Source organism: Amphiprion ocellaris, chromosome 8 (assembly GCF_022539595.1).
Source record: "Amphiprion ocellaris isolate individual 3 ecotype Okinawa chromosome 8, ASM2253959v1, whole genome shotgun sequence".
Taxonomy (NCBI): domain Eukaryota; kingdom Metazoa; phylum Chordata; class Actinopteri; family Pomacentridae; genus Amphiprion; species Amphiprion ocellaris.
In genome coordinates, this window is record NC_072773.1 from 22,963,295 (window position 1) to 23,035,383 (window position 72,089).

General features: G+C 37.7%; 2 protein-coding genes across 7 annotated transcripts; both read right to left on the reverse strand.

The window, feature by feature from the left end:
* Window positions 1-1,422: 1,422 nt before the first annotated feature.
* LOC111572066 (uncharacterized) lies at window positions 1,423-9,253 on the reverse strand. Of its 3 annotated transcripts, none has more exons than XM_023275554.3 (5): window positions 8,647-9,253; window positions 6,537-7,021; window positions 5,858-6,020; window positions 3,975-4,578; window positions 1,423-3,846 (listed from the first exon to the last, which is right to left on the reverse strand). In XM_023275554.3, coding segments are annotated over exons 1-5 (1,533 nt in total). In that variant the 5' UTR covers window positions 8,926-9,253; the 3' UTR covers window positions 1,423-3,844. The 3 variants fall into 3 exon arrangements, with proteins under 3 accessions (XP_023131322.2, XP_023131320.2, XP_023131323.2); XM_023275552.3 differs by having other exon boundaries at window positions 6,537-7,024; window positions 8,647-9,252; XM_023275555.3 differs by having other exon boundaries at window positions 5,954-6,020; window positions 6,537-7,024; window positions 8,647-9,251.
* A 2,629-nt stretch (window positions 9,254-11,882) lies between these two features.
* Window positions 11,883-37,164, reverse strand: LOC111572092 (immunoglobulin-like and fibronectin type III domain-containing protein 1). Of its 4 annotated transcripts, none has more exons than XM_035950677.2 (27): window positions 36,980-37,164; window positions 35,151-35,223; window positions 32,184-32,243; window positions 29,466-29,588; window positions 29,121-29,260; window positions 28,888-28,987; window positions 28,567-28,609; window positions 28,276-28,447; window positions 25,491-25,695; window positions 24,485-24,757; window positions 23,893-24,348; window positions 23,129-23,281; window positions 22,512-22,763; window positions 22,234-22,356; window positions 21,822-21,938; window positions 20,722-20,846; window positions 19,293-19,434; window positions 18,855-19,148; window positions 18,239-18,535; window positions 14,742-14,921; window positions 14,486-14,614; window positions 14,036-14,344; window positions 13,267-13,352; window positions 12,930-13,122; window positions 12,550-12,846; window positions 12,144-12,470; window positions 11,883-12,054 (listed from the first exon to the last, which is right to left on the reverse strand). In XM_035950677.2, exons 2-27 carry the CDS (start codon window positions 35,191-35,193, stop codon window positions 12,050-12,052), a joined length of 4,644 nt encoding a protein of 1,547 aa, XP_035806570.2. In that variant the 5' UTR covers window positions 35,194-35,223; window positions 36,980-37,164; the 3' UTR covers window positions 11,883-12,049. The 4 variants fall into 4 exon arrangements, with proteins under 4 accessions (XP_035806570.2, XP_035806569.2, XP_035806571.2 ...); XM_035950676.2 differs by having other exon boundaries at window positions 22,503-22,763; XM_035950678.2 differs by lacking the exon at window positions 22,512-22,763 and having other exon boundaries at window positions 36,980-37,163.
* Between the last annotated feature and the right edge of the window lie 34,925 nt (window positions 37,165-72,089).

Genomic DNA, 72,089 nt, shown 5'->3' on the forward strand with positions numbered 1-72,089 from the left:
CTGTCTTGTCTCAGTCTGGCCCTGGATTTCCTAAGCCTGTCTTACCCCCTCTCCCTGTTGTCTGTTCCTCCATATTGTGAGTACCCCTCTTAGCTTAGTGTTATTAATTCACTTTAGTGTTGTAGACTTCCGCTTTTGCAATCTTAGTGTTGGTTTTAGTAGTGTGACTTATTTAGTATAGATTTGGTTTAGTTTCCCCCCTGTTAGGTGACTCATTTTCTGTATTGGTTTAGTTCCTGTTTTGTTAAAATAAAAGCCTCTTTCCCTTGGACTACCTGTCTGCCACTATCTGTGCCTGGGTTCTCTGACCCCTTTCTGTAACAGTGAATGAAGCATTTTCATCTTGTAGAGGGCTGATTTAAAGCTTTATACACTGCTGGGTAGTTTAATTTATCACAGTGTATAATATCTCTTAAGCATATGCATTTTTATGTATGTAGTGAATATAGAATAAAATTAAAATTAGAATATTTTTACTCCATGACAAAGGAAATTGCCAGAGTAAAAAATAAAAGCAGGAAGTTCAAACAAGGTGCCTTAAGAATTGTACTTAAGTTCTGTACTTCAGTGAAAATACTTCCAATATTCTGATGTTACAATAATGTAATTTAAACACGTTAAAACAAGTTTATAAGTGTGACCCCTAACATGCTAGGTTTAATATTAGTTCAAATTTGTGGCTTCCTGTAAATAAATAATACAAAACAAAGATTGCATGATAGTTAACTTCCACATAACAGATATGATAATAAATATGAGCAGCTGCACAGATCCTCACACTCTGCATTTTCCCACCATAACTTAAAAAATAAAGGCACTGGTTTCTACACATTTTTAAAAATCAACAAATCCTGTGAAAAAAGGAAAATCGGTACCAACTTCAGCTGTTAGTAAGCTCATATTTTCAAACTGAAAACTTCTTAAATCTTTCCAAAAAATCCAAAGCCAGATATCTAATAATTCCATACGATATCTGGATACTGCAAGTTTTAGCAAACCTTTCCCAAACAGGAGTGAAGAGTTGATTCTCTAGTGATTATTTACAATGCTTGTGTTTATGGTAATGATGAAGTGTGTCACTCAACAGGGTGCAACATGGTGATTAAATTACGTGTTTTTAATGGTTTTGAGCAATAATGAACCATGTCGGTAATAGTAATAGACATTGGAGACACAAGCAGTATTTAAAGGGGCATCAGTTCATTGATGGGTTTTTTTTTTTTTCTAATTTGCTGTTATTTGGCTGCAATAATTAAAATATGGCCGACTGTCCTTTAACATGGGGTTAGGGTTTTATCAGCAGGTTTTCATACTCCAGCATCTATGTGACTGAAAAGCCACAGCAGTATTCTTGTAGGAAGGAAATCAAACGGCATCTTTCCCCTTATTAAATCTGACAGCACAGAATCAAGCAGTCAAAAGTGAAAGAACCGGGGTTTATTTTAAAAACATGTGAAGTGTTAGACTGACACTAACCACTGCCTTGGCAAAAACAAAGTGCATTAAGTATCAGTTTTAGTAAAAACATACAGCGGTATCCAAAAGTCTTACTACGCTCCCAAGAACTTATCAGAAACATATTCCGTATTTGTGAATCATGGATACACAAACATTCATCATTTCTCAAAGGTCATTTCATAGTGATATCTTTGATGTTGAAGTCCTTGCGCTAATCACAGGTATGCGGTGGGGATTCAACATTTTTTCTGCATTATTTGAGAATTCACATCGTTTAGGTTGATTTCAGAGCATCTCAGTGAAGGTTTCCTGATGTGACTGTGTGTTTTGTCCTTTTTTCCGTTTTCATTTCCAGACATGTTCAGCAGAGAGGCAGAGCCATGAACATCAGTCCTTGCTCCTCCATCACATGCAGTGTCCTGCCATAGTTTGGATCCGTGATTCGTCAGTGTCCTGCTGCATAACTTCTCTTCTGCGCCACCTAAAGGTACAAAGTGTGAAGTGACTGTGGAGGAAAGCAGAAATTCTGTTTCTTTTGCAGTCAAACCTGCATACATGTATTTTTGCACTATAACCTTGTCTGGCCATCTCCTTTGAGTTATTGTTTTCAGCAGCGACATTTTGGCACTATTTGGTCAAAAGACTGATTTTGTAATTAAAATGTGATCTTGAAATAAACTGTCTTTTGACTGAACGTGTTGTACAGAGTGTTGCTCTTTAGTTGGTGTGTACATTGTAGGTGTTCTCAGTGTTTTGAATGAAAATGACCTGCAAACCGCTGCTCTCCTACAAATGTAATTTAGCTGCAGTTTGGCTCTGTGAAACTTTTCCATCCATTTGGAAAACTCTTAGTCCCTGAGCTGCTTCACTTAAGCTACATTCACACTGCAAACCTTAATGCCCAATTCAGATTTATTGCTCAGAACGATTTTTTTGCCGTTTCATATTTTTCTGAATGTCGCCCAAGTCAGTTTCCAGTGTAAAGTGATCACAGCCCTGGACTCCAGAGAAGACATGGAGGCGGCTGAAATAAGTGTTTACAGTTTAATTTATAAGATGACGTGCAGTGGAAGTCTGCGAGTTCATGAGGTCCAGCATCTCAGTCTCTCCACTGACTGAATCCACCACAGCTGTCCTTTATTGTTGTATTCGGAGAGTGACTCCCACCAGCACAGTATTGTGGCGAATGTTGATCTAGTGTGGTGTGAAAGTTGCATAAATTCCAGTATGACTGGTCAGACTGAGGTCATACTGCAAGAAATCAGACCTTTATCTGCTTTAGGACCACAGAAGTCACACAATTCAGAACAGAAACTACATTAAAAAAAATCTGAAATATCTGATTTAAGCCCTTTTTGTTTGCAGTCTGAATGTAGCCCTAGTGACAGATTTTTTTTTCAGAAGTTGATGCATAGAGTCTCTGATGTTATGTGTAAGACCTCCAAAATGAAAATATATACTTTTGAATAAAAGTAGTAGAATAATGATCTTGGAACCAAACAGTTCTTGGCAGAGGGCTCAGGCTTTTAGACCACATCACTGTATCTGACAATACTACAGGTGTGTTCTGTCTGGCTGGAATTGTAATCAGTTAAAAAAAAAAAAAAAAGTGCAAAAAAAAAAAAAAAGACGATGACCCAAAACTATATTAAGCAAACCTCCAATTTTTAAGCACTTAACCACAAATATGCACTTAAAAAGAGTAAAAAAAAAAAAAAAAAAAAAAAAATCTTACTAACTACAGTATGTAATATACTTTAAAAACATTCAGGAATTGCTCTTGTTTAACTTATCAAAGATGCCTTTCTTCTTTTTTGCGAGCTCTAGAGTTGGCAGTTTTGCCTGTGTAAACATACATAATAAATTACTGCTTTTTCTCATGATGTATTTCAGGCAGTGACAAAAAGAAACATACTTTTATGTCACCAAGAGAGGCATTATTTATGGCTTCAAATGCACTGATAAAACAGTTTACGCATTGGCTTTCCTGTTATTTCAATGGCTTTTGGTTTTCCAGTTTAGTACAGAACTATGGCAAAAAAAAAAAAAGTGTGAGTTGTGAAGAGTGGAAAGATTCTCTTTAGAAACGCAGGCATTCTTTTTTGGATTAAGGCTTCTGAGGTTGTTACTGGCAGGTTAAATCCTGAATGACTCGTTTCTTTACTAGACAGCCATCTCTTGAGGTACGAGTTTCGGTTCCGACTCCAGCATAGTGACTTAATTCTTCTGAGCAGGTCTGCCTTTCAGAGAGCAACCACATGATGAATACTGCACCTAAACAACAGCAATCAATAATGCCTTCCTACAGTATTTCTCATATTGTAGACAGTGATATTAGTCTGAGAAAGTTTCCATTTTACTTGACGGATGCTTCTGGCGACGTGAACTCTGTAAAACATGAGACAAAAGACAATATTATGAGGGATAGTTAGAGCAGTAAAGTCTGAAACAATATTGCTTTGTAGCCACTGGAGTGATATCAATAAATCTATTTTTTATGAAAAAAATTTTCTTACATTTGTCCTCAGTTTCTAGTGACTCGTCTTCCTCATCTTCCTCCTGTGGCTCCTCCTCAGCTGCTACATCCTGCTGTTCTTCCTCTTCTTCTAAGACTTCCTCCTCTACACCAGGTTGTTCCTCCTCTGCTTCAGATGCAGCCTCCTCTTCTGCTTCATCATCATCTTCCTCTGCAGCCTCCTCTTTCTCCTCTTCTGCTTTATGACTGTCCTCCTGAACCTCCTCTCCGTCTAATGCTGCCTCTTCTTCAGCTACCTGGTTCTTCTCTTCGGGCATCTCCTCTTCTACGTTTTCCTCCTCTTCATTTGTCCGTGTTGTTTCTTCTTCTGTCTGTTCTGATACATCAGCTGACTCCTCTGGTTCTGTCTCATCCTCCTTCACTGCCTCCTCTGGTTGTTCTGTCACAGAGTCATCCTGTTCATCAAGAGGTGTGTCCTGTGAAGCTGCTTTTTCTTCCTCCTCTTCTACCACTTGAGCGGTTCCTTCTTCCTCTGCTGGATCATGTGCCTCTTCTTCTTCAGTTCCTGCAGCTGTCTCTTCCTCTGCAGCCGGAGCTGTTTCTTTCTCTGTCTGTTCAGCAGGAGCTTGAGTTTCTCCCACAATCTATGACAAGCAAAACAATATTACACCACGGTAGACTGGATCCTCGACAGGAAATCATTTTCTCCTCAGCAATCTGGACATCCAGGTGTCTGAGTAAACACGATGTGATTAAGATGACACACAAAACAGAGATCTGTGCTGTACGACTGCAAGTACAGATATGAATCCAATGGAGAATTCATGTCAGGCAATTAGCTCCTTCAAATACACAGGATGAAAATCTCATTATGGTTCCCAGTGGACACATGGTGAACAGAAATAGTAAAGAGACCATGTGTGCTGAGGCCTGTCAGGGATTTTCTGCCATCACAGTATAATCTAATAATGCACCTCAGCTTAGAAAACTGTTCATTTTGCACTTTTAAATCTTAGAAATCCCAAAGGCAGTCTATATTTCCATGACCGCACTTTAAACAGTTATTTATTATATATAAAGAGGAATCAGATGTAACTTCTGATTTGTTCAAAAGCTTCAATTGAGGTTATTTTTATAAACTGGATAAAAAAAATAAAACTGAACAATCAGAGCTTTGTTCAAATGTATTTAACTGTAATGTATGTAAATGTACAAAAATAATCCAATAATGCTAAATAGAATAAAATAAACTACACAAACAATACACGATATAACAAACACAAAAACAATACAATCCAAATAAAATAATAAAAATAAAATATTGCGCCGCTCACAGGGAATCTAGAAAATCCTTGGACTTGTTGGATTTTCATGTATATTTTTGTTAGTACAAAATCTGTGAGGTAATTCTCTGTAATTATTTATGCTGTAGAGTCTTAACCTTAATGTTTAAATTAGTTATGGTAATCTCCATAATCAACAACACTGTAGGGTCTCTTCCTTTTTATGTATTATAGTAATGTAAAGTAGCATTTTGAATATTTTTAAGGGTTTTAATCCATGTATGTAACTTACTCAAGTAAATTCACACCATAAGTAACACTATATGGTCTTAAATCCAAAATTTAAACATTTTATTTAATTCATAACCCCAATTATCTTTTATTTTGGCCCACCAACTGTTGTTTTAAGTGTGCTGTATTGAAAATGGTGACTTGACTAATTGCAGGTTATAGGAGTCATATGAGTTTTTTCCAAGTCTCCTTACAGCAACCTAAGCAACTGCAGCTTCCATGTCAACCAAAAATCCCAGCTGTGTTGGTGTTAATTTATCTGACTTGGAAACTGTATCTGTATGAAGGAAAATTACTATTTAGTCCAGTAATCAGGTTAAATCTGCCTGACCAGTGGTGTGTTGGTTACCTGCGTAACCTGCCTCTGTATGTTCTCCAGCTGAGCCTCAAGGTCAGAGTGGAGACTTTGGGCTGCTGAGTTCTGATCCTGCAGACTCTGACGTACCGTATCAAGCTGCTCCTCTACACTAGCCTGCTGGATCCGCTGGGACTGTTCATTCTCTAGCAACTCTCTGCAAGACAGAAGATGCTCATGGTGAGAGTCTGTAAGTGGACGTCTTTGATTCAAATCATCTTTCAGGCAGTGCAGAAAATTAGGCCTTTTATAATAGTGTTGTTTTAATTGTATAGCTCCATGAAGCCTGAACCTTCACTGATTAAAATACTAGAAAAAGGACCCATGGTCTAATTGTATTGGCTTCTTCAAATCTTGCATGCTAACAATAGCCTGTGAACCACATTAGCCTGATGTTTTCCTTAGCTTCAAAGAGTGCCCATTTTACATAAAAAGAAAATCTTACACAAGCCATTCATCTCCACAACTTATCAATACAAAAGGAAATGTTTATACAGATCCGGACAATCTCACAGTGTGAATATGAGGCCGACCGACACTGTCCCAGAGCATGGCAGAGACACAGACAGCCAACAGGGCTTCCACAAAGTCAACAAAAAGTTATGGGTCAGAGGAGGGGAGCTATTTTCTCTGCAGCTCCAAAAGCTGCTGTTTTCTTTTTTCCACAACCTACCTGACAGCAGTCATCTCCAGCACACTGGCCTCCAGCTGAGCCTGGTAGGTGCCCAGCTGCTCCTTCAGTCGGAGCACCTCGGCGGTCTGTCCATCCAGGGTGACGCTCAACGTGGCGACCTGACCAGCTCTCTCGTCCAGCTTCGATTCTGCTTCTCCCAGGCTCCCTGACAGGACCTCGACCTTCTGGGACAGTTCACCACTCAGCGCCGCCAGACCCTCCACCTGAACCCTGACGTCATCGAACTCCTCATTCTTCCCCTTCAACATGCTCTGCAGCTGGCTCAGTTGCTCTAGAGATACCGTCGCTTGCTGCATCTCTGACAGGCGAGCTTTCATCTCCGTGTGCAGCGACAGCACCTGAGCGGGGAGGTCGGACGTCTTGAGCTCCTCGGCCGTGGCCAAGGCCATGCCCACCTGTTTCTGGGCCAGCGCATAAGACTCCTCAAGGGCATTCAGGCGTTCTTCCACACTCCCAGAGACTTGCTGCTGCAACAAGACACACAGAGGAGTTGTTGAGTCAAGTGACTCTAATTTACATTGAGTTGGTGCTTCAATGGTCCTTTAACTCAACCTAGTATGCTAAGATTTTCTTATAGTCTAAGTTCTGAAACGCCAAGGACAATTTTATGGTAATTTTCTGTGGTTTTTATAGTAATTAACTCATATGCACAACACTATTTCTACCATTACTTTCCATTGCAGCGTATAATAAATCAAGGCAAAATAGAGCATGAAATAAACGGAGGATAGTTTAAATACCGAGGTCTATACACTACTTAGCCCTGAAGCTACTCATGTACACAGGAGTCATTTCTTAAAATCCTGTTGGCCAGGGTTGTTCAAATTCTCTTTAAACTACAGCTCCTGTCAGTCAATGAAATGCTTGGAAGGAGGACATCTATTCAAGAGTCTGATCATGCATAGTAAAAGGTCATTTTCATGCAAAATGCAGAATAAAATGAAGAGAAGATATTGTTCCTCTACTCATCAGGAGCCAATCTTAGATCAATGAACCAACAACATGCGTGCGAACCCTTTGCAAGGTTGCACAGCTGGATTGTGCAATAGTTCACTCCTGCATAATCCTTTCTTAATTAATTTATCTCTCGACAGCACCCTCAAACTTTGCAAAGTTATGAGTCACTAAACAGTTCACTGCTCACACAGGAAATGTCTGCCCAACAAGACTGAGCTAGCAGAGCTGCTGTTATGCAAAGGTTTTTGCCACATTGACTTTCCTGAACTGAAGGTGGAGTTGCAGGAGCTCCCTCAGGAGCAGATTTATGTCGGTTAAGTATTTCTCAAAAATCCTGCTTAACTTCCCACAAGTGTATCCTGCAGCTTAAACATAGCTAAGGGACCTGACATGGCAAATATAGCTCGAGGCAGCTACGAACCTCTGCTTAGTGACAGAACAGGTTCAGCTCATTCATGCTGATACATTAAACTCAGAATACGCACATTTCTTGAACTCACAACACTGTCAAGGCTGCTTATATTTAGAAATATTGTGTCATTTCAGAATTACAGGTGGAACAAAGATCATTTTCTGTTCTGCAAACTTTCAGATGACCTGTAAACAGCCTCTGAACTGGTGTTCAGTATCAAAAACACAAACTAATAATAGCCTTGGCACATTACTTTGCGGTTTATTAGTATTTTGGCAGCATCTTCGACACAACTATAGAAGCATATTACTATAATATACACTTTCCACTGAGAGTTTAGATGAAAATATTGAATATATCTCAGTTAGAGATAAAGTCAGTGTCCCTGCATGTGCAGCTCTAGAATAATCCTCACTACAAGCGCCAGCAGCTGTGTGGATGTTAGAAATAGCAGCGTTTTGTACTCACTCCAGTGAGGCCCTTGGCATTCTGAAATCTGATAGAGGCCTGCAACTTTCCTTACTTGCCACTGACAACGTGCACTTTGGACATGTGCTGAGGGCTTTTCTTATTTTGTTAGAGTGATTGTTTTAAATTATAAGCCCAGAGAAATAAGGTGTATTCAGAACAGGATCTGGGCCATGAGAATCTTGTGTTGCTGAAGGCTGCAGGCTCACTGGAGGAACCTCAACAGGGAATTTAACTAGTTTACCTCCTTACCTTATTACTTGACTGTCGCATTTCTTCATGGGAGGACTGGAGTTTGATTATCTTCATCTGCATGCCCATGAGATTGTCAGATAAGTAGGTTAAAGTTTGGTGCTGCTGGAAACAGAACCAGGCTCCAGTGGCTCCTCCAATTACTACAATGAGGAATAAAATGAGCAGCAGAGTGTAGTTGTTCCCTCCAGAGCGCACTTCTGTCTCCAGGATTTCATTTTTGAAAAAGTTGTCTTCATGTTTGTGGTTGCTTTTCCCTTTCCGATGCCTGGCTGTCATTTTTCTCCACAGAGGACACAATGTTCTCGCCGGGCGGAGAGGTGATATTCAAGGAGCCGGTGGGTCACACGGGGGGAAAAAAAGAAAAGAAAAGAGCCCGAACTTCGCAGCTGTAAGCGGTGATTTGAGTTCGGAAGGCTCCTTTACGCGGCGCTGCTCGGCTCGGCCTGGTTCCAGTCACCGCTCAGTAAAGTACCGGGACGCTGCAGCGAGCTGCCGGTGGAGAGCTGAGGATGAGAAAGAGGGAGGCGTGGACCGAAGGTAGCGAGTTTGTCCATTCAGGAAGAGCAAAGGAGGAGCCGAGGGGCCGAGCTGCTGTCACCGCCACTACCAGCCGCCATGTGCGCTGCTGTCACCCAAAGGCGCCGCTGCTGGATCACTGGGTGCTATTTATTTACTGCAGCGTGAGGCCAGAGATGCGTGTGGCCTTCAGCAACTACACGTTTTTTAAATTCCTTTCTGTTAAACAAGCCTGGGCTATAAGAAAATCCACAAATGATTTATTATTATTTTTTTTTTAAATAAAATCTTTAATGTAGCCTAATACTGCACATCTCTTTTAATATGTGACTCATGTTCAGTGCCATGCGCACATATTTCTGTTAAAGGTCACCTCCTGCTTCTAAGTTGTCATCATCCGCAGCTGCTTTGCTTCAATCTTCAGCTTCACTGAAATGACCATTTCGGTTAAATCTTCTAATCTCTATCTTTTTGTTACAGGATTATCTGGTGCTGTTTTCAGTGACATTCAGTTCAGTTTTATCTGTTAGTGTCATCTCAATGCACAAGAAATGAATCAGTGTATATTTGACAGAAAGTAAAAAAGCCATCATGAGGAAATCGCCATTTAGGAATGGATTGACATTATGCAAAAGTTGACATTTTCCCTAAGACTGCAAATAATAATAATAATAATAATAATAATAATAATAATAATAATAATAATAATAATAATAATAATAATAATAATAATAATAACAATCTATCAGATCTGAACTACATGGACTCCAGTTAAATCTTCTGATCTTTCACTTTTTTTTTTTTTTTTTTTTAACCAGATTGTTATTATCTGGTGCTGCTCTCAGTGACATTCAGTTCAATTTTATCTCTATACCCTCATCTCAATGCACTTTAAATAGTAGGGTGAAGACTTAAAATGTATACAGACAAATCCAGCAAAATCCAAGGTTTCATTTGTATTTCCTTTGTGCAAGAAAAATGGTGAAAACACTCACATTTACTAGGAAGGGAAAAAAAACCCTGGCAGGACCAGGATCAGGGAAGGTGGCCATCTGCCTTGACCTGTGAGGTGAGGTTAAAGGGGAGAGAGCACAGGATGGCAGACAGAAAACAGAGAAACGCATAGGAGATGCATAAAAGCTAGATCATTGGAATTTAGTGAGAAGAGGTTCATGAACATATAAATATTTGATGTAAACATTTTTTTTAAAATGTAAAATAATTTGGGCAGTAGATTGTTTGAAAACTGGAACGTTAATGGCAATAAATTACTCAGTATATATTGAGCAGCAAGTGAAAAAGTCATCCTGAGGAAATGGTTACACGTAGAACCAGCCACCATTGAGGAATGAGGAATTGACATTTTCCCTAAGAGCACAAAAAGATCTGGAGTAAATGGACTGAGTATGTAAAACCCACAAGGTCAGATTTTACTTGAACCTACCTGTAATAGTAAATACGACTGGCTTTCTTTTGCAATAACAAAAAAAGTAATTTAATAATTGAAAATATTGGAAAGACAATAAGTTCTTTACTGTTGTAAATACGATATACATTGGAATTGTAATACCTTGCTTTTTCAATTCAAATAAAATCCTTTTATTAAAAAAAAGAGATACATAAGAAAGCAATAAAGACTTAGGAGGTTAGTAAGTTCAGTAACAGAGAAACATGTAGCTCCATATCCAGAGATACCTGCAGAGAGAACAAAACACAAACTACAGAAGAGAGAAGACACAAAGTTAGAGCCAAGCAATGGTAGAGGAGAGGTGCTCAGTGCATCATGGGAAGTCACCCAGGAGTCTAGCAGCACAAGTAGAGACCCAGCTCCAACTATAAGCTTTATCAAAGAGAAAAGCTTTAAGGCTAATCTTAAATCTTGGCACAATGAGCTTCCTCAGTTTGTTTTATGTGCCTCCTGATTTTCTTTGTATTTTATTGTGCCAGCTCACATCTGTTTCCGCTTCTGTTATGTTTTTTTTATGTTGTTTGTGCAACTCTAAACTGAACTACTTTGCAAAGTGCTGCTGGAAGTATTGAGAATCGCTTCATCTATATTTTATGACATGGAATTTTTAAAGCTCATACACACCAGTGGCCCATCCACAAATGTTTTCAGTTATTTTTAACAATAAAAATGGTTCGCAATGGTTATTTTTGCGGGTTTTCATCTTTTATATTTTTTCCTTTGTTCCATTATACACACATGTGTAATCACAATATGACAGCAAAAAAAAAGTTGAAGTTTCTTACCAGGCAGTTACAAATTTTGGAAATGCTACAGTGGTACTACAAAGTGCTTTATATTATTTTTTCTTCCTAACATTTGACTGATGCATGATGTTTTTCAAGAATCCACTGCATTATTGAGCTTTTATGCTTTCATAAATATTGATATTTTGGTGCATTTGGGGGAATATGTTCAGTGGTTCACCAGCTGAATCAGGATTTGGTAGATGTATTATAAAATAACTCACAACACACAACGCAACCCTTGAGCTGTGCAAGCAAAACCAAGCAAAAATATTTTAACACAGCCTTTTAAGTGATATGCATCAGCTTCATCCTGTAAAATATAGTTTAATAAGCTGCTATGTCACTTTACTGTGCCAGCAATCAATTAGAGAAACATTTGACCAAACCGCTATTTCCATGCATTGATTGTCTGATCAGAATCACTACACACACAGTGGAATAAATTGCAAAATATCCAGGAATGCAGTGTTTTAATAGTGAACTTGATTTATTTTAATCTCAGTAGCAGTCCAATAAAAGCACAGTGCAGCAGGTTCCAAGCAGCACAGTCACTTCAATCATCCTTTATTTGAAGGCTCATCTTTAAAATAAACATTGCTCGTAAAATAAGGAGGCGCTCCATGTTTCTTCACTCTGTGTGGGAGAAAGCAAAGAGAATTTACCATCAATTCCTTTCTTTTTTTTTATCTTTTAGATGTCAGTGTGGCTGTGTTTCCTCTCACCTTGGACACTGAGGACGGTGGAGCATTCAGCTCGTCCTAAGCTGTTCTCTGCAGTGATGGTGTACTCTCCCATGTCTTTGGGACCCACACGGAGGATCAACATGGAGCAAACTCCACAGGTGTTGGAGGTGTAATAGTTGGTATTTGTGTTTAGACTGACGTGATTTCGATACCATGTGATGCGAGGCGTCGGGTTTCCCTTCACCGCACAGCTCATGTGGCATTCATAACCTTTGGGTGCACTGTGAAGCTTCAACGGTACAATAAAGCTTGGGGCACATCGCAAATCACAGTCCCTCCTGGTTGGTGCATTTATCACAAACTTCGCTACAAGAGAAAAGACACAGTTTTATTATATCTTGTCATGAAAGAGTGATTATTTGGACTTTAAAATGTACACACGCACATTTTTTCTTCTCCATCCCCCAGGTCGGTGACTCCGAGGGTGCAGATATGCCCATGTCATTTTTGGCATAGACTCTGAAGTGATATTCCCTCCCGTGCATTATGTTGCACACTGTAAATTTGTTATTGAAGAGTCTGTCAGCCACCGTGGACCATGTACGTTTAGTCGAGTCCAGTTTGGACACTGTGTAGTGGAGACGATCATCACGCTTCTCATCAGGAGAAGGTTCCCAGATCACTGTCACAGTTTCTGGCACATTCTCCTCCAGTTGTACTGGTCCAGGAGGCTTTGGATCATCTGTAAACACAGTCTGTTTTATTTACATCAGCTCCAACAACAGCTCCTTACAAGCAATGTTGCAAAAGTAGTTTTCGTTTTACCTGTGACCCTGACTTCTGTACTAAATGTCTCCTGTCCCACAAGATTTTTCACCAAAATGGAGTAGATTCCTGAATCAGAACGCTCAGAAGAGGGAATCAGCAGCTGGGATGAGCCATCGGAGTTACTGATTGTAACCCGCTTTGTCACTGGTATGTTGTCCTTCAGCCACATAATATCTGGCCGCGGTGAGGCCTGTTGAAAAGAACATTCTTAAAATCTTGAGTATTTCAGGGGAACATACTGTAGTTTCCTTTAGATTTCACTGATATTCAGTTTTGTGCAACCAGGGTTTGCCCTAGAGTGTAATATATTATGAACCTGAAGTATACATCTCACCTCGAAGTTTACTGTGATCCTGACAGAGTTTCCAGCCCTCACCACTATGAAAGTCTTCATCTTGTTGTTGGTGAATTTTGGCCTCACTAAAATAATCCAAAAAAAAAAAAAAAAAAAAACAGAATTGTTGGACAGATGTACAAGAATAGCTTCAAATGGTAATATGCAATTGAATTAAGTTTATCCAAATTAAGTTAAAGTTAGATGTAATAATATCATTTATCTCTTCCCAAATGACTATTGTTACAACTTCATTTTAATAGAAGTCATCTTAAGGTTTCCAGTTCTCCAACTTAAATATTCACTCTATTTAAACATTAATATAAAATGTGATTCAGTTATTAGACTATTATTTCCTGGTCTTTATATTAATCCACATGAATTTAGGAAATAAATATAGACATTAGACGAACAATGTTAAAGGAGCAGTAAACAGAATTTTCAAACTTTTGCTGAAATTAGAACATCAGTTTAAAGGGAGAACATATTTTAAGTTGATAGAATCCACAAAAGGCAACCGCCTTCACCAAGCGGAAAGATAGATAAGATTCATCCAAAACAAGAATTTACCTCAACTACAGCTCAAATACTCTTTTTTGGCACGTTTACCTTCAGGAGGTTCAACAGTGGAATGAGCAGAACAATTAATGGAAAGAGAAATGATGAAGCCAATGAGGCAGAGTAATGGATTTTAAGCAGTTAATTTTAACTCCACAGTTTTGCCATTTCAACTACAACTAACCATGAGAACCATAAAGTGTTGACATACCAGGTGAGGGCATTGCGAGGACATAGTTGGACAGCTCCTCAGGGACACTCTCCCCTCCATCATTAGTCGCAATCACTCTCACCCAGTACATGTCCATGGACTTAAGGCCTTTCACACTGTAGGAAGTCATGATGATGGGGCTGCTGTTACAGCGGGACCATTCAAGGCAATCTGCCTGCCGAATTTCAACAAAATATCCTCTAGCTTCATCCTGTATCTCTGGTTTTTCCTCGGGTTTGGTCCAAGTCAGGACAAAGTGGCTGTAAGAAGTTTCTGTAACCTTCAGGCCTGTAACTTTACCAGGAGGCTCTGGAGTATTGCAGACACCAAATATAAAACATTGAGTTTTTAACTATATAAAGTATGGATGATAAATAAGATTATCAATTAAGATACATACATTCTTTTGTTTATTGTTTATTGTAGCATGGAAAATAGATGCACACTTACTTTTTGGATCTCTTGCAAAAACAAACTCTGAAGGATTGCTAGATTCACCAGGTCCTGAGAGGTTTATTGCAGTAACTCTGAATTCATATTCCATACCTTCCACAACATCCTTCACGGCATACTTCTTTTCTACAGGAAATTTTATAGGTGGAGTGAGAGAGGAAAAGAAAACAACAGCAAAAAACCAACCCAAAAAACATCACAGTTACAATCAACGCCATCAAGCTGAACTATGAGGTAAAATAAAAACACATACCTTTTATTAGTTCATCCATGGCATTGACAACAGTCCAGAGGTTACTCCCCTTCTTGCGTTTCTCCAAAATATAGCCCAGAATACGGGAACCGCCTGTGTTGCTCGGTGCAGCCCATGAAAGGTTTATGCAGTCATCAAAGGCACTGACCACCTTCGGAGGTGCTGGAGGGCCTGGAAAAGCTGACGGATGCAGAAACAAAGTAAAAGTAGAGAATCAGAGTCAGAGGAGTCGAGCTAGTCTTGTGTAGTCTGGAACTCTTCTTGGTTCAGAGAATGAAAACTGAATAAGTATCTACCAATGAGACACTCGAGAAATTAAATATGTTGTGGTTCTGTAACTAATGAAACAAACTGCTTTGACATTAGAGAGCTGTGCTGTGATTTTCAGGATTTACTATATGAAAATAAAGGATTCAATAAATTAATTAGCCCTCTGTTGAATTGATAATAATTTGGTGAGAAATATCAAGGCAAATAAGTGAAATATGTTTTTTTTTTTGTTTTGGTTCTGAAGTGTAAATTGTAAATATACATTGAGTATTGAGCTGCTGATCAGACATAAAAAGTGCTTTGGTGTTAGTTCACTTTATAGCCAGTACTGACAATAATCATTATTTTCAGCTCTATATAGGATGCATAAGCAAGGATAGGAGTATAGAGTGGTAGCAGTAGAAACAGGGACAGTAAAGAACAGCAGGGGGCAACAATTACACTGAATCTCTCCCTCATTTTCACATAGACACAGGAAAACCATAGGCACAAATAATAATAGTTGGGCTATTTCAGTTTCACTTCCTTCCTGTTGACTCACTGTCACATTGTGCTTTTCCTTTTCTGACAGGCCTAATGTGAAAACGACATACACTGTGGTGGAATTTGTAGTAGCTTGTTAAAGATTTGTCTGTGATTATTGAACTAAATTGTGTGATTCAGTTAAGCTAAGTGAGGTGAGAGAGAGATATTTACTCTTTGTTCATATTTTGTCTGTTTTCCACACCTTGAATTGGCACAGATCTCACCTGTTATTTGTGTACCAACTGAATAGAAGGAAAAGCTTTGTGCTGCTGCCGTTTGAAGCCACAAGGAGTCATCACTTGGTAAACCAGTTGGAAAGTATGATAGTAATGTATGCTTGTAGTAATGTGGATGAAATAACATATTCAATTGCTTTGGAGAAAAAAAGTCCACCTGAAGCTCTGTAGTGTCCGAATGGGCAATAATGCAAACCCCAATTATATAGATCAAAGACCAAATGCACTGCAATTTAAGAGCATTTAGATATTATTATTATTATTATTATTAGTAGTAGTAGTAGTAGTAGTAGTAGTGGTAGTAGTATATGTATATGTATATATATATATATATATCAAATTTAATAAATTTGATATATATATCAAATTTATTAAAGTTGATCTCAATAGCAGTTAATATTATAATTTAGATAATAGATTTACATTATAATTTAATAGTTTACCATTTAATGGCATTGTAGAAAGATACCGTCATGATCTTTGGTTATAGTTGATTTCTTGTTTTATTTTGAACATATGCCTTTCCTTGTCAATCTCCTGTGGTTTTATTTCCTCTTTACTTCCTGTCTGCTTCACCCTCATTAGTTCCACATGTGTCTTGTTTCCTCATTAGTTCTCATAGTAGTCCTGTGTGTACACCTGTTAGTCATTAGTTTCTGTTCATCTGTCTGCCTGAGTTCTCCCAGTGTTCTTCTGGTTCGTGCATTTACTTTTTTGAATTGTTTGGTTCTAATGTGTTTGCTCTTCATGCTTTTAGATTTTTATCTTGGAACCTACGTTTATATCCACATTCAGCGTCTCTCCTGACACCCCCACATAACAGATGCAGTCAAAGCATCAGAGTGGTGTTCAAGTTTTGGTTCACTGGCAACAAAAAGCTATGGTAACTGTCTAGTTCATTGACTGAATGAGGAGAAACTAAACATCAGGTTTTTAAGAGGAAAATGTATTCAAGAGAAGGCACAAACCTTTCTTTGTATTCTCTAAGTAGATCTGAAGATAAGCTGATGTAGGAATAAAGGGTGGTTGTGTGTTTAAACCAGCAGCAGAAGACCAGAGACATCTTAATTTGTCACAGTTTGGGAAAGCACATGTGTGGTAATGATGGCTGTATTCCATTTACTGGAGGCCCTGTTTCTGTGCATTGTCATGGCTTACTGGGTAGCTTAATGGAACTGCGTCGTCATTAATATACCTGTGCTTTCTTTACTTTGACAAATCAAAATGTCTGCATTAAACCAGGCCTGCTGACGTTTCTGCCATACAAAATGAATGTCACTATTTTCTTGCAGCTTGTGGAGAATAATTGGACCATGACTACAATGAGGACTTCATCGCGCTTGTCAAGGACGACTTTCAAGTCTGGCCAGAAATTCTGGGGAGACTTAAAGAGTGATAAAGACAAGATGGAAAGCTGGTACGACATGCTGACTCCAACAAGCCAAAGTGGAGTATTTCTCAAGCAGACATGCAAAAACGGTAAGTCATTCTTTTTTGCTTTGTGCTGGTGCTGCTGTGTTTAGCTTGTGCTGTGTAGGCTGTGGTGCTGTAAAGGAGCCTGTGCTTGTTGTGACTTTTTATACCTGGGCCTTTTCTGCTGGCTGTGTGCTAGCTGGTGGTTGTGCTGTGATCAGGCCTACATACCTGAAACTTTCTAGTGGTGGAGAGGAACATAGGATGTCACCTTATGATTGTACCTGTATGTCTGTGGCCTGAGATTTTGACTTAGTGATTTTTTTTTTTTGAACCAGTTTAAGGGGCAGTTGCATTGTCTTTAATGTTTAGCCCTAGTTGGCAGTTTTGCTGAGAACCATGGAATGGTTTTGTTTTTACTGATGGAAGGTTAAGAATATTCTTTTTTAGTGTGGTTTTGGATTTTAGAAATAAATGAATCAGTGCAACCTAGAGATTATGTAGTGTGCATTATGATGAGTTGAAAGCAGCAACTTCATGTGCCATGTGCTTGTCTGTCTTGAATCACAAAGCAAAAGCACTTTGTCCTCCATTTATTTCAACTATAGACTGATGAATGGGGAACTCATGTAAAGTCAAGTCACTGTTTTTTGTATAGTAAATTTAAAGCAACAGCTGTTGCACCAAAGTGCTTTCTAGTAGAGAAAACAAGACTAGCATGATGAATTTTAAGTCCTAAGTTTATGACCTTACTATATTATGTATTGTGTACATTTATCAGTGTAATTTTAATATTACGGTAAAGACCCTACAACATAAAATGAGCAACAACTTTACCTGTGTAATTTAAAATGTTAAGGTTAAGACTTTTCAGTATTATTTCAATATATAATACAAATTCACTGACTACATTAAATGTTAAGGTTAAGAACCTACAACATTATATATGCTTAACAAATTGTCTGAATAATCCAAAAATCAAGGTTAAGACCCACAAAATTATAAATGGGAAAATCTCACAGATTATTTTTTATTCATATCAGTTTGACTTACCAAGTGTTCCAGCCTGCATTTCATCAGTCTCCATCACTTCACTTGTTCCCTCTGCTGTCACTGCCCGGATGCGGTAACAATATTTCCGTCCACGGTCCACGTCTGTGTCACGGTAGCACGGTACACCTGGGATTTCCCCGATTTTCTTCCAAGTGTTTCGTCCCACCTGCTGTCGCTCCATTATATAGTTAATGACTGGTGAGCCGCCGTCATCCTTTGGAGGCCGCCACTTAAACTCAATACCTGCAGCTGAGCTCTCAGTCACCTCTGCAGGACCCAGGGGGGAAGTCGGTTTGTCTGAAATGTCCAGAAATTCATGTATGAATGTTCCTCACGGTTAATATGTGAGGACGTGAATGCAGTATTCATAGGAGGAAAACTGTTTTTTCAGGAATCACCTGAGCAGAATGATCCCTTTGGGAAGCTCTGAAATACATTTCTCAAATATGGACTCAAGCAATGATGACGCATTGAAGTGAAAAGTGCTTCTTACTAAAGAGCTTATGAAGAAGTCATGTCTAGAGTAATTTCCTTTAAATTGGTCCAACATTGTTAGTGTGTGATATGATGAAAGGGAATTATTTCACTGTTTCTGCATTGTCCTTTATTTACTCACCGAGCACAATGAGCTGCGATACAGCCTCAGTGAAGCCATGTTCGTTCTTGAGCTTTATCTTGATCTCTCCCGTGTCTTTCCTCTGACACCTGCTCAGCAGCAGGAGGCTGCGACTCTCACATTTTTCTATTTTTGTATTGGTATCATCATGGAGTTCCTCTCCTTCTCTGTACCATTTGATTTTTATGGGTTTGAAGCCAACAAAATGCAGTTTGAAGATGGCGTTATGCCCCACTTTAATTATCACAGGCTCAGTGAAATCATTGAGATCTTCAGGGTGAAACCTGGGGGGATCTAAAAAAAAAAAAAGGGTCATGTTAGATCTGAATCACTGTGAATATTTCTATCCCAATGTAGCTGCAAGCATAATTCTCCTTAACAGTTTTATTGCTTAAATAAATCCAGCATCATTATTGTTACACTGGCAAACTTTCATACCTTTGACGTTGATCATCGCCTCTGTTTTACGACCATCCGCCTCAAAACGATATTTCCCAGAGTGCTCATCCACACACTTGGTTATGACTAATTTATGGATTGGACCATCTTTAGCGATCGAGAAATGGTCATCTGGGGATATCTAATTGGATAGATATCACAGAGAAATAAACAAATCGAGCAACAACTATTGAAAGTTAGTTCTTCCAAATCAGAAGTACTGCAGAGCTTTGTGGCCCACTGAGGCCCAGACATTAGAACCATCTGCCAAAAACTTTAAATAAATGAGAAAGCACTGTAGAAATACTGTATGAATCCTATGATAATGTCCAGGCGCCAATATTGGCAACAATTGACCCTAAACAGTCAACTTTTTGTGTACTTACCTTTATTATTTCACTTAAACATGAACAGGACTTGTAAAGAGAGCTTTGTACATTTTAATGTGATTGTATGACACATGTCTCAGGCAGTGACAGTCATCTTAAGAACCACATCCAAATCAGCTGACCTGCCAACCATTTTCTTTACATTCAGAAATGTGTATTAAATCCCACTGTATGTTCTATGGCTGAATTAGATACTAAATGTTCATTGCTGTTGCTTAGTTAATTTGAAACGAAATAATTCCCAGAAAAGGTGAGTTATGGCCCCCGGCCTCCTGTCATTTTGCAAAAGTTGCTGCAGGGCAGAGCTAGTTGACAATCCCTGTGTTAGTGCTGTCACATGTCTGGTTCAGTTCAAATGCTCTCTTGTGCATTTGCTTGCTTCATACAGTTTCTTTAGGATTTTAAAGCTTCTTCTTTGTTTTCTTTTCTATGTTTGACTACTCATTGAAATTCCTGTTGCTGCAAGATTGAAATTGCCTGAAAAGGAGGGAAAATGGTGTGGTTCATTTGTGTGAGATCAAAAAAACTGAGCCAGATATGTCATTTTAACATAAATTTACATACCATTAAATCCATCTATATTATGAGATAATTTTTTATAATTGTGCTACTGTCGCACATAGATCTTAACATATTAATGCAGATTTTTTTTTGGATATATTAGAAACTGGAATGGAAATTCAACCAGAGGTGTGCTGAGCTTGTGTTCATATAATTATTCTATTCTTGGTGTCCAGTTACAGTTTGGATTACTGTTGCTTATACTTGGTTATTTCTTTCTGAGCTTTATGGTCACCAGAGAAGATTGATGCATTAAGGTACAGTTAGTCACAGGAATTGGATTTCTCTGCGTTGGTCCATGTGATGATGATGCAAGATGACTTTAACAAAACTGTTCAACCTGTCCATCGGCATGAACATAAAACCACATCTGAACTAAGTTTCATTTTCCTTAAACCAAATGAACCAAACTACATGCAGCTGTGAGGGCCTTATTAACACAAAACCAAAAATGTACTAGTTTAAGTTGTATGACTCACCTTTTTGTTGTCTCTGAACCAGACTCCCTCACAGTGTTCACTGCTGAGCTTGCATGTCAACTCAGCCGTCTCATTGATGATGGCACTGACATCAGACAAACCCCAGATGAACTGTACGCCTGGATCTAAGTACAGCCAACAGTTAGACACTGTCATTATTTGTTACCAATTTTAGCATGATGGTTTCTTTTTTATCTGTATTTCATTACTCTTTCTGTTTTGTGTTGATACTCTGTTATTTTGTATAGCTTTTTTGTCTGTGCTTTTTAGAATCTTGTTTAGCAAGCATTCACTGGTAGCAGAAGAATGATTCTCTCTCTAGACAAATGCAGATCTGTCAGGCACATTCATGTCAAAAAGAAAAGGAGGATGATTGAACAATTTTGCTTTGCAGTGTAGTTTTACTCTTCGGGACACTCCCTGCTGTGGGAAAAATTACTTTTCAACACTGTACACAGAGAAACAAGATAAACAACATTCAGAGGTAATTGTGAATAGATCAATATTACTATTATCAGTCCACAAGGAACTGATTTCAGTGGAATCTTTTTACTAAGTAACTAAATGCTTATTGTTGTAATGCTGCAGACTATGTACTTTGAATTTTCATGATAACACTGTTTACATGACATGTCCAAACTACCATAAAGCTGCAGTAAATTTCCTGAGTACCCAAGTTAAAAAATGGTATAAAAGCCTCATAAAACACAAGTTATATGAATATAAATTTATAAAGCTGACATTACAACGCTTATGCTGCTTGATGAAAGTGATGAGAAGTTAGAATAGTAATCATAGTCCGTTAGGAATGAAAAAGAAATTACCAGGAAGTATAACAGAGGTTGGAAATTCAAAATAACACCAGTATTTTGTTAGAGTACCAAAATACTCTAAAAGGTGAGAGTATGTGTTCAGATAATGTTCATTTAAGTGCATGGTTGTTGTTTTTTGGTTGTTGTTTTTTGCACAAAGATGTGTTTCAGTGATTCTATCATAGCAAATTTAAAGTTAAAGGTGTCACTGGAAACTGAAGACAGCCATAATATACATGATCTTGTGTATGGAAACTTTTGTTTGTGATTTTATATGTGATTACTTACCAGTCACCAAGTCTTCTATCAGTGATCCTTGTCTTTTACGCTTCGTATGTCTGGAAGAGCCGGTGACATCCTCAGTCTCGTCGCATGTGCTGTTGTCTTTAGGACATTTACTTTCCCCTTTAAAATCAAAATGTTAAGCCATTTGCTTTTAACAAACGGTTATTTAAATTTGTTTCAGAATTATGAAACTTTCAATCTCAACTTGAAAACAGACAATGTTGCCTATAAAGCCAAATCTGTTATCACTGCTACTAAACAAGAACAAGTTTACGACCCACTACTTCACCTTCCTTTAATAAAAAAGTAAGTTGTGAAACAATATGAATTACTTCATGTACAAGATGATCCTTAACCGTTCTTGTCTGGCCATTAATCTGCACAACATCGCTATGCAGCAATGCCCCAGTCTTACCACCGACTGCATCCTTTGGCTTCCTGTTCTGTTTTGAACGTTTTTGATGCTTGACCTGTCCAGTAGAGTCCTCATCCTTGTCACTTTCACTTGGTTCACTGTCACTTTCTAGTTCATTTGGATCTGTGTGAGAGCCACAGAATGGAGGTAATACACATGCAGCTTTACATAGTGGGTTTTCATTAAGCTTTCAGCAGAAGATGATTCTTAAGCGTTATTGTCTGGCCATTAACCCATACAACATGACTATGCAGTAACACACCACTTACATCTCTTACCACTGACTGCATCCTTTGGTTTTTGGCCTCGTTTTGAACATTTTAGATGCTTAACCTGTCCAAGAGAGGCCTCATCTTCATCACTTTCACTTGATTCAGTGTCACTTTCTAGTTCTTTTGGATTTTTGTTAGAGCCACAGAATGGAGGTAATACACATTCAGCTCTATATAGGGGATTTTCAGTAAAATCTGAACAGTCCTGCAATGTAGTATCATTTGATACAAAATGTCCCATTAAATGATATCCATTGGCTACAACAAACAAACAAAAAAGTGTCAGCCATTAATTCTTCACGCCTTTAAAGTGTAATTAACAACGTTACCGACATTTCAGGCCAAATGTAAAATCATTTCTCTTGTTTGGGTCTATAAAATAGCTTAAATTAGACTTCTGTTATTCTTATTTTTTTAAATTTATGCTCTCCTTAGATTAGGTGGCAGAAGTAACAGATTAGAGGAACTACTGAAAATGATGTAACATTGTACAGACAGATTATAGTGCAGCAGAAACACAGATTGTTCTGTCTGTAATATGTAGTATATCTGATATGAAGTATGTCTCATGTGGGGTCAGATGTAGAGCTTCTACTACTTGGTGTCAGTAGGATCCTTCTTACCAGATGTTTGTTCTTTCCAATGGACCTTCTTTGTTTTCTTCCGATGCTTGACAGACCCAGCAGAGCTTTTATTTCCATTGGATTTAACTATTTCATCTCTACTAACGGTAGACATTTCAAGCTCATCTGTGTCATCATATTCTTCACTGGACTCTGGAAAGACACAACACATGATCAAAACAGTATTAGACCCTACATTTATGGATGTTACCTTAGCAAAAACACATTTTATAGAGTGTTTTCAATCATCAAAAAAAAAAATCCTTTCTATAAATATGTATAATAAGAGCAGCACTATTTTGCACGTTGTTTCTTATCAGTTACCCCATTTTCTGACTTTTTACTTCACTTCATGTGTCTTGAATTAACTGCATTTTATTAATAAATGTATTATATTTTTCTTTATTTGGTGACATTGCTGCACTCTTTAACTGAGAAGTGTAATCTGGGTTGTTTTGTTGAACCTTTCTGGCTCATACCAGTAGCACTGAACTTGTGTAAGTATACAACAGTGCTAACAAAGCCTAGTAAGTGTCTCTTAAAGATCAAAGCACTGTTTCTACTATGTCAAAATTAATTCGAACACTGACAGGCAAAGATTATCACACAGCTAACCAGCCATGAGCCAGCTATGATCAGTTAATCCCCTGTGTTCCCAGCAAGTCTGCATGTTTTGACCTTGAAATGTAAATTGTACCCATTACTGACTACTCACTGCAGTGCTGGAGGTGGAAATGCGTTTGTTAGGTATATATCTACTTTACCTGTTACCTTGTCAAAATCCACTTGACCAGATTTGGTGTGTTTCTTGTTCTTGGGGTCATCTACTCTCAGTTGCACATCTGCTTTTGTTACACACCCTGAATTGTCTAATTTGGATACTGTGCCATCTCCTTTTGAGTTCTTTCTCTTTGTTTTCCCTTTTCTCCCCACTGGCTGAGCACTGGCTTTTGCAGTGTCAGATTTGTCTTTTATGTCTCCAGCATTTTTATCCGGTTCGGTGATTTCAGAGTTTTTACCGTCTCCTCCACCAGTGGTTAGTGTCATTTTTTCTTTCAGTTGTCCTCCATCATGTTTTGCTTTTACAGATGCTAAAATCTTCTCCATCTCCTGTCGATATTTTATTTGTTGCTCTTTGGCCACTTTCTCGAGGTCAATCCGTGCTCCACCTGCCAACGTAGTTTTACGACCTATCTTCTTACCGGCAAGGTTACTCTCAGCTTAAAGGTTATGAAGTAGGACATAGATGACACAGTCATTTGTGAAAATCATCACTTCTGATCATGGCAATAATTAGGATTACATTGGTACAGATTGGCAAATTGATTATTGTTGCAATGTACTATAAGGTGTCACCTTCCACAACCAGCCAGGCACTGCAGGTTGTAATTCCAGCCACAGCTGAATAAATGCCTTTGTCCAGCTGCTGGCAGTCCCTGATCAGCAGCCTATGAATTAACTTGTGGTCTGACACAGTTATACTGTATTTTTCCCCATCCTCCAGGTTGCTGCCTTTTCCCATCCATGTGATCTTAGATAGTGGGTGAGTCAAAACACATTCAAACAGGGCATCCTCTCTTTCTTTGGCTTTAGTCTCCTGGATTTTGATAACAAAGTCCACATTGGAAACTGGAAAAAAGGTGAAATATTAAATTTCGTGTTTGGAGTATTTGGACAGTTACAAATGTTTAATTCTTCTTTTTGCTTCAGTATTGAAAATTTGAAATAACATAATGGAGACCACATTAAATTGCAAGTCTCAGCTTTAATTTGTACATGTACATCAGTATTTAAAGAAGTGTGTGAGAGATATCGCTATTAAAAAGAGCTCGAGTAATTCAACACTTGGCTCTCAAATATTTCTTAATCAGCTATATGATTTCAATGTTAGCTCATCCACAAAAGAGCTCAGACTTTAGATGTTTTCCAGAATTTTCTCACCCTATAAAGGGAATAATTTTCAGTTTATCACAAACACTCATAATTTGGAGATATATGCAGTCAAGAAACTCAAGTTTCTACTTTAGTACAATACTTGAGTAATATGTACATTCTGTGTGGATAGTTTTTTTTACGTGTGGCCATTCTCCCCATTGGATGAAAATAAAGTAGTAAAATATATATATATTATATATATATATATATATAAAAAAAAATATATATATTATAAATAATATTATCTGGACTGTGTGTGGGGGAAAAAAAAGAAAGCGCTTCTTAAAACTGTCATCTTCCAAATTGAAATCAAATGTTAAATTAACACTTAAATGGGATAAATTAGTATTGTTAGACACTTGCAGAATACAAATGAACAGTGGATCTTTTTTCTTTCAAACCCAGGCTGCTTCTTTTTTGAACCTACGTTTATACTCTTCAGAGAGAATGTTGAATTCTTCAGCACCGACTTGATTCAGCCCTGCATTACGGAGGTTGATCTCGTCAACATCCCCCTCATACAGGCCTGTGCCATTTTGCATCAGGCCGTTAGTGCTGAAATGCTTTGTCCTCCCAATGCTCCTAGGATCGTTTTTCAGTTTTTCATCTTCATCATAAGGACTTACACCATCCTGCAAGGTGCACAGAAGAGTTACAGACAAAATGAAACTTTAATCTTCTCACTACTGAGAAGATCATTTTGCTATATGATATATTGCATATTTTAAACATATCAACGATAATCAACATTTTCCAGTTGTTTTAAATCTGCACTGTGAATCTGATGTAAGTTTGAGACATATACATACCACTCACTGACTGCTCTGTAATGGGAACTAATACTGAGTGAGCAGTAAACTGATCTCTGGCTCATACATTAATGCAATGTAGTAATGAGGCTATGGCTCAGGTGGTAGACTGGGTTGTCCACTAACCCCAAGGTTGGTGGTTTAATCTCCAACACCTTGAGCAAGACACTGAACCCAAAGTTGCTCCCGATGGCAAGCAAGCACCTCGTATGACATCAAAGATGAATGTAGCGACCGAGACGTCTCCTACAGATTACGACTGTGAACTTTGAGTTTGGAATTTCACTGTCACATGGTCTAGGTTTTTTGAAATTGAATTTTAAGAGCTGACTGGAGACACAGTAGTGACCTGTCAATCACAAGGTAGCCCCACCTTCAAACATACCTCACTTTACCTATTTTACTGTGAATGGGAACATAATTAACACCTTACTGTATTGAAAAGGTCTTGAACTAGATATCGAGACCAGAAAGTCATTAGTAAAATGTTTACTGAGGTAACAAATCAATGAAGAAATTTTGTCATAGACTTTTATACAATCGGCATTGTTTTCTGCAACCAGAGGAGTCACCCCCTGCTGGCCACTAGAAAGAATGCAGGTTTGAGGCATTCTGCGATGACTTTACTTTAGACCTGAACCTACATCCATCTATTACATACAGTCAATGGCTGCACAGCTGTTTTTGCATCTAAAACACTCAACATGTTGCATTGTAGGAATGTTGACAGAGGGCAGAGTATGCCATTGACATTTCTTTAATCATTTCTTTGTTGGAAATTTCACACAGAATTTAGACACTTAAATAAAAGTGGTAAAAGATACATAAAAATAGTAATATAGCAAATAGGGAAGGATTGTCAGTGTAGCAGCTGAAGAGTTTCTCTGTGCACTTTTTAGCTCAATTTCTAGCTCTATTAAAGCACAACCATGTTTATCTACTTAATTATAACTGTTTCTGATACTGACTAGAGAAGCACACATCTGGTCAAGATGGGAGTCAGAGAGACCTTGGAAGTGAGAGGGATAGAATTAATGACATCAAATGAGCAGTGAAAATGGATGATAAGTGTCCATAATGCATTTCAAATGCAGTGCTTCCACTCATTTTGGCTATACCTTTTGATTTGAACAATTAACTTATTGTAACAACAGGCATGAATATGTTTTGGTGACTATTTTCCCTACTACTTTATTCTACACATTTTAAAATTTATTTAAATAGTATTGATGTGTGATCTGTAATGAAGCTCTATATGAAAGTGTATGTATTTGTGCTGGCTCAGCTCAGAAGTTGCCATTTTCAGTGTTTGACAAATATTTGCAAAATAACTGATGACAAAGCACATTAAGAATTGCATTGATTGCACAGAAAAGAGACATCCTGATTAGATGGGCTGCTTAGGAAAACACCGGTGGCAGCAACTTGTCGATGCAGTAAGCATTAAAAAGCTCACTGAATTTGTTGCAGTTTTCAGAACAGCCGAACAGATATTTATGGGCTTAATGCATGAACAAATCAATGAATTATTCTTCTCTAAGACATATTGCAAACAGACACTAAAACTGGCAATGTTGTCAAAGTAATAGGCCTATGTCTGAGCCTCACATTGTAATTTTACAGTGTAAAAATTATGTGGAAAATTTTCAGTTGGCTTTTTTTTTTGAACATTGACCAATCATCTCAAATAGTATTTTAGAAATAAAATATGATGGATGGGAACTTCCTGCAGCAAGCATATATGTTTCTCCGTGTGTACATTTTATCCATGGTATACATTTTTCATTATCTTCTCACTGATGATTTTTTCCTGCCTTGTGTGTAAAATCATGTCTATATAATACTCACAGGTGTACAGTGTGTTAATACAGAGGAAAATGGAGAGGATGGCACCCAAAAGAAAGATACGTACAGTGACGGTGTCAGTAAATAAAGAGTATTAAATATGGGCCTAATGATTCTTAATTACAAAAGATCAGAACATTGAGGAATAGTCACAATTTAAAATATTATTAGCTAGTTACAGACTGTGAAGCCTAATTGTCTGTTACAATCATTTGCAGCACATTTACTATCTGATAGGCAAACTCATTAAAATATGCAATAATTAAGATCAGTGCATATGATGGAATAGTGGCATTGTGTGCTACAGGCCACCAGATTTTGGCTTTTCACACCAAATTTCTACTCCTGGAGAAGCATGACTGTGGTGTCTCCTAACTGATTACAGTTTCCTGCTTGCTGGTTATTCCATATCCTTGTGGAAAGTCCGGCTTTTCTTTCTTTTTTTTTTTTTTTATCAGTGCCAGATGTCATCAGTAACACAATAAATCTCTTGTGGCATGTCTTATCAATAGCTACATTAGCAGAGGAAAATGCATCAAGGGATGAGAATGTTCATACCTTACACTTATTTTGTGCTCTCTCCTTCTTCTTCTCTTCAAGTTTCTTGAGAATCGAATGTAAGTCTGTAACACCGAACTCAGAACAGATGCGCTCGTAGTCCTTTCTGTCAGCATTCAGCATCGCATCCCAGAACTTTTCATCACTTTCTCCATCTGCTCTCTCTACTTTGCTGAAGATATGAGGCAAATATTAAATATGATGCAACTGACTGTCAGAAAAGAGCTACTGGTTAAATACACACTCATGCAGAAATGCCTGGTTGACATTTTGATAGCTTGCAATTCTTACCTCTTCTTCAGCAGTTTTCTGAAATCTGCTGGATTTGTTGAAGCTGAAAACAGCACATTCAATTTATGTTTGTATTTTTGCAAACTTTTACAGCCAATCAGATGACATCAAGTCACTCACAATAGCCTATTATATTAAATAAACAGAATAAGGACCTTGCTCTTATTTTGTTATTTGTATTTGTGGCTTTGTCATTTTAATGTGCTCTAAGAAACGATGAACACTAAAAGGCCGCTTACAGAAGGAGCGACTGCCTCACATGAACAATGAAAAACAAATGATCACAGTCATGCTTCAGAGTGTGTTGTATGAATATCTTACCCTCATTTACAGTCAGTGTTGTGGTCCAGACAGCTTTGCCATATTCATTCACTGCATGGCATTTGTACGTGTCTGTCTCTGCACCAGTCACATTGTGAATCTAAAAGTACAAATAACTGACCAAACTCACACAGCAAATGGAGCACAGTACATTTCTGTATTGCAATTAAAAAAAAAAAAAAAAAAACTGCTCACAGGATTTTGACGACATGTGGAATCACTGAGTTACTCACCTCTAATATATACTCCCCAGTTGATTCATCATATTTACTCAGAAATTTTTGCTTCTCTAAAATATTTCCCTTTGCTCTTTTCCATGACACCTCTGGTTTCGGGTCTCCTTTCACCACGGCCTTAAAAACGGCTAATTTTCCTAAATGATAACATAAAGGAACTCATTAATTATGTTTCATTTAAGTTTATAGTTTGAAAGATATTGCTCAAACCCATAGGTTACTTTTAATGTCTTCCCTTGACAATAAGTTACTGTCATTTATTTAAAAACATATCTTTTCTTTGACAAAACAGTTGCAAAATGTACCAGTTTCAGTGATCTGTTGTAATGTAGAGAAACGCACCTTCGTCGATGGTTAATGGGGTTGGTTTAGATATGAAATCTGGGGTGCTTTTTCCCTCCGGCAGATTCATTACATACTGTGTGATCATTACCCCAGGGGTCTTAGATCTTCTCCGGAGAGCAGCTAGTCAGAAAAAATAATAAAAAGAAACATATCCGTTAGATATGAGCATATTAAATTACTACAAAACAAAAATGAATCCAGCATTCTAGGATCTGAAATGTATATTCAGATTAAGTCTGAATGTACTTTGCTGCTTTCAGTAGAAGTGATTTCTCTTTAGCTACCAGCAGATGTCAGGAATGTCAAACATATTCCCAGTGATGATTTGTGTGCATGTTGACAGCAACATTAACTTTTTGGCAGCTGTACAAATGGAAAATACAGCACACAAATCTGCATTTATGCTGCAGGAAGAAACTGTACAAAGCCATTATAGTCCTGTTGAGTTTTGAATTTGCTACCAGTGACAACTGCAGGTTTTTAACTTTTGCTGAAAGGTGTACATGTCAGCTTTTGCTCCCGTGTCGTACCAGCTGTGCTCATTAATGTCAGCTGGGATAATAAGGTAGAAAATCAACACCCCTAAATGCCAGACATGGTTTTATGTTAATATCTGAAGCTTCTAGAAGAAAAGATGTCTCTGTCATTGTAAAGGATAATATTATTCTGACACATCTTACAAATATTTTTCTTTATATGAGCATTAAATCAACAAAATTTCTAAATAATCCTAAAACGCTGAAGTTTTAAGTAGACTGTGGGTTAAGTAAATTTTGCAGAGCTGAAGGTGGTGGTGATAAAATGATTTGTTTTGTATGACTAACACTCCAAATATGTATTCCACTTACAGTGATAGAAAACCAAGAAAAGCAGCAAATGATCACACTAGAAAAGTGTGGAATTTTTGGCAACTTACTTGTCATACTTCCCTATCATTAGCCCCTTTCAGACGTGAAATACGTAACATAGCTGGTCTCATAGATCTGTTAACCCTTTGATGTGCAGCATGGGTCAGGAGTTACTCATTTTCCATTGGATTTGGGTCACTTTTGAACAATGTTGTGCAGCAAAGGGTTAAAGTGATGGCATTTTGTAATTCAGATGCAGATCACTTTTACAGTAATGTTCCACACAGCTTCACTGAGACACACCCACCAAGTGATACACAGAGAGCCATGAGTAATATGTCATATATGCAAGATTTGACAGCACCAGGTAATGTATAATAGGTAATAATGCACCAATAAACAAAAGACTTAATCTAAACTAACAGGAAGCGGTCTACATAATAATGTAATTTCTTTCTGATCTATAGTAATTATGTCCATGCATGATGATAATCTATTAACTTTTACTATGATGTTGCCAACAGTAAAATTAAAATCTCTTGTGATGGAGGAACCTGAGGATGGCTGCTCAGGGACAAATGATGTAACTGTATGTAACAGCTCATCTATCTGATGTAAAATAAAGAACACAGTGCGACTTCCTTCTAGAATCTGATCGATCCTGCCGCCATGTCAGGGATAATATAAATGCAACTTTCTCTATTTGAATACCCTCATATGGACCTGATGCTGTCTGATGCTGCACGTATTTAATAAACGCAGAGGAAAGACTCCTACAGACATCTGGAAACAACAAACTAAACTTTAGTTCCTGATAACATTTTGTCAAAACCTAGATTACATTCATTACTTTTGAGTCTCATTTATCTGACCTATTAGTTTTACTTTTCAGTTTTTGGTAGATGTGAAATTGTAGGGAAAAGTGAACAAAACATGTGTTTTGTGATGTTGGCTTGCAAACCACATCCTTTTCTCTCTGTGATGCTTTTAGATGAATATTGGAACTGAAATGTTGAAATAGCCTTCCCCAAATCATATCACAGTAGCAAAGTAGGTTGTGATCTCACATATAGATTCTGTCTTGTTTTCTCCAGTACACAATTTATATGACTTGTGTAAATGCAAGAATATGTTGAAAAAATGATGGACTAACTCTACTATCTGCCTTGGTTTGATGCAGGCCCAGTTACAAAAGATATGACATTTATTGTGTAATCATGCATGAGTGTTGAAGAGTCATTTTATCACCAACCTTTCTGGATCGTATACAGAAGAGTCCTCAGATTTGAACCTCCAGACTCAAACAATTCATCAATTGTCAAGATAATTGCAGAGTTTTTTCCTTAAATCGTCACCATTTTAACTTTAGCACACATATTCAGTGCATTGCCCTCAAAGTTTAATGAATAGACTGCACACCAATTCACTCAATTATTTAAAAAAGCAGTGCATGAAATCCACTCTGTGATCCTCTGCCTACCTGCTCTTCTGCTAAAAAAAATAATTTCCTGTCAGGCACAGAATGTGCAAAGATTGGGGGATCACGCAGGAGTCGATGGAGAACAACATTAATCCAGGGATTAATGATTATTATGACAAGGACAGAAATAGGAGAGCTCCCACCCTGTCAGACGTGTCACTACTTTAAGGTAGTAAATGGATGTTTCAGGTTATCAACACAAAGGCAGGACAGGTCAAAAGCAACACGGAATTCAATAATACTTAATGTATTATTCAATATTTATTCCATTATTCATAATAATGACTGTGTCTCTGTATTATGTGCATACAGTACAACAGTTCATCGAAACGTCAAAAAACCTTCTATGTTTGTCTAGTAGCGAATAAACAAGCTCTCTCACGTCACCTGACTTGCTGCCAGACACCTCATTAAAATGCTGAATATATCGGTGAACAATGGAGAAACCTGGATGAAAAGAAATTACATTAGATTAGACAGATATACATGAGGGAATGCGGTGTTATGACTGTAGGACATTAAGTGGTGCACATTTATGTATGTAATATTTGTTCAGCAGAGGATGTTCTGTACGGGTTGCACCTGTGAAATTACAGGTCATGCCCTGCAGGCGTTTCCCTGTTTTTGTGGTAATGTCGATGATTATTTGAGGTGGGAGAAACATTTGCTTGCATTTAGTGTAGGTGTATGAATTATGTGGAAGATGGATAGGAATAGAGGGAGAGAGAGAGAAATAATTGAGAGACTGACATAAACAGCTGGTGGAGATGCTGGAAGTGAAGACTTAGGCAGGGAAATGTAGAAATGCAGGGCTTCATAGTAACTTGTGTCTTTTAGTAGCACCAGTGTTCCCTGCTGAAGGTATAAACAACACCGACACAAAATCAAAATGCAATGCATCACATCCATATTTTGTCCATCTTAAAAGATGAAAACAGTGCTATAAAGTTAATTAAAGCTTACTTTAAACATAGACACCAAATAATGAATCTGCAGATTTACTGGTTATTAGTGTCCATGTCCCTCTACTCTGCAGTGATACAGTGAATCCAGCTAAAGTTATCATTTCTAAGCTGTGATTATTTAAACAGAGCTTTCCTCTTACTGTTGGTTCTGCTTTAACATTTCCACAGCTACCTGTTTTCCTTACTAAGGAGCAGCAGCTCTGTCAAAAGATGATCCCCTCACTTGTTCATGAAAATCCTGTTTACAGTCCCAGGTTTAGCTTAAGAGAAAATGCAGAATTGTTGGAGATCATTAACACAGTAATATTTCTTCAGAGAACATTCGGAGGAGCTTTAGATGGAGTGACCTCATTAATCCTGGAACTTACTCGTTCCTTTTGAGAGCAGGTTGAAAGATTTTTCAACTCAAAGTAACATTATCAAGTTTATGTGTTACATTAGCGGTGTTAGATTAATGTCAGCTTCTTTTTTTTTATTAATGTGAACAAATGAATGAGTGTCGTTCGTCTCTGTGGCTTCTGATCCAACTCTCACTGAGTTTAGTTCAGAAAACTTTTAGGAACTAAAGCATCAGTTAACGTTACTGACAGACACTGAATGTACTAGAGGTCACTGCTTCTGAACAAGAAAGAGCGACTAAATGGTTGCAGTGCTGAAACGCATCGCTCATCGAGGCCTGAATAAACTGAACCACCGAGTGGGTCACAGCAAAGGGCAGCAGGCTGGCAACTGTAATCCAGGGATGCTTTCTTCTCATCCTCAGTTTATCACTGAAGCCTGGGAAAGAAGACCTTTAGTCAACTGGATGTCCAAGTGCCTGTCAGTAAAAGGTCCAGTGAATCCGATAAGTAAATGGAGAGGGCTGACCTGAGGTCTTCAGCGCTTTGACTGTTGCCATGTCGACGTCCTGGTCAGCATTTGAATGTTTTGTTTTTATGATATATGCGAGAACATGAAATAAGACATACTAATCCAACATCATTCACGGTGCATCAACCTTAATTATTATCATACAGGGACATTTAATCTCAGTTTAATCAGTGGTTTTATCTAACGTTACCAGCAGTGACAGTCAGACAATGACACATGATCACATGACAGGCTTACAAGCTATAGCTATGCTAGCAACGTCTCATGAAAGTTTGTATACAATCTGAGGTCTTGAATAACATTAAAATATGTGAAGATGACCTCCAAAATGTAGAGAACACAAATATACAGTTAATTTAGTAAATGTGCTGATAATATTAAATAACAACTTGTGCATCTGCAACTGTGACTTGCACGCTAGCAAAGCATAATTATATATTTCAAACAATGACCAGTTGTCAGGTTATTGTAAGTATTTCCAGCATCCCCTTTGCGTCCCCAAACTACCAGAGTCTTAGCTACAAATCAAACAATTCTGACAGAAGCTTCAAAATCCCCAAAACGGTATTTAGGTCAGCCTTACAAACTGTACTGTACATCATTTCATGGGGTTATAAATGTTTCAAGATTGTTTTTTTTTTTTTTTTTTTTTTGGACTATTTGGGAGCAACAGGGAAAGCTGTGAATACTCCATTGACATATTATCAAGTTCTTTTTCTGGCTATCTGATGAATGTAATTCCAATGCCGGCTCTTCTTTAGCCTTCAATTAGGAAGGCTTGGCCTTAATTATTTGTTGACTCCAGCTATATGTTCTGTTTTGGCAGGATTAGTGGCGGCTCATTTCCCACCACTTTTGGTGATGAACTATCCGGTACACTATTAACTGTGTATGAGACTAATGTCCGCTTCCATTACAGATAATTGCCACCAAACAGTGTTACAAACCAATGGTGAAAATCTTTTTGGTTCAAAATAGTCATCCTGTATAGATCAATTTTTCTTTCACCTGTGTATTTAATCCATGCAAGATCCCCCCCCCCCCCCCCCTTTTTTTTTCTAAACAATACTGCTGAGCCAAGGTGTTTTTGGCCTAAAGATCTAACTACTGCTGTTTTTTGTTTGGTTTTAGGGACTAATAAAGAAATGAGCCTTTATGATCACACGATCTCTAGGCTGCAGCATTTACTAGTGTAAGTATTTGCATAGTTTCCTATAAAATCCATCCTGTCCGAGAGCAGAAAACTGTCTTTAACATTTACAAAATGTTAAAGCAATAAAGCTATCTTTAACATTTAGAAAATGTTATTCATACCGGAAATGTATCACGAAATTATTATGACAGCCCAATATGCTAAATTTGGCCGATGTCTTCTCCGAGGAAATGCATTACTGGTCGTTTTCATAATTTTTCTTGACACTGTTTGCTTGACTCAGCTGCAGCAGACTGCATGTCTCTAAGATATTCAGTATAATGGAAGAGGAAAAAGCAGAAAAATATTAGAGTTTTGTTACTGTACTTGGTCTGGCAGCCGAACCCGTTTTCTTCTCACTTTTCCACATTTTGGGGGAGTTGATTTGCAAAACAGCAACCTGCAAACAGAAAGTGATCATTAGAGCCAATCGCAAAGCAGCAGTGTTGCTTCGCATTATAAAGTATTATCTCTCCATATCTGTTTTGTATATTTGTTTTTCCTGCTGTGTTTTTCCAAAGAAAAACCTAGCATTTTTCAGATCAGTTCAGTAAAAGACGGACAGTTATGGTTTGATTTATTCAGTATTTCAGCACCACAGAGCCTCATTCAGACAGCTAACATACAAAGCTCTTAATAACCAGACTCCATCACATCTAAAAGACCTTATTTTGCCACATTGTCCAATAGTGCACTTTGCTCTCAGAGTGCAGGCTTAGGTGACCCTGAGCCATTCTTTAGTGATGCTATTGTGAGCCAAGGCTGTTCCTACGATGCACTGAGCAACACTCCTCTACTCTCCTCTCTTTCCTTCCGTACATTTCTATAACATTGTTACATGTCTTTAGCTTTGTGTCTTCTTTCTCCTGTAGTTTGTTTTGTCCTCTCTGCAGAGATCTCTGGCTCGGAGCTGTACTTTTCAAATCTGCAGTCACTGACCTCGCTGACTTCCTATGTTCAGTGTGTTGCATTGCTTCTTTGTTTTCTCTCTGCTGTCCTTTTCTCTCAGTTACCTCCTCACCCCGACCAGGTAAGGACAATAAATGCCCTCCTGAGCCTGGTTCTGCTGGAGGTTTCATCCTGTTTAAGGAACAGTTTAAAGGGGATTTTTGCATTTGTTGGGTCTCTCTCCCCATAACATAATATTGTGAGGTGTTCACCTTACTATATGAAATGTCCTGTGATAATTTATGTTGTGAATTGCCATAACACAAATAGAACTGAACTGATTATAAAACTGCCAAACCTTCTGTATCTCCCGAGTGGATAAACAAGGAAGATCCAGTATGTGCTCCATGTGAAGGAAGGTCAAAAGTGAAGCATTATGTTTTTTTTTTAATGATCTCAGGATTGCTAGGTTTTGTGGTCAGTCCATGCTGTGAGGAATACATGTACCTTATGTGCAAAGAAAATGGATTTAATCAGTTAAATGCATTCAAAAGGGATGGCAGCAGCTAGTTGTTATGCAACACAACATATCAAGTGTATTGTTATCATTTTTAGGATGATCTGAGGACTTACAGACATTGAGATCATGTACGTTGAGAGGCTAAGTCATACTAAGTTCAAGACCAACACTAAAACATAGCTCCCAAATCTGTAATTAGCTGCAATCCTATGATAAGGTTGAATGGTTCCACCAATCTTAATTAGACTGATGCTACTTGAATATCTTCATTCTCAGAAAGATGCTCAGAATTTGGTGCTGTTAATACATCAATGTTGTCAAAGTATGCCAATTATGAATAAGATAATAACCTGACAAATATAGAAATAGTGTGGGGTAGTGACATACAGTGCAAGTAATTTGATCTTTATTACAGCTATACGTTGATTTATCTGTTCATATTGACTCAATGTTTGCACCCAGTGCAGCAGTTTGTGGTCTATCATGGTTTGTAATGATTTAAAGGACAAAATCTGTCCATCAGACATTACCATACAGAGCAAACCAAAACTGAAAAAGCATCTCTTTGATCCCAACTTCTTTTAAGTAGAACGCTCTGATTCCTCTTAGGAGCATCATGTAAACCCCCCTAGTTGTCCGACTTTTATACCGTAATTAATTTGGATATCATAAAGAACTGAACGCTGAGCCATGACCACAATGTACCTTTGGTCAGACACAAACAAGCAGAGAGAAAAAAGTGGTTTACCTGTCGACTGGTTTATAGATGTGGTCTAAACTCGCTGCCTCCTGGGTTTTACCGGATGTTAAATCCTTTGGGGAAAACACGTTTGCTGCTTGCAAGCGACTGTCAAAGAGAGGCTTCTTCTCAAAGAGAGGCAGATGGATGCTCAAAGCGGGTGGGTTATTATTGTTGAGGGGGTAGTGGGGTGGAGGGGGATGTGGCGGTCACTGCATGAGATAAGGCAGGATGAATAGCCAGAGGGAGAGGGAAGGGCTACCAATGACAAGTTAGTGGCGAAGTTTATCTCTCACTCTAGTAATTACTGATGACAGCGTACTCATCTTTCAGAGAACAGCTGCTGACAAGGAAATGATTGGTGACTTCATTTTGTTTGTGTGGTCTCTGATTCTTACAGATGCCACATTAGAGATCCTATACACATACAAGTGTCGGAATGAAACAGTGAGGCTGCAGTTTACTTTAGCAGGGATATCGGTTCCAGTTCATCAGTGTTAATTGCTGAAAATGCAGGCAACCGGCTTATTATTTTAAAGATACAGATTAGAGTTCGAGCTGCCACCACAGGGCACAATTTCAAACATGCAGCATTAAAAGCTGCCTAAAATATGGTGATCTAAGTGGTGCCTGGCAGGTAACTTGGCACAGGGAAGCAATGCTAATAATCTGGACTTTGGAGATACTGAAAGAATGTGACTTAAAGCCATACTCTCTTTTGAGCTTTAAGGTGATGTGATGTTGAAGCAAATTCAGTTTGGATTCTGGTGTGAACCGTGCCCTTGTCTGGATATTAGAGAAGATCACATGTTGTGAACAAGGCACTTATCCTCTTGTCTGCAGTGTGCTTCTTATATTACGTTGCATTACATAATCAAGGTTATGACATTTATGTGGTATAAGCTCCTCTTGTTATTGCTTTGAGGCAGATGTGACTTTGGAAAGGGAAGATCAAATGAAGAACAAGGCTTTAGTGCTCTCAAGGTCAAATACCAGGATGTCCATTACATTAGTCCCATAATAATAGAAACCATGTATACCTCTGTCTGTTTTTAAAATGTGCAATATGCACCACGTACAATGCATAAGAAAATATTGACTAGATGTCCCTGCAGTGTGTGATGAAGTCAGCTACTGATGTTTAACACACTTTGTTGTTGCAGTTGCTGATCTAATTTCCTTATGGGAGGTAACTATATTTAATTCCTGTTATGTTCTCTCCATGGAAACCGGTTTGTTTTTTTGCCACATTAGCAGCATGGCTCTAGAAATGGCAATGCTGTTTTTTCCATCAGCCTGTTGGTCCTCTGGTTCGCCACATCGGTCTAGAGAAACAACTACGGAACAGAGCAGGACTGAATGATGGAGCGGAAGAATGTGTAATGATAGTATGTTTAATCTTAGTCTTCTGATAATTACTGTTTTTTTTAATTGACTATTTTAAATAAAGAGCAGCAAAACAAAAAAAAATGAATGTAATGACCTTGCTGTGAATGTAACCACTTTAGTCAAGGTACACAGGTCATAATAACAAACACAATAAATTATTAGATAAATTATAAGGAAAAATAATCATCTCATCTTGATACACTCAGAGGTAAACTGACCTAATATTCATAAAATGCAAGCAAATGTTAGACACTTTGAACTTGGTGAATAAAATGTCACAAAATGGCCACGTTTACATGAGACGTTTAATTCCTCTTTAATTCAGAATTGAAGTTAATTCCACTTTAGAATCTCCTTGTAAACACTTAATTCTGAATTAAAAAGTTAATTCCGAATAAACTACCTGGTTTATTCCAATGTTAATTCCGAATAAACTAATTCCTGTGTACGTTCTATTCATGTATACAGTTAATTCAGCTTTAGTTAATTCCAGTCATTCTGCGCATGCTTGGCTCCTCACATAGCGAGACGTAGCGACGCACACGTTCTCCTTCTCAAGTGACACAACAGAAGTAGTACGTCGAGTTGCTGTTTCAAAACGACAGTAAAAAGCAAAGCGGAAAGCGTGCTTATTAGTTGTTCCTCCATGTTGTTGGGGAAAAGAAATGCCGTGGCAAATGGAGTTTGTTTTCTTCCGGTGAACAGGAATACGTCACGTCCACTCCCCATCCAATCAGAATCCTTTCCAACGCCCAAGCGTTAAAGCGGAATTAAGGAAGGGGAATAAATGTGTGGTCCATGTAAACCTTAATTCAGAATTAATATTTCCATGTAAACGCGAAGCACAAAACTTTAATTCCGAATGAGTTAATTCCGAATTAATAATTCCGAATTAAAAAACTTCATGTAAACGTGGCCAATGTGTACAGTGTTAAAGTGTTTGTTTAAATGTTTGGTAGCTGGAGAGATCCAGAAAGCCATCAGAGTCAAGCTGCTACAGTGTTCTTAAAGTTAAATGGAGAGCCAGGGCCAGGTGTCAATCAAGAACCTTGTACCAGGCTTCATGTGAAATCGATCAGCCTTAAGAACAGCCCACAGGGAGAGGCTGCTGAGGTGGAGAATGTGGGAGACTTTGAGTCATGGGTGTTTTCACAATGAAGCCTATGTTACAATGGTAACTGCTGGTTCCTGGCAGTCACAGGCTCTAGCAGGGGAGATCTGCAGACATAGATGGGCCTACCAGAGGCTCAGGCAGCTACAGACTAGCACTCCTCAGGAGACCTGCATGGAATTCAATAGACATTATGACGGAGGATGAATGAAGGGCCCCTATTATCAAGTGCTTGATGGGCTGTTATGAGCTAAGGAGCATGCTTGTGGTTTGTTCATGTAATCGAACTTTTTGTTTTAATTGTGCTTTCATGGTGGTTTGCATCTAAATCCAAAGAAATCAATCTTCTGAACAACTTTCTTTTTGCAATTGATAAAGGGTCTGTTACTGGTACATATTGCTAATATTTTTCATGTGTGGTCATGCTATTCTGTGAAACACAAACACGATGCTAGACATGTTGCATCTCACAATGGTAACATGACACTTCACAAATTCATATTAGCGTACAACTATCCCTAACAGCCATGTACTGACAAAGCTTGAACTGATGATGTGATGTCTGACAATGTAGACCAGAACCTGACAAGTGGACCTAATATTTCTTTATCTGGATATTTTATAGAGCATTAACCCTACTCCAATCCCTTTGAAAGTGTTGATTTCTGGACTACTCGTAGACTCAAGTGTTACTTTAAATATCCAAAAATCTATCTCCTCAGTGTAGTACTTTTACACAAGCTTTTAATCTTTATACAAACCTACCCGCAAACAATACATTCTGCGTCTGTGTAGTATTTCGATTTTGACCGGAACACAACTTTCCGCTCCATGAAACCTGCTGCTGTGAAATGGCACACCATGGAAACTGCTTATGGACTGAATAATAGATGGAAATACAAGCTTGCAACACGGTGGATATGTCTGTCTCAACAGCCGTAGAATCTACTAGCACAAGGTCCAAATGGTGCCAGCGTCCTGTCATGCTTGTCCTTCCACGTGCAGTACCTCTAATGCATCTGAATAGGCTCTTAAGTTGGCCTGAGCTCACATAAACCAGCTGGATTAGGAATTAAAGCCCCTCGGCCTACCCTCCTTATATTGATGAAATGTCATGCTGCATAGCTTTCATTCCGGTCATGGGGAACCACAGAAAGCTGCCGCTGAGGTGCTAACTAGACAGGCTGGCCTGTTTCTCTGTAGTGTAGATTGCTCTTCTGAGGGAAACCTCAACGGTACATCAGCTGAGCCCTTGTCACTCACTCTTCAACAAGGAGTGAACTTATTCCGAATTGCGCTTCAATTACAACTTCGGTGTGGTGCACACTAAAAAATCTTTGCCCCGAAAGAATCAAAAATTATTTATCTTAACAAAATCAGGCCGTTTGAGTCGCGGTAAGACACAATGATTGGAGAACGTTCATGGTTAACATAAACATAGCTAACAATAGATTGAATTGTGGTTGGCTTTATGTGTTGGGAGCCACAACTAATTATGAGTATGATTCTGTCCATGATCTCTACTTTTTTGTTTTTTATTCAAGTGATGTTTGCTGTTTGTGTTTAGTGGCATTCACATGCATGTGCACTAGATAAATAGGTTCTCTCACATCTAGACATGACAATTTGTCCATAATATCCTTTTAATTTGGACATACAGTTCCTTTAAAAATCAAGATTTTAAGAAACGTTTTGCAAAGACACTTTAGATTCTCTAGATTCTCTCGCTTTTATGAATTTAGCAGTATATAAATAGAGGAAAGATCCAGAAATGCTCCTAAAAATCTCCATGTGAAGGACATTAATTGTACAGGGGATGTTCTCCATCAGCAAAGTCTTAAATATTCATGTCACGAGTTTTCGTGTTGTTCCAACTTGGACATGCTTTCCAGAGCTTGACAAACAAAGCCAGGAGCTAAAAATGGATACGTATTTTAATACAAAATGTGAGTGTGAGGCAGCATGAAGATAATTTTGTGTGATATTGAGAACATTCTCACATTTGGCTGAGGAAGTAAATGGTCCACACTTATATTATGAAGGTTTTTTAAACTTAGGTTCCAAAGACCTTTACAGTGTTTTCTTGTTAACCTGTTCTCACACACACTCACACCAGTGGTGGCAGTAAATTAGTGTGACCATAATAAAACTTTCTGGATAGGTAACAAAGAACAGAGAATTCATGTAAAACCTAGACGCGTCAATGTTAACTCATTCCAACTGATTTTCCCTTGATCCCTGTATTTCTGACGTGATCAGAGACCATTTTTTACTGACTAGTTCTGACAGAACGTAAAGTGGCTTTTATGGTGACAGTATAAATATTATGAAAGATTTCTCATTATCTCTGTCATGTATTGATGGGACTAAGCTGTGTGGTCATTCTGGAGAGGAAATGATGTTAAAAGGTTCAGGCGATATGCCAGAAATGTGACTGTTCTGTAAGACCTATGGTACTTTTTATGACTTAATGTTTCTATAGTTGGACTATTGGACAGGTCATGTTGTTTTCTTGCACCATTCAACCACAACATTAAAACCACCTTACAAATATTGTGTAAGTCCCCATTGTGCCACCAAAATCCCTCTGAACCATCAGGGTGATTATGGGATGTCTAGATGTGGCCTGTGATGTCTAGCATTGGGACATTGACAGGGGAACCTTTGGATCCTTCATGCTGGTTCCACTGTATCCCACAATTGTTTGAATAGATTGGATCTGGGGAGTTTGGAGACAAAGTTGATGCCTTGGATTCTTGGTTGTGTTCCTTGAGCCATTCATTAACAGTTTTTGAGGAGTTGCATTGTTCTGCTGGGAGAAGTCACTGTGGTTGGGGAATGCTGTTGCCATGTGGAGGATTGTTTTGAAACTGGAATATTTAGTTAGGTCTCCATGTGCATGTGGGTTTCCCAGCAGAATATTACACCGTAATGAAATGATCAATGTTACTGATCTGTGTGACTCATATATGTATTTTAAGATGTTAAATATTGTTAAAATATTGGACGTGGGTGAAAATGACATCTGTCTGCTAAATATTTGCAGAATTTTTAACAATAAGGAACATATTTGCTGCTGGAATTCTTAGGAATATGTTCCCATCATGATTCTTAATAAAGCAATATATATAGCTCTATATGATTTGTAGGCTTCTCTAATATCTGCTATTTCTATCAAGAGTTTAGATAACTCTACAAGATAGAAAATTAATCTTCTTCAGATCATCCAATGAGAAAGGATTTTGATAAAATCACTTAGTTTTTTTTGTTTGTCTTTACTGATGTTGCCGTCTGTCTTTTTATTTTTCCTTCTTTTTTCATTGTCTAGGGGGCCGATTAGAAATCTTGGGCTTTTTAGGGCTTTCTGATTGATTCATTTAATCTTGAAGGTAAACTGATGGCTTGGACATGTGCTATAAAAACAAGTGACAAGTCATTATGTGAACAGAGCCTGTGAGACATTCTCTTGCTCCGAAAAAAACAGCTTTTGATGTTTTATTGATGACTGTGCCATCACTGTTTCAGTAATCACATCTTATCACAGCTGCCTGACACTTCGTCGTGTTTTATACTCTGTATGGTATCACCTTTTCATCATCGCTGTAAAGCATGTCTGCTCAAAGAGCTGTGATTGCTTTGATACATCAGGTGCCTCTCACATGGCCACTGCAATGCAATGGACCATTGATGTCTGTAAATCACACTGAACTCGTGACATCTTGTGTAGAGGAAAGCAATGAAGGTGCTATGATTTTGACACTCACATTTGTTGTATTGCCATCTCTTCAAGGTAGGAAATGCCATACGCTGGATGGCGTATATTGCCATTTTTAGGCGAAAGGTGGTGAATGAAATGTGTACCATGTATTTTGGGTGTCTCATTTCTGGGCTTCAGACCAGAGCAGCCCAGGCATCTTTGCTCAGTAATGAAAAGTTATTTTTGATGAGATTACTAACAACTAGAGGTGATCTGGTGTCCACAGCAGAAAAGGCCAAACAAACGCTGCTTTCATTTCAACAGCTTATGCAGCTGAAATTGGGACACATATACAGTGTATTGGTGAGGCTTAGTAAGGAATTTTGTTCAGTAATGAATCAGTTATGAGGCACAAATTTGATTCCTGTCTGAATTGTGTTTCTTTAATGTGTCATTGTTGATTATTTTTGAAATTTATGTGCCACTTAGATCAATAGTTGGACATTATGGAAAACGTAGTTATTCCCCCCCCCCTTGCGAGACGATCAATACACTCAGCAACCGGCTCTTGTCTGTTTGCTAAATATGAAGCTACAGCCACCAGTTGGTTTGCTTATCTTAGAAAAGACTGCAAAGAGCTGGAAACAGCTTTCCTGGCTCTGTCTAGTTGTAAGAAAACCTCCAACCAGCAGGTTTAACAGAGGTAGCTTGCTGGATCATTTCCTGACCGATAGCAGTGACTTGCTGGAGTCTCCGATTGCCTGGCAACCTCACCATGGCAATACGAAGAGAAGCATTACTTTCAGCTTCAGAGGTGCTGGTAGATTGATTTTGTTGCCAATTTCCCCGCTAAGATAAGCTAATCAGTTGCTCTCTGTATATAGATATATATAATCAGTGTCTTTCAGTATATGCAAAACAGAGCAAGTACATGTATACATATAAACATACATATATAGTTTAACAATTTCAGAAATGTAAGGCTATAGAGATGAATGTCTTTTTATATAGCTGGGAATAACTGCTTCAAATTAAACATATGTATAAAGAAATGTGGTATTGGTTAATGTTTAGTTTTTACAATTTTTTTTTTACACCTTTCATTTTAAGTTTGTTTCTGGTTTCTACTAGAGTATCAGCAATATGTTGTTTCCTTTAAATGTTGTTTTGCAGCTGTAAAGTTGTTGATTTCTCCATTTGATTGTGTCTGTGTGAGGGTCATGACTAAAATAAAATTACTTCTTTTGATTGTGAAGAGACATACCATTTTAAAATGCCCCACCACATACAAAAGTATTAATTGTTACAGTTGTGTGTTATGATTTTTATTTTTCATTCTAGATTGAACCACCTACAGTATGAGATGTACAGCACATATACTTGGATGATCCTTCCCCGAAAGCCCTATATACATCTGTATAATTACTACATGCTTATTCAGTCAGAATTCCTGGCCTGGAGCATTTTTGCGTCTAGACGGTGCTACACATCTTTAAGCTTTGGGCAGAGCTGCTTTTTGCCTAATTTTCCCCTCTAGCGGTCGACATCTATAATACTGCTTTAAATGTGCTGCTTATGTTTATAAACTGGCAGTTGCCATCAGATGTTTAGTTCAGCTTAGTTTAAAACCATAAACTAGAATTGTGGTGTTTGCCTCCGCCAACCAGTGAAATCACAGTTTACATTACATTAGGTGGGCAGCCAGGATAAGTGTAACCAAATCACACCAAAATGTGAAATATAGTCACAATCTCCCGTTTCTGTTACTGAGTCATGGTGTAAGTTAATAAACAGAAAAGTGTTTTTGTGCTATGATATCGCACTGAAGTTGACCTTTGACCTTTTAGCTATCAAATATCTTATCTACATCATTTTACCCTGCTAGTCATTTGTGTGAAATGTTCTCACAAATGGACTATTGTTTCTTGTCCAAGTGAACATTTGTTGCAAATTCCTTCGAGGCTGTCCTGATGTATTACATTCACAATAATGGCTTTGTATGACGTCACACTGCCCTTTGACCGTTGACCTCCAAATCTAATCAGCTCATTCTTGAGTCCAAGTGAACATTTGTGCCAAATTTGAAGATATTCCCTCCAGGCGTTCAAGAGATACTACATTACGGAGAATGAGGCGAGGAGACAACCGGAGAACAAAGTGTCTAAAGCATAAAAACAAATAAAACTAATTTTCTAATCATTTAGACAGTGTATTATACAAATTCACTTTTCTTCTTCTAGAATGACGTCATGTCCATTTTCAAAAGCACATGGTAAAGTACCAGATGTACTGTAGATAAAATGCTAAAGAGCTGAATTTAATTAAAATTACTAAGCAATTTATATTGTATGCAGCAGATGAAAGCACATAACCATTGATAACTGTACTTTCCCACTGATTTTAGCCCTGCCGTGTACTGTATTAAACACATTCAAAGTGATAGTAGGAGAACTCATTTAACTTGCACAATCTTCTGTATGAGATAAATCAGACAGGAAAGGGATATGACTGAAAAGTCTCTGTCCACTGGCAAAAAAGTGGATGAGAAAAAGCCTCTCTCTCTTTGAGATAGGGTACTTCCCTGCCATGAATTGCATTCTAAATCCTCATCACATCTTCCTGGTGGCCCATCTCCATCCTCATTACTCACAGCTCCAAAGGCTCCAAGCTTGATTAATTCTCCTCACCGACAAATAATCTGTGTGCTTTAAACACTCAGACTCTGGCTCTCTGGTTGTTGCCTGTATGCTACTTCAGTACAGCTACATTTGAATCAATGTACTTAAGAGGTGACCGATCACAACAAAGCTGCACATACCTGTGAGCTTATGCTCGGCCTTCATGGCATTCATTGCAATGTTTCTCTGCAAAAATATTAGGATTTTTAAACGTGTCTAAGAGGTGGCCTCGCTCTTCATCCAACTGGGATCAACACCATGCCACAGTGATATCAAAGAGCCCGGGATTGACATAAACGTGGCACAGTCTTCAGCATCACATTCAATATTGAGCTTGTAGTCTAACCACACAGTCATTCTGGATTGTCACAATATCACAAGACATTTATTTATTAAAGAACGGCTGCAGCTGCCTTTCCATACTAAGTCCAATCCACAAGAGGAACATGCAACTAAATTAAATGGTGTTCACCTGCCTTGATGCATATTTTTGTCTTGAGACCTGTAAATATGATGCAGGTCTAACTGAATATGTCACCATGCTGCCTAAAATGAATTCTCTCCAAGACAGAACAAGCCCAGCTTGGGCATTACAGTATTAAAATGAGATGCATTGTCTATTAGAAAAGCTTTGTTTTCATGCTAGGCAGTGTAAAACAGTGGGCTGCCATAAGCTCTTTCTGAAACTCATATGCTTAAATTAATCTCCTGCCAGCAGGTTGTCTTTGCTTTCTAGGATAGCTTGTGTCCTGTTGTGTTAATTATTTCACTAATACTTTAGGTGATAACACTCCATTGCCACTGAAATTCAGGTTGTCTTTTCCCCCATTAATTCCACAAGATGGCAGTAAATTTCCTCAGTTTGCAGTTGTGGGGATATTTGAACCTGTAAAGAGTCTAACATGTAAATGAACCATATGTTGCTTTGTATAATGTGACATTCTGAAGGAGGTTCTTTCTTTGAACATTTTATTATTTAGTTATTAAGTGACCAAGAACAGTTCCATATTTTTGAGACATAAGGCATTTTGATGAATGTGTTCTGTAAAAACCTATTTTCTTTCTTGCCTGGGCTCAGTGCTTTTTACTTTGCGAGGTCAGACTGAAAATAAATTCATGTAGACCACCACAAAAGACAGTAGTCTATAATAAAAAAAAAGAAAAAAAAAAGGAAGAACACGTTTAATTACATTATATTAAATCCAGATTTAATTCAGCAATTTTCTTAATAGAATTTCAGGCTGTTTTCCATTCATTGAATGGATTCATTTTGCTGGATATGAGAAAGGCACTATATGATTATATGCCAAGGCCGTCTCAGTGATATAAATGGAAATGGCTCTTGGGGTACTGTGTAGCGGTCGGATACCTTATCCTTCTCTGACATACAGTGCTAGCAAACGTAACAGTGTTTATTGACTGGTCCATGATACTTATTTATGAATTGTATCCAAACTGTCTTATGTTTTCCTTTTCATTACTTAATTATCCATAGGTGAAACTTCAAAACACACACATGTAAAACTGTGTCTTTAATGGTGAGCAAACCCAACAGTTAAACTATTATGTCAATAAGTAACCAAATATTAGTAGAATATAGAGAAAAGTTGCATTGGGAAGATGATGCATGTGATGTGTGTAAAAGTCCTCATTGACTTTATTATTGCGTGTTGGAAAAACATAAAAGCAGCCATAGCGTTGCTCCTCAGGAACAGAACTCGTCACTGTCTTAATGTCTGTGTCTTTCTGAAGGAGCATTCGCAAAACTCAGCATTTTATCATTAAATCAATATCGTCTCCTCCCCCCAGCAGCTGGCAACATGCAGCCATGCAGAAGTGTTGCCCTGTGTTCATTTTAAGGCTCCATCTGCCTTCCGTCCCCAACGTTGCATATGACATCTGCACTGCGTTTACGACCACCAGCTATGACCTACAGTTTTAATTAGCAATATGCAAATCTGACATTGTTTTTCTTTCTTTGTAAATGAAACAAGAAATCCACCAAGGAACAAAGCAGATTTTTGCCATCCTTTTTTGGAATGTAAAATTGTAATCCAACAAATGGTTTGTGGTGGTTCTTATGTAACGTGTATGTATGATATTTATGTGCTATATAGCATTTGAAAAACACACTTACACAATTATGCATTTTTCTAAAAACAACATAACATGCCAACGTTACATATGATATGAGAAAAACATTTGAGAACAACATTGAAATGAACTATTCAGATCTTTTGTCTTTTAGGAAAAAGACAAAAGGTTTCAGCGTCTTTGTGAATAGTTGATTTTCTTAACTTTTGGTCATTGTAAGCTTGATGTTTGTCAGGTTCTTAAACTGCTGGTCAGTCAAATCAAGACTATGGTGCACAATATTGGATTTTTGCTGAAATCCTGCTGATTTTTCCAAATCATTTTGGCAGATTGGCGATATATATCCACACCCAGTTGCAGTGAAGATCGGCGCTCTCCTGTAGGAGAATAAGCATATTATGCCTACCCTTATCAAGATGACCCACTGGCAGATGCAGACATAAAATAAAATGCTTTTCAAATGTGCACATTCAGGAAAGCTACCTCAACCTACATGTAAAACGTGTCATATTATTTTTTCAAACAAAACTGCAAACATTTAGTCCAGTAGGCATAATCTGCATGTCAGTGTTCATTTTGGTGGGATGCTTGTACTTCATTTTCAAGACTATCAACTGATATCAACAATGATTCCCATATCAGGATGTATCTGTGATCAACTCGCAGGAAGACATCACCTTAGGGTCTGGGAAATCAAAAGAGACTTATTTTTATTAAAATTTTTTTTCCCCCAACATGTTATTGACCAAATCAATGGCTGATTAATGAAAAATAGGGATGTTTTTATTAGCCCCTGTCCAAGTCATTTAATCTTTAGTATCTGCCAATATATGATGCCATTTTTAAAAAATAATGCATACTTCAAGTATTGTACATTAGCTGTACTATCCGATTGTACCACCAGTGGAAACTCATCCTGTTTAATACTGTAGTGACCCGAGGAGATGGTCATTCGGATTACAAATTGTTCTGTGTTGGTAAGCAGGGAGCATTGTGAGGGTTTAGCTAGCAAGAGGAATCTTCAGTTTTCAGTAGTGACTGACAAGTATGTTTGACTGGTCAATGCATTGTACAAAATGCTGAAATGCACACACTTACTAGTTAGAGAATCAGGTTACTACTGATGATCCACTCAGTCACTGTATCTGCACTATGTTGTCTAAGGAAAAGCTGTATTTGTGACTTTACAAGCTCTGCACATCCCACCAGTAGTTTGTTTTGTCCCTGTGTCAGTCATTTTGAAAGGAAGTCATGCCAAAAAACAGGTTTCTTAAAAACACCAATGTATTTTCTCTTATCAGTTATATTACCGAAAGACTGCTTAATGAAAACTATGAAGGCAAATTACCCATTAATCACAAGTTAATCAAGGACAACGAACTTGAAATATGAGAATTCAACAAGTTAAAGAGCTGATTAATCAATAGGGGGAACACAGCAACAGGAATGGGTCATTTATATGCATGTAGTGATATGACACTTTTCATAAGCCAGGGCAGCTATTTGTTTAGGCTTATTAATCACTTGACTGTAAAATATACGGTCATTGTTTTAACACTCTGCTCTCTTAAACTCATACTTTGGCATGGTTCCTCCACAACAACAAAAAGAAATGGCAGTACAGTTTTATCTTTTATTTAATTGCTTGGATCATGGATTTGTGTGGCAGTTTGAGTTGTGATCAAACTGACTGTCGCTGGTAATATCTGGTTTCTGTGACTCCCTATATCTCAGCAAATCCTGGCCCATCAACCAACAGAACACGCTTCAGTAAGACCGCGATACTTAACCATCCACTTAACAAGATGGCACAGCAGCAGAAATTCAGAAAAAAATTAAAAAAATAAAAAAACGGGCTGAGAGAGCCTATCTGTCTTTGAACTCCCGCTTAGCTGTACTGCAGCAGAAGATCCACTTAATATAGAAGATGGCAGATAAACCATCTGAAATGTTGAGGTCATAAGTTGATCTAAAAGTGCTGCTATTTGAGGATCAATGTTGAAGATGTAGATAGAGCATTGCGCAGGGCATTAATTTTGGAATTGGAATGACTGAAATTTTTTTTTTTTCAAACATTCCTGTCAAGTATAATCTTCTGTGGATGTACAACAGCATGAGACAAAGTTCTTCAATATAAAATGGCAAAAATGTGCATGTAGCTCATAAATCATTGTCAAATAACACAATTTTTTACAATTTGTTGGATTCATTTAAATGAAAAAAAGGAATGGGGGAAAAAAATCACATGACTCTCCCATCCCCCTCCAACTTTCTGCTTTAGAGACTACGTTAAAAAAGGTCATCATACGGTAATGGAGATTGCAAATTGATTTTTTTTTTTTCAAATCAATTTTTTCACCTATCACCCAGGAGGACTATAGCCACCCTCCCATTACATTCTTGCTGTCTTCCATTTTGTCTTGCAATTTGTTTTTTAACCACAGAATCATTTAGCTTGACAATGACTGCGTATGATACCCTACCCGACTCTTCTCTCGGTCTCTGTCAAGATAAATGTAGGTTAGACTAAAAAAAAATAAACCTGACATAGGCACACCTCAAGACAACCCGTCATCCACATCCTCTTCAGTCATCCTTTTCTCGCCTGCCAAAATCCCAAACCAGTGAACCTGTCAAGAGAAAAACAGTTCCAGCGCCACTATCACCACCTTTCCCCTGCTCATCTGTTCCTGTCGTGGGTCACAAGGACTAGACCGATCTAACACTTTCTAATCAAGCGGTCACCCTTTATCATCTCCAACCGACAGCTTTAAGTAGCCATAAATAAGCGTGGGCCGAGCTCCTCATTTGTCATGTGAGGCCATGCTTGCTGTATATCTCCCCCTTTAGAGACCATAGCTCTTCTTTACAGCTCCTTCCTTAAGTAGGCAATGCTGAGGAATGATGGCAACAAATAATCCTGTGATAATAATGGGCCTTTGCTCCTCAATGATGATGAAAGAAACCCCCTCGTAAAAGTGCGTTTTTAAGCTCTCATTTTATTAAACAACCGAGCCCCCATTAGCATCACAGAATTTATTTTGTGGTGAGCCGCTGTGGGAAATTTCCAGCCTGCAGATGTAATTACATTTAATATGTCACCTTGTACCTTGCTGGAGAAATTTCTTGAGTACATATTCCATTCTCATTATTTTTGTGGCTTCATGATTTCCTACTGCTCAGGTGGGTAAAAGCTGTATTATTATCACACAAACCACATCCCTAACTTCAAACATGCGGCAGCTTTTGATTAAGAAAATGACTTGATAGAACATTTTCTCGCTCACCAGTAATAGACAGCATAATGCACTGTACTCAAGAGTAAATTCAGTGAACTATATTTGACCTATTGGCATATGTGACTCAATCAGTACTCCATAATTTGCACCACACGTTGCATCATTATTGTCCGTGTGTCTGAGAAAATAGTGCCTCCGTGGTCATACTCGCCCTCTGTGCTTCTTTACCATTACTAGTTGTAATTGGCATCTGTGGTATATTGGTAGGTATGCCATATTTAGAAAGATAATGAGCCACAGTATAGGTAGGATATGCATTGCTAGGGCAGTTTGTTGTAATGCAGAACATGTCTGCCTCAGGGCTGGGAGTTTGTAAATAATAATACTAAAAAACATTTGTCATAATATTATTAGTCAGTGTCTGCAAGATATTTTGTTTTGATGGCAAATAGAAAAATGATTGTAGAAAAATTTTTTCACAATTCATTTTATTACTTAAAAGGCCATTACCTGGATCTCATATTTAAAAAAAAAAAACTGAAGTTTTCCCCTTTTAATGCTTTTCAACATTGAATCATTAGCAATTTAATTTGGCTTTGTTGACAAAAATTTACCCAAAAAAGGCTCTTTCATGTCAAAGTGAGCACAGGTTTCTTCAGTTGAGTTAGGAGAGACGATGCATGTACCAAGTTTTTCACTAGTCAAAGCTTTATTGGAGAGTGGCAAAGAGGAAGTCACTGTTGAAAACAGCTCATATTAAATCTTGACTAGGGCTCACCTGAAGACATATGGGAGACTCTTAAGTCAACTGGAAGAAGATTCTTTGGTCTGACAAAACCAAAATTGAGCTCTTTCACCATCAGACTGCACATTATATTTGGCGGTAACAAAACACTGCACATCATCACAAAACCACCGTCTCCACTGTGAAGCCTGGTGGTGAATACTGGCTTACAGCTCCTTCAGGGGAGTCATAGGTGTCTTGGTGGCCACTCTCACTAGTGTCTTTCATGCATGTTGGCTCATTTTTTGACAACTCCCTAATCAGAGCAGATTTACATGTGCCACATTCATTTAATTTCTTCACGATGGATTTCACTGTACTCCAAATTATATTCAGTGACTTGGAAATTTTCCTGACTGAGTTATATGACCTATGGTTTTCAATGACCTTTTCACAGAGTTGTGGTTTGCTGAGTTTGAGGCTCCAATTACAAGACATTATGACTACATGAACGCTAGTCAGACTTGAGTCAATTTAATGACACTTCTTTATTTAATTTTTATATTTTTGCATCTCAACTGGGACTTTAACTCTAATTACTCTGTTTTCCTAAATAGGAGTGAATAAATAATGGATGAAAGGAATAAACCAGAAATAGTGCCTCTTTCAGTGCACACCAAAACATTGAAATGTTCACTTAAGCAGATTGGTAATTTTTGTCTTTTGCTTTTTTATATGTCACACTTCTCTGATGGCAGATTATTTTACCTGTAAATAGCAGTGGTAAGAAATATATTCCCTGAAACTAATTAAGTGGGCCTGTTTCTGCCGGTGCTCATGAAAATGGGGTACTAGGACTTAACTATAGTAATGTTTTATATTTTCTGGGCACAAGCACTGGTGACTTTGAAAAACCAATATCTGTAGTCAGGAAAACACACACTGCTTGTGGAACAACAGTCTGAACAATGAAGCCAGAGACAGTCAAGACATGTTTTGCCTCAATGCCTCTCTGTGTCTCTCCTTTTTTCCCTGAGCTGGACACACAGACAAAAGAAAAAAAAATTAAACCACTACACCCTACCACAATCAATGGAGAAGCTGAAAAAAAGTAAAATATTTTGCTTTGGAAACACTATAGCAGTGCCAAGATATAGGCATTCCTTCAAAAAATAGTGCATAAAATAACCAAAAAACACCAATGCATTAAAAAAAACAATAAAATCAACTGCTGTGTCTTGATGTGACAGGAACAGATGACACAAAACAGCTCCCCAAAACTTATCAAGTTCACCATTTACAAAAACATCTAGATAACGTCCACAAAGAATGTGATCTTCACATCCTCACCAGATGGCTGAAAAACCTGTGACTATTAAAACATCAACCTAAGGTATTTTACGATAGAATAACCACCTCCGCAATCTGCAGGTTTCTCTGCACCTGTTGGTGCTTTAGTGTGGTGAGGTGAAGGCTAGTAGCATGTGTGATTTAAAAAAAAAGAGAGAAAGAGAGAGAATTAGCAAATCTTTTGAATATGTATGTTTTTTCATGCTAATATAGTATTTTAATGAATGTAATTTATTTAGGGTTAGTTCTATTATTCAAGGTGCCAGATAAAATATAATTTACATCATTACAAATAATATCTGTGGATCAGCACCTCCAATATTGGGATCAATTAGCTTTCTGGAAATTATGTGTTGGATAATGAGTATTTAATATTGTTAGTTGTTCGTCTCATTTTCTGGTTTTATCCTGGACTGTGGTCAGCAATTATGCTGCCACTCAGTGCTGTTGCAACAAAAAAACAGTTTTCAAGTAAATTTTCAATTGAGTTTGAATTATTTTGTGACAAATGCTGAAATTTGCATCGATTTAGTGAGAGATTCGAAAGTAGGAACAGTATGAAGGTTGACCAGGATGACCTAAACAGTGACTATTCGAAGCTTTGAAGGTTGTCTGTAGTCTGTTGGTGTCATAGACTGATATATCTTAGGGACATTATTATGTTATATATTCTGGATCCTTTGCAATTACTTTCCAAGCAAAGAATGGACACATTTTTACCTTAAGTAACATTATGGTTTAAAGGGCAGATAAAAGCAGTGTCATCACAGCAACAGAGCATCAGAGATTAGCTAAGCTTGTTAGATATACACTGTTAACAAAAAAAAAAAAGAAAGCTAAAAAGGCAGTATTCTGGCAGTTGGAGAGCAACAACGGCAAAAATGGACAATAACCATCTCACAATGTTTAATGTGATAATATTTTTAGATGTAAAAACAAGCAAATTACCTATAATATACACTGATAGTAATATAGAGTGAGAGACGGAGAGAGTGAGATGGCATTTTGACAACAGATTACCAAAGCTTATAGACGTTATACACTGATGAAAGCACATTCATTCAACACTTGTATTGTGAACACTTAAATAATTAAACAAGATGTCTCTCATTATCAAACAAATGTATGCAAAACTAGAGAACCAATGTTTTTTTTAATGTGTAGTCACTGATTTTATTAAATTTTGCATATATATATATATATATATACAGTATTAAACTTGTAATTTACGTTTCATCCATTAAATGAAAATGAAATTTATTTTCATTTCCCAACTCAGCTGAAGAAACCTGTGTTCAATTTGACATGAAAGAGTCTTTTTTTTTTGTAAATTCTTGTCAACAAAGCCAAAGTAAATTGACAATGGTTCAACATTGGAAATTTAAAAGTTCAGTAAAATTACAGATATAATTTACAGGGTGGTCTTGTTTCTTTATAGAACTGAACATTAGCCTACCACTTGCAGCATTCAGGTGAGTTTCTTTGCTTGCTGTTTAAATCGCGCACACGGTCTTTGTCTTGTCATTGCACAGTTTAAATTTCTCCCACACAGCTGAGGTCTTTGGCATTTTGTCTTCCCTTTAACTGCCAGGGTGAATTGATGCGTGGCGTTCACTGCTACTGAGAGGAATGCAAGCTGAGATGTCTGTATCTCTGCTTTAAACAGTGCAATTAGAAAGTGTAAATATAACACAAGAATTTGCTAACAAAAATTATTCTTCAATTTGCCTTTATTAACACTTTAGAGTAGATCTTTATTGTCACTGTCACAGAAAACAATGAAAATCGGTTTGGTACTCTCCAAATAGCTGCATTGAAAATAGACTATATAACACACCCTACAATATATACAACATAAGAGCAAATATACAGTACGGAAAAGGTTTGTGGTTAGAGACCCGACTCTACACATGATTATTGCACATGAAATATGGATTGCACTTTTAGCAAGAAACAAAAACAAACAAGCAAAAAAGACATTTTTTAAAAAGTGAAAACCGAACATCTATGCAACAAATCATTATCCCAATCATTGTATATTGGGTACAGTCTTGAATAGTTATAGTTATGCAAATGTAAATAAACATACATTTTAAAATGCTTTTTAAAAAAAATGTACTATTCTAATGCATGAGAATTGTTACTCGGTTTAAAATTTTTTAATGGCAATCAGCTGGGGAGTAGTGAATAATGATCTAGTCTTGACTTGGGACATGACAATCTGAAACTTTCTGGTCTGGTCTCAGGACTTGATTTGGGACTTTATAGTCAAAATTAAACTTACTTGTGACTTAGACAATGACTTTGGCATTGGAGGTACATTGTGTGAGTGACAACAGCAAAATGTACAACAAGCCCCACACATATGAATGGTTGTAATCTTTTTTGGGACTCTAAGAAAAATGATAGCAAATTAGTGAATTTGTTTTGCTAATTCAAAAAAATGTACTTCTAGAAAAAAAAAAGCTAAAAAGCATGTTTCTATAGTGGCTGGTTTTGATGTAGTGCTGCACTATTTTTATCTCTTTCCAGGGACAAAACATTTACATGCATGACATCACACAGCATTAAAGCACATAACGTGGTTCTAGCTGTGACATTTCCTTACATTTTCCTTTTGTGACTATCACAAGTTCAAACATGCAACTAGAAATAAACGGGAAAAAGGGAAGATAAAGGAAAGATGAATGTAGCTTAATTATTCCACAGGCAACGATGGCTTCTGCAGTACCAAACTTTGTTTTACTTTTCATAGCCTGAGAGTCTCTAGAAATCGTGACAGATTGTATCTCAAACTATGTTGCTCATGCATAATCCTCAGGAGTACACTTAGCGCAGTAGCAGTGCAATAACATACTATCACATATTCTATATATTCTATAGTTACCCGCAGAATGCATTTGTTGGTCTGCGTAAGCATCAGAGTTGATTAGATTGCAGTAGATGGTGCTTCTGGATTTGGCCGCAGATATCAAGAAGTAAAAATGCTTTATCTCAGAAAAACACAAAATCTGACTGTCACAGAATTTTGGTAAAACTTTGGAAAAACTGTAAAACGAAATGAAAGCTGATTTCCCTGTTGGAACAAAGAGTAACCCTGTTAACATCAACGGCATCTGAAGAAAAATAAGACTTTTTATGTCATATCTGTGATGTGGTAAACCTGCAACAGCTCATTTAATGATGAGTGTGAATGAATGTATGATACTAATACTGTGCATTATAGTAAAAATATTCTCTTTTCGGCATACAAAAGGATTGCTTAACGTTCGTTTCCAAAGGCCATCAAGTTAAAGAGGTTCGAATGAGGATTTCATAAGAGAGTGGTAATCATCCGAGACCAAACCACCGGATTACCTCCTGTTGAAATGTCATTTGTGGAGTGGATGGGTGCCCAGGTCTTCGCCCTGTGAGAATCTTTCTTCGGCATGCATTGCTGATCACATTTGCAAATTAAAGAGAAAAGTGCCCACAAGGTTATGTTCTCTGGATGTCTGAGAAATCTCTAAGCCCTATTCGAAGGAAAAATGTTTCAAATAGGAGAGCAATTAGAACTGAATCTGTTGCAGGTTTAAATATTTTCCGTCTTAATAATAATGGATAATTGGAGATGATTGTTCTGAACTGGATGTTGATGATCCGCATAAGTGCCACCTTCACACATCTACACACAATGTAAGGGAAAGTGATATACAGTAAATCTCTGGTTCCATATTTCTGCTACTGTATACAGTTTACACAAAACAACAATGTGAGATACATCCCCAGGCTTTGCACGCTATATTCCCATTAGAGTCTTGCTTTTTTTTCTATCCAGTGTGAGATAATTTTCAAACTGAACTGAGAGGAAGATGGGTGTGAAAGTAAATGAGACTTGATAAGTTTGGTGGGTGAACTGTGATCTTCAATATCTTGCCAAGCGGAGAGTTTAATATAACAAAGTTTTCCAGGAATCTGTAAAAAAAACAAAAAAAAAACCTTTCAAGACAATAAACATCAGAGGTTAGAAAAAGTCACCTCTTCGATCCACAAAGTACAAAGGACACTGCTATGTTTATACCTATGTCCTGTATCACAAACTTATTAGACTGCTGCTGACGCAATAGATTCACCGTTTAGCCCAGACTGTTCTTCAAAAAAAGAATGAACAGCATCAGCCTGTTTAGGAAGCACTCCAAAAAAAGGTATATTTTTAAGTTTAAAGAGGCTGTTGTGGCTGTAACTGGAGCAACAGATGAATTCAGGTGCCGGGGTGCTTCCTGAAATGTTTCATAGGGCAAAATGGGGGCAATTAAAATATTAGGGTGGTGCCCAAAGACATTACTGAATGACAGGAATTATGTTATACTGATGTATTATAGCGGGTGGTTTAAAACTTCGCCTATGAAAGTTTTAAAAAATCACATTCTCATGAACTTTGGTTTCTTATTTTACAGTTAATGTCACTAATTATTTGATGTGCATGGAGTAGTACTGGTACAGTTAACATTTTGCTTATTTAGTTGATTTTGCTTATTTTGCTTATGATACACTCACTGATAGTTTTGGTGTCAGGGAATACACCCTTCAATCTTATCTAATGGTATAGTTATGGATATAGCCCAAAGAGAAGCATAATCATAAAATGGCCTTACTTGGACTTTACAAACCTTTAAAAAAGTCTTACTTCTGGCACAGATGCACTGTAGGCAAGAAATACAATCAATAAAACTTCCATTGAGCATTCTTTCTGGCTGTCTTTTATCACAAAGGCATGTCTGTATACTTTGAGCTTCGTGACTTGAATGGTTTCTTCAGGCTTCAGTGATTGAATGATTGCTGTGTTTAAGCCCAACAGCTACAGAATTTTAAGTTTCTGTGCTAAATTTTATGAGTTTTGTAGTGGTAGGCAACAGATATTACTACCTCCTATGTAAAATTCACAGTACACGTCTTAAATTTATACATGTAATTTGAAGAATAATGCAGTTCATATCTAGTATCTAACACCACCGATCCTAAAGGCAGATGTCTGTGTTGTTGTTGAGTACAGTAGTTATCAGAGGCTTAGTGTTGAGCTTTTAAACACCCACGCAAAAAGAAAAGGCCTTTGAAATGTGGTCAACAATATAATGTTGAACTGTGAGTGAGTTTGTGAGCACATTATGACTAGACTGAACTGAATGATTGTGCCTCACTTGTTCAACATAAAGTCCACAAATAAGTTCTGTCGTTAGATATTTGAAGTGGAGGTTAAATGAGTTCAGATTGTACTTCACTGACCGGCAGTCAAATGCCCCCATCTGCGGATCAGGTGAAGACATCCTTGAAAATAAATCGACAAAAATGATATGCTGCTGTCAGTCAGCGAGAGCACTTCAGAAGCACCAGGGGAATGTGTTTCGTGGCACCCCTGTCACTTAGCGTGGATGCTTCCTCTACAGCCCATTTACCTCTCACCTTGTGATGGCTTTGAATGCAGCCATCATTTACGCAGCGTCACATGCTTTGGTTACTTGTCCTAAAGCTTGATGCTGAATCATATTTGTGCCCTCAAACTTAATGCTGTTTATTTTGACACTGGTAGCAAGATATCTCATCCTCTTAAATTGTTCCATGGACAACATATCACACCATGAAATCCATCAAATTAGATTCAGTGGTTCCATATTAGGTGCCGAAGATTAGGACTCCTCAGGGAGTTCCAGGTAAAACTAGTTATATTTAAACCTCTGGAATTTGTTCTGATATGTCTGATGGGCAGCAAACTACTGTTACAGACTGATGCTAGCATTGAGGTTGGGTCTACAGTTTGTAAAAACTTTCTGAGGATGGGGTATGTGGCTGTACTAATGACAGATGGCTTCTAGGCTGGCCTACAGTTGTTGACTTGGAAGAGCGACGGATGTTAGCAGTCTGTTCTTCATTGCCATCATCTCTGGTATTTGGTCATCTTAAAAAAGAAAATTGTCTAAGACTTTTTAGGCTTTTACATTTCCTCCTTGGCATCCCTGAATGTTGCGAAGTGTCTGTGTTACTGTCTAGCCAATGTAGTAGGAATACTTGTGTTCAGGTAAAGTTAGTATTTCCTGATAACTATTGAACACACCACAAAAGAATTGGGTCAACTCGTCCCATAGCCAAGTCCATAACTGAGAGTACTGAAAGCACCAGTGTGGGCTCATGGTCTCTTCCCTGTGACTCTGATCCAGGTGATGTAATCAGGATTGTTTAAAGATTATTGACTGTTTTTAAAGATCTGTACATTTGGTGTATTTGTTGGAAAGCCTCTTGCCTACCTCATTGTGTTGGTGTCTGTTTGGCTCAGGGTTGCAATGCAAGACTTTGTCTGACTTTGGGTAATGTGGATGCTGCTGATCCCCTCAACTCTTATCAGATGCACCATTATGTCAAGGTATGGATTATTGTAGCCAGAAGTAAAAAGGATAGGATTAATAACTGAGGTAAATGGTCATTACATGTCATAGACCTGTTATTAATATGTATGTGTTTTTGTTTGTATTTTGGGTTTTCATTAGCTGCCATTTTGCCTTTGATTTTCTTTGTTAGCCTATGTCTTGTATTTCAGATTGATCCAGCTGGCATTTTGGTGATTATTCTTAGGTTTTTTTTAATTTTTATTTCAACAGTCGTGATTATCCCCTTCTAGTGGAGCTGGTTGCCAGCTGGTGGTGAAAGCTCGGCACTAGTGTGACAATCTTTTAGTGTATTTCCATAGATTAAATTTATTGTTTTGCTTTTTTAGGCTACTGTCTTTACAGGCATTTACAGCCATCCAACATTTAATCAGTTATTCAATACTTTTTATGTTGTTGTTTTTTTTTTTTTGTTTAATATTTGTTTCTGTCTTGCTTGAGGTAACAGACTTGTGTATGACTGAGGTTGTAGTTCAGGTTTTATAGAATAATTCCTGGGGTGAGACTCACCAGTTGGCGTTGTCAGGTTTGCTAACTTCTGGTGCTCTTCATCTTTCCCTGCCACACTGGCCATGGCTGCTAAGGCTGTAACTTTAGCTTGTGATGGTTGGAAGTGTCAACTGTTGAATGTTGCTCAATGTACATGAAGATGTACCTTGAAGAACACTGATCTGTTTTCCATTCAAAGCATCAGATGTCTGGTGCTGGTTTCCAACTGAGCCACATCACATTAAGTGCAGTTTAAAAGCATATTATAAATACATGACATAATAAGATCCCAGATGCTGAGGCATGGTGGAGTGTCCGTTTGTTAGGTGAAAACTCTAATCTGTCAATACTTTTGAATAAATAATTGCAAAATACAAATTGTCCTTGCGATGGTGTTCAGATAAACCACCTTTATCTGTAGATAGTCTTTCAAAGAGAATCCAGTGTTTGCCTGTTTGAAAATGTCATGAGTTTCAACTGGATGTTCTATTTTTTCACATGACAGTAATAGTTTAATAAAAAAGCTTTTGTTGTGTTTCACATACGAGGTGTGCAACAGTATGAGTGTAATAGAGCGCAAAATTATTTCCTTTCTTCGTCACTACAAATAAAGTTGATTTAAAGTAATTGAATGATCTCTGCTGATTGTCTTCTCGGATTACTCACAGCTAATTGGAGAGAATAGTGTCAGCCCACCACTTTATTCTGTTTTTGGCTGTTAGTGTTTCAGGGCTGGTTTTAATTTAGTTTACTCACCTGATGTGTCTCTTGTGGTTTCCTCAACAATTAGTAAAGCCGCTTTGGCTCAATTTTCCAGTAAAACCTGCACTGACAAATATTGAGCGAGAAATCAATGATGATGGTGGTTTGTGATGCCTCCTAAGCTTTTCTCCATGACATCCTTTCATTTGCTTTACTTTATATGTTAGGTCAACAAATGCTTTACTAAGGGAAATGCTCTGAAACTACAACGTAGTTTTGACATCTTCCAGAACTTATGGGACACTTTCTGACTTTTGCTATGTGAAAAATAAAACTGCATTAAAGTTAAGAATTAACATTTGGCTTTTGTTTAAACTGAAACTTGTCAGAATTAATAGAAATGGTATCTGTGCCTGAATCGCTTTCAGGCTGGGCCTCTTGGTTTCTTTTGCTGTTGTTGTTTTACATCAGGCAGCCTGTGAATGCAGTATATATGTATTTATTGTCTGTTCCTTCAATTGATAGCAATCTTTTTTTTTCCATCCTTGCGCACCTTACGTAGATAGAGGTTGACTTGCAATATAAATAAAAATAGCAATTGATATTTTTAATTTGTAAAGAAAATTATATATGTAATCAAGGTGGCAAGAGTATTGGTGGGTTAATCAAAGTTTGTACATCCTATGAATATGATTGAAGAAAGGGGACTAAAAACCCTGCTATATGTGGGGTTCTGAAATAGAATAACTAAATAGCCATAGTCTTAAACTCAGGCAAACTTCAGCCTGAGTTAGGGACAGCTGCATTAGAAAGGTAAGAAAAGCATATAACAAACTTGACACTAGGATCCAACTCTGTGTTTTAGAAGAGTTCACTAATCTGCTGTGACAATGCAATTCACATCCTTTGGCGGAGTAATTCTGACTTGAGATGTCAACATCCACATTGCTAATCCTGTTGTTCCAGAGCAAATGAATTAATTAGTTGACTAAGCTCTTTTGATCTCAGCCAGTGCGTCTGATCCTACGCATTAACATATACACTAGACTTGTTCATCTCCATCAGTTTCAGACTATGGCTGTGTTTGCTTTGAGAAAACACATTCACCCTGACAGTAAAAAAAAAAATCTGGGTGAAGTGCCATGCATTCGATGGGTCAGTTTTGTTGGAAAGAAGGGCATCGGAGGTAATTGTTGGCAACAGATGTATTGATATGTTTTGAGCCTGGGGGAGTTGAAAAGGACAGAAAACATAATGCAATATCTTGCACTGCAAAATCAGAGATAAGGGACATTTCTAAAAACATCACTGTTCAACAGCTGTACAGAAAGGAAATCCATTGTAGAATGGAAAAAGAAGGTCTAGTGTCCGCCCACATTAGTCCAGAATAAAATCCCTCCTCAAGACATTTGAAATGATGAACATTTTCTCGACTGGAAGCCCTAGTGCTTCTGATGACGCAAAGATAGGAATGAATTTCCCTTTTTTTGTGAACCAAACTATATTGATAGAACCTGGTTGTTCAGATTGATGTACAGTACCAGTAAATTGTTTAGACACCTGCTGATTGAAAGGTTTTTTTCTTATTTTCTGCATTGTACAAAAATACTAAATAAATGAACTGTGAAATGGAATTACATAGTAAACAAAAAAAAAGTGTTAAAGCAAAATGTGTCTACTTAGAAGAATCTAAACCATTTTTGCACACTCTTGGCATTCTCTCAGACCATCTCAGTTCTTAGTGTGTCCAGACTTTTGACTGGTACATGCAAAGTTTGACCTTATAAAGGCCAATCTGCATAGAAAGTATTTCAGAAACATTTTTCACATCCGTCACTCGCCTGTCTGCCAGAACTGATAGAATTCTATTTTTCCAAATGTATTGGTGCACATTCACTCTAAGACTTGAGTCACCCGGGACCCCATGGACCTTCTAATCTATTTTTTCCCCCCTCCTGCACACTTAGTGAGGCCCACTAGGCAGCAGTTTAAGGCACACAAATCTCGTATTTATATTTAATGGGAACCTTCTAATGGTGTCTGTAGTGATTCATCAGTCTACTGGTGTCACCGTGAGCTTTCTGGCTTTATAGATTGGATTTGCCCACTACATTGGGCATAGCAAATCAATCAAGTCAATGAATCCATACACGAGCACATTACTGATATGTTCCTGCTGAGCTTACATGAAAACTACCTTCATCCTGTAAATATCTGCAGTTAATCAGCCAGGTGACAGTTTGTCTGTCGGCTCCTCTGTGCTGCAGACAAACAGCTGATTGTGAGGACAGAGAAAGAAGGTCGTCGGTGTGGACTAAACTGATCAAGTGCTTCAGAAGTGCTCACGTGTACTATTCACATTTTGATTTTAATGTAGATCCAAAAACTATTTCCACACCTATCTGCTCAGAGTTGGGGAGGCTACTTTAAAAAACATCAAGAAACAATTACTAATTACCTGTTAAAATAAATAAGTTAAAAAATGTACCCAGTAACCTAATTCAAATAATATTGTGTTACTCAGTTTGTGATGTGCAAGAGGTCCCCGGTTCAAATCCCACATGAGCCCCACTTATCACACACTGGGCTGCATAGCTGTAACAAAGAAGAGAGATATGCACAACAAAGCTAACTGACAAATTATTTATTTGAGAAACCTGATGGAATTTAAATGAACAGAGGTGTGTAGTCAGTAGGATCAACAATGTGAGTGCATGCATGGAAAACATGGTGAGTGCTGTAGTGTTGAACAACCAATCAACCATCAGCAAACGGCATAAGGTGAGTGTCTCAGTGAGAAAAGAATTGGTTTCTGAGCTCACAAAAACTGAAAAGGAGAGCTGTAACATCGGGACAAAGTGTTGTCAGTGAATCTGTTGACCATCCATCCTTTCCTAATATCTACAAAGAGAGCCATATCAAAAACATGACAAGCATATAGACAATACTTAGTGTAACTTGATTAGTTTTCATGACTTTTGGGTTAACTCAATGCTAGATATCGAAAGAATGACAAATAGTGAGCTATCAGTTGAAGTGAAAGTCTGGAAAAAAAATGGCAGGTGGAGTAACTGTACGGATGGATAAATATGAGGTATGTATATCACATGTATATATCAACACTCATTTTCATCTGTAATCTAATGAAGACTTTGCCCAAGGTGAGGTAGATAAGCGTTCTTTAATATGGCATTTGTTTGTCCAGTGTAGGGGTGTTGAATAGAACCTGAAACAGACGTCTCATGACAAAAGCATGAGATTTGACAGCAGTGGCATTTTAGTCTTTAGTATTGACTGTATTTTACATTTTTACCCTGCTCTCAGCTTCATTTTTATTAAATGTATTGCTAATCACCTTCTCTTTAAAAAAAATCTGTTTGTTTTTTGTGTCTTATTCATGTAATGGTGCTCTGTGTATTCCGTTACTCCCCATTAGTTTATCAGCAAATTTGATATGTAACTGGATAAACTGAAATTAGCAAAAATAGCTTTCCTTATCCACTAATTGGTGGTGAGTAGCATGGAGAGTTTTGATCTTTAAACCTCGAATAATGGTGCAGGAACCTATTGTGGCAGACAACAGTGAAAATTACAGATGATAGAGAACAAAACACTTTGCAGTGTTTGACTTTGTGGTCAAACAAGTTGAATTTGAATTGATTGTACATATCTTGACGTGCTCAGTTGATTGTTTCTTATTTAAAGGAGCAACTCTGAAAAAAATAGCAGCAGGGAAAATGCTGGGCTTGAATGAATCTGTCAGTTAACTCTTAGACTGCAGGTTGACACGAAGCACTGAGTCAGCCATAATTAAACAGCTGCTGCTACAGTAATCTGCTTAGTAGGTTTTAAACTGATGTAGAAAATAGCAGCATGATTCAAATTTATTGTATTGCTACAGGACAAAAAATAAAAATAGTAGTGTGTGAGAAAATGTGTTTAAATGCACCTCTATTGTGAAACTCTACTGCTGTTGATAGAAGGACTGAGATCAGTCTGTTGAATTAAATTTTAAAAAGCACCCAGGTATTTACTGCAATACAAAACTCAAAGGAAAAAAAATATGAGTCGCTGCATACGAACAAAGACTCAGGAGAGCCAGCAAAGACTTATCAAGATAGGTACTGAAGAGAAATTGCTCCACACATTTCTGGTTGTGGCTGACGCATATAATTATGTTGCTGCAGCAGAATCTGAGATTGCTGTCATCTCCGAAGCTAATGAGCAGGTTGAGAGCTAAAAAAACATGCATTTCAATTTCTGATTTTTATAATTAAGCATTTTTTTAAACAGAAACTAAAAGTAAACGAATAAGAAAGAATGCATTGTAATAATAACCATAAGAATACAATTACTACTACTTCTTTCTTCTCCTTATTTCTTCTTCTTCTTCTTCATCTTCCTTCCTTCTTTTTCTTCCATCTTTTTATTCTCTTCCTCTTCAACAACTACTATTATTAGTATTATTGTTACTACTACTGTTACTGCTGCTATTATTATTCTAATAATAATAAATATGGCTATAAGTGTGCGTTCATTTGAAGATAGTTCCAGGATTTACCAAGAAGTTGGAGAGTATTCATTAAAATGTTATTCAATTTTTTCTGCATTTTTGAGACAGTTTTGTTACAACCCTCCTGGTGATACCATATATAATTTCCATTTCATAAATAACTGATATTCTACTGCTGTAGGACCTTTGAATGTTTTATTCTTTACATAGATACCTGGTTCGTTCATAGTACTCTCTGTGAGGTACATGTAAAGAAAAAGGGAATAAAAAACAACAGGATTCATGGTGAGAAATAACCACAGAGCAATACAGCCGAGTATATTGTTCTTCATTCTTTGTCATTCTTCAGCATAAAAGCAAACATTTCCACCTTGGTGGTGGACAGGACAGAGCTGCCTGTCAAAGCTCAGTAATGTAAAGAATAAATGCTGAGGGATGCAGGGAGTGTTCAGACAGTCGCGCATTCTGTGATTAACTGCCGTTAGACTGTGAAACCTTGGAGGGCCTTACAGAGCAGCATACCTGAGAGAGAGGTAACAATCTGTCTAACAAACCTACTGTCAGCCAGATAATAAGACATAAATGGATGAAAGTCCTGTTTAACCTCTTGTCACGAGGGACCGAGAGATGGCAAAGAAAGGGGCAACAGTTTTTATCGTTTAATCATTTCCACCTCCTGTCTGTCAACAGGATTATATAAAAACTGCCAAGCCGAATTTTGTAAAACTTTCAGTGTCCTGTTCAGTTTTGGTGCTTTTATTAAAATTGCAGGATAGGGTATTGGCCTTGGCAGAAGATGATAGTCTTAACTTGTGTAACCTTACTTTAAGGTTAGACTGCTGAGCCCAGCATTGTAATAAAAGAGAGGAGCAGGAGTCCTCAGGCTGTTTTGGTGAGTTGGACCTCATTTCTGAATACACTATGTAATAATCATCTCTGACGGGTGCATAGGTTCTTTTTGTGTTCCCCCCTACTTGAAAACTAGATTATGCAACAATAACATTTACATTATTGTGACATTTAGAGCACAATGTTGATGACCTGAAATGCCGATTGCAGGCAAACTTTGTGCTCAGCATTTATTTAGAGCAGAACAAAAATAATGCAGCCACTTCACTGCTTTGATGGGATCGTTGGGAGCAGATGTGAGACCTAAATAATTCATGTTTACTAACTAATCTTGTGAATACTGGGCTTCAAATAATGAAAAGGGCTAAATGACTCACAGCAGGGACATTTCTTTATAATGAGACAAACAAATCCTTGTTCTTTTTTTTAGTATTGTATTGTTGTTATATTGTCATACATTTTAATGTTTGTGACGGCAATATGGTTTTCCTTTTCATTGAATGTGGGTCATATAACCCTACTTGTGATGACAAGTAGGCTGTTTCAGAAGTGAAGGAGAACACTTACACACTGTGTTAATCAATCTGGTAATAAACCATTCATATTAAATGAAGTGTATACCTAGATACGTCCTGTTGGCTTCATACGTGTAGTAGACTGAACTATGGACACAGATATACATATGTTTTACTAAATAAGCTTACAAATAATTGAGCCTTGCATGAACTTGTGCCATATTAGCTATCGTTAGTCTAACTATCATGTTAAAGGTACATTGCGCAGGTTTTGAACATAAATTTAGCTGTATTAAAGCTGCAAACAATGATTTACTATTTAACAATATAGTGGAGTGATGGTGTCCTTCACAGAGAATGAAGTCACACTCATTCTGTTTGTGTTATGCCCTCTCTGTTCTGTGTTTTGGCGACTGGCCCAGTTCCCTGTACATGTTGGTGCATGTGAGTCCCTCCCTTTGAAACTGTTCGCCCTTTGCTTTTTAAAGAGTGCCTCACACTGCCTTGTTAAAGCAGTGCTCCAAAAGCCAAAGAATTTAAAAATTAATTTCTAAAATTATGCTTTTTAACTAATTTATGTTCATTTTTTTCATTTCAGCTGTGAGAGTCATTGCAGTTGTTTTGAGGCTGTCCTCTGCTTCTCCTTCTCTGCTATGTTTACTATATTCCATTCCACTTCACCTTTCTCTACTTTGCTCCGCTCGGAGGAGAATAATGTTAAATACGCTGACAACAACCCATTACGGCCCTTCAGTTTATTTTATAGTACTAGCATAGACACTTGGTTGTGACTCTTGGGTACAAAGCCTTTCTATGTAACTGAAACATGAGGGGAGGAGGACACGTGGCCAGCACATCTCTTTGTTTTGGTCTGAGCTACTGGTGCTCCAGCAGAATCCAGTAGTTCTGAATGTTGCATACAAAAGCTTTAAGCTGTGACTGATGTCTGGCTGTACAAACAAGCCGTACTTTGAATGTCTTGCAAATATTTTATTATGTCAAGTAAAAACTTAAATACCCTACGTTCATAATTCATGTTCGGCTTCATCCAACACATAAATTAACTATCAGTCTGTCTTTTACATTATTATGTCAACATAGTAGATTGTTTTTCTGCAAAACTCACGCAAAGGTTTTGGTCTGTTTACCAGTGAATGATCAAATACTATGAAAAGACATCAAATAGCCCATTGTGGCACTGAATGAGTAGGCTACAAAAGATGGATCTGACAACTTGTTTGTGTTGATCAAAGTGGTGCATTGTTGGGCTCATTTTAGACGCTCATTAAATAGACATTGTGGCCATTCCTACATTAGCGTTCAAAAGTTTGGGGTCACCCAGACAATTTCATGTTTTCCATCAATTAGCCTTTCAACACCATTAGAACACAGGAGTGATGGTTGCTTTGAATGGGCCTCTGTACCCCTATGTAGATTTTACATTAAAAATCAGCCCTTTTAGAATAACTAGAATAGTCATTTACCACATTAACAATGTCTAGACTGCATTTCTAATTAATTTAATGTTATCTTCATTGAAAAAAATGCTTTTCTTTCAAAAATAAGGATATTTCCAAGTGACCCCAAACTTTTGAACGGTAGTGTATATGTTGTCCGATTTTCAAATATATGAAATATGAACACATACATGCATTGCCTCTAAACCCAATCATAGATAATGTGATGAAAACTTAAGGTGAATAATTCTAAAAGCCCATTTTGTGCAATGTAATGTTTATGTGGCTATCATACAAGTCATGTATATATTAGAATTTAGATCACATATTATAAAATCTGGTTGCTTTTTAATCTTAGCTATACTGCTATTTCCGCTTGCTAACCTGTTGTTGTTCCCAAGACCAGACTCTTGTATGTATCATGTGAGAGAATGCAATTTTTCAGTGTTAAGCCCTGCAAATATGGGTATCAGTTCAGGTATTGGTTTGAAATTGGGGTATACTTGAACACAGTGGCGTGGTGGTTAGCACTTTCGCCTTGCAGCTAGAAGGTCCCTGGTTTGCATCCCGGGATCTTTCTGCATGGAGTTTGCATGTTCTCTCTGTGCATGCGTGGGTTTTCTCTGGGTACTCCGGCTTCCTCCCACAGTCCAAAAATATGCCGAGGTTAAGTGATTATTCTAAATTGCCCGTAGGTGTGAATGCAAGTGTGACTGTTTGTCTCTCTGTGTAGCCCTGTGATAGACTGGTGACCTGTCCAGGGTGTCCCCTGACTTCAACCCAAGTCAGCTGGGATAGACTCCAGCCCCCCCGCAACCCTAATGAGATTAAGCAGTGTATAGATGATGGATGGATGGATGGATGGAAGGATGGCTGGATGGATGGATGGATGGATGGATGGAACACTGAGGCAGCTATTTTTAGATGAATGGGTCTGGTTGCTAGGTTTAAAATTTTGAAAAGAAAAGGAAATCTTAAGTGTCTGTCGAACACTTCATGCAGAGAATTTACCTTTGACTACTCAGGATGTTGTTTCATATTCTTGATTTTTGTGCATTGGTACTATATATTAGAAGATTAAAATATAATTGCATTTGCACATTTTGAATACTTAACGTATGATAACTAACATACTGCCATTGATTTTGAAAAATGACATGTAGTACAATACAGTAGGTTTTCCCTATTTGTATTTGGAAGATAATAGGCTTCCCTTGAAATGTGATACTCAATATCAAATCAACTGCAGGAAACCCTCCCATGTTTTCCTCTAAATAGGTAAATTTACAGGGACCTGGAGCAGATGGTTTATAGCTAAACAGAAATGTCACGGCATGAAAATACAATCATTTTATTGGGGCTGCCGGAATGATATCAAGGGAGACGAGTGCTGCGTTGTTCACCCATACCAGAGGCATGGAAGTCCAGCGAGCCACTTTTTCATCCTGTCTTGTGGCACTGAGCACCAGTAGGTTCATAATAGCTCTGCTTAATGAGGGCTATGATATACCTCCGCCACTTTATTGGCAGAACTTGGATTCTTTCCCTGTGCAGAAAACCATTATTCACTATAAAAGAAGCCTAGCTCCAAACAAGCCTAATGCACTGCATCTGTGAGGACTCTTGTCCTATCCACTGCACAATGAAAAAATGAGGACTTGTAGTGTGAGATAATGGGCTAGGTGCCGGGTGACTCGCTTGGCTCAGGGGAAGCACAAAGGGTGAATTTTGTGCTAAAGAGATAGCAACTTTGAAAAACGCGAACTTGATTTGATCTGCTTGCTAAAGCTCTATTTTTCTTCAGTTGAACATGCATGGAAGGTGTTTTGGTACAAAAACAAAACTCTTCATGCTCTTACCACTTCCACTGGAGACACACTTTAGCTGATATCAAGAGTAAGAATGACTATGGGCACCAGAAAAATGCAACCCTATACTTGGAGATGTTTTTGTTTATTTATTTATTGTTTAAATTTGCAATTCATATAACCCCAAGCTTATAAGATACACTAACTGGAAAATAAACCGAATTTGCAACATGATGATCACTGTAGTTAGCGATGGTTTTTTTGGGGTTTTTTGCTGTTTTTCTTCTGACTCTGCAGATTTCTTTGCTCATGCATGCTTTGTCTTAGGTGCTTTGTATGTCATTTCTTGCTGTGCTGTCTTAAGCCCTATATGGAAATTCTCTTTTCTGCCATTGTGGGTTGTATTTAATTTTTGCAACATGTGGTGAGACATTCCATCTTCTCATCTTTCCTGGAGTTCACGGCCAAGACAGGCTTTGCAAACAAATGCTAATCCACCACCAGCTACACAATGGAGCCCAAAGCTTCCTGATCCCTCGTATATCCTTTTGAACAACAATAAATATATATTTTTTTTCTTCTGAGACTGAATAAGGCCTTCTGGAAAAGACTAAAATCCACTCTCTATTTATTCTCCACTTTCTTTTCTTAAAAAATAGTTCAGTGCCAGTTAACATGTTGTCTCAGTGGAGGCAACAACAAGGCTTGTCTTACACCGACTCTTGCTTTTTTCATCTTGCACAAACCCCCACATTTTTTGTGTTATTTAGTGTATATTTTATTTATTACCCCATCCTGTTATATGACGGAATGAAGGGGGTAAAAATAGCTGCTGAGTGAATATCAAGATTTAGATTTTGTCTTTTATTGTATGAAATTCAGACCAACTTATTCTACATTGGGTTTACTAAATCTAAATCCATACTACATACAAAACACAGTCCAGTGACATGAAATACAAATGTCTGCAAGTATAGCCTATAAATGAATACGCTACTGAATGACATATGGTAATTTCTATAATTGTGATGTGGTTTTAGAAGCTACAGTAACTAATGTGATACACCAATACTCTAACAGACATTGACTGTTAAGTTGAAATATGGAATTTTATTTGTGTTGTGGCACAGGTTTCATATGGAACATTATTGACTTCACACTAATCAACACATTTGGTACAGAAATAACATGAAATCTTAAGCTACACAACCATTAAGTGTAAATGGGACCACATATTCCAACCTCTTTAATGCATTTGTATAAGGTTAATTAGCTCTTTCCAGGGGTAACATCCACAAACCCTTGCTATTAATGACACCGGTGGCTGTGACGTGAACTGCAGTCAGCATCCTGCCAGCTCACACTCATGAATGAGCAACCAGGGCATTACGCATTACATATACAAGACTGAATGTGATTGACTGTAATCAAGGTGATAAATGATGTACTCAAAGTTGAACCATTATTATAGCTTAACCGTAAACGACAGTTGCGAGTAAACTGTGTAGTCTGGAGGCAGATCTGACTATGCAAGACTATAGTTTGACTAAAATTTTCTCCCTGTTTTGACCCTCAGTGAAACAAATGTTCTTCTGATTTTGCTGTTACAAAGATTAAGAGAAGCACTGAGGCAAAGTATTCAGCAGCATTTTTGCATAAATGTCACATCTTTTTGATTTCCTTGGAAAATTCATCCCAAGTCCTTCACACAGAAATCAGTCCAGGCTTTTATAGGCAACAGAGAAAGTGTGGGAGGGTTTATTAATGTTACATTACAATCTGTTCACATAGTGGCTATAAAACAGCAATTAATGGCTACATGTAAAATGTTTCAAATACTTACACATTTTCATGATGTATCACCGCAAAAAATAAGTCAAAATTCATTATTTAAAGAGCTTAAAAGAACTTTATTGAAAGCTTCAGATTTATTTTAGCTCTTATCATGTCACTATAAAGTAAGGAGCATGTTTCTATTTGAAAGGCTTGAGTATCTCATTTCCTGTATGGAGTAAGTTATCATGCCACGAGCAATAATTTCTCCTGCTTCTAATAACTGTTTAAAAGGATTAGGTTGCAGCTTATCAG

Coding starts and splice junctions, on each gene's coding strand:
- LOC111572066 (XM_023275552.3), bottom strand. CDS start 8,925: ATGACAGCCAGGCATCGGAAAGGGAAAAGCAACCACAAACATGAAGAC. Junction 6,021..6,536: donor CTGGAGATGACTGCTGTCAG/GTAGGTTGTGGA, acceptor TCTGTCTTGCAG/AGAGTTGCTAGAGAATGAAC. Junction 4,579..5,857: donor TACAGAGGCAGGTTACGCAG/GTAACCAACACA, acceptor TGCTTGTCATAG/ATTGTGGGAGAAACTCAAGC.
- LOC111572092 (XM_035950676.2), bottom strand. CDS start 35,193: ATGTGGAAAAGTGAGAAGAAAACGGGTTCGGCTGCCAGACCAA. Junction 21,939..22,233: donor GCCAAAGGATGCAGTCGGTG/GTAAGACTGGGG, acceptor TTGATTTTAAAG/GGGAAAGTAAATGTCCTAAA. Junction 19,435..20,721: donor GGTTCAGAGACAACAAAAAG/GTGAGTCATACA, acceptor CTATCCAATTAG/ATATCCCCAGATGACCATTT.